Source organism: Ovis canadensis, chromosome 7 (genome assembly GCF_042477335.2).
Source record: "Ovis canadensis isolate MfBH-ARS-UI-01 breed Bighorn chromosome 7, ARS-UI_OviCan_v2, whole genome shotgun sequence".
Taxonomy (NCBI): Eukaryota; Metazoa; Chordata; class Mammalia; order Artiodactyla; family Bovidae; genus Ovis; species Ovis canadensis.
Genome location: NC_091251.1, coordinates 99,574,988 through 99,647,076, shown reverse-complemented (window position 1 = coordinate 99,647,076; position 72,089 = coordinate 99,574,988). Strand labels below are relative to the sequence as shown.

Below are 72,089 nucleotides of genomic sequence, written 5' to 3'. Positions count from 1 at the left end.
TCCCTGCCTTGCAGAGCTGGGTAGAGACACAGGAAAAGAATTACAGCAGGACACAGGCAGGGAGAGGGCATGAGCCGAGGGCTACGGACGACAGAAAAGGGAACGACTGCTTCTGCCCAGGTGAAGTGGAGTGAAAGTTGCTCAGTTGTGTCTGACTCTTTGTGACCCCATGGACTATACAGTCCATGGAATTCTCTAGGCAAGAACACTGGAGTGGGTAGCCTTTCCCTTCTCCAGGCGATCTTCCCAACACAGGGATCTAACCCAGGTCTCCCACAATGCAGGCGGATTCTTTACCAGCTGAGCCACAAGGGAAGCCCTCTGCCCAGGAGGGTCAGGCTATTGAATCTGGATCTTGCTGGTTAAATGGAGGGAAAAGAGTGAATATTTCCATCTAACATAAAACATTTTACTGCTGCCATCGTCAAGATCCGTGCCAGCATATAGATTCTACTTTCTCTTCCACTGCCATTATAGGAAAGTTAAGAATACCTGTCTCACTAACTATCTTTGAAGGACATCACAGGCCAAGAGCAAGAGAGCTGACACCATCCGGAGGGCCACCTGTGGGTTGCATTTTAAACTGTTATTGTTTTGTCATAACACAACAGGGAACCCAAGGAACTGTTTTATATTCCAAATACCTAAAGATTAAAATCCATTATAGGGGTGTATTTGTTTCTGGAACTGAGATAATGCTGGGCAAAGCTGCAGAATTAATTGCCCTGGAGCTATAAATCTCCTATTTATTTCTTGATGAGTTTACAATGACAACTTGTAAATTCTCCCACACCTATCTCCCTACACACACACACACACACACACACACACACACTCACACACTCACTCTCTCTCTCTCTCTCTCTCACACACACACACACACACACACACGGCCTAGTAGGGAAGGTAAGCCAGGAAGTTGATTTTATCAATGACAGCAACATAATAAAGGCAATAATGACAGAACAATTCTGTGAGTGCTTCCTGCATGTGAGGCTCTCTGCCAAGTACCTACATGATCTCCATTAGTCCTCATAGCAACCCCATAGCTTTTAGGGCCCTCGTTTTCTATATAGAGGTAGATTGAGGCTTAGAGTAGCTCAAAGAAGTAAGGTAACTTGCTCAAGATAAAGAGCTATGAATAGTAAGAGAACTCAGGACTCAAACACAAAGCCATGGAGAGAGGGTTCACAACTGTACCTACAGAGACCCTCGGGATGAGAGTCAGGGTCCCTGCTGAGTGCCAATAACATTCAGAGCTATTCTTGGCTTGGCTCACAAGGACCAACACCATCCCAAACAAAGATTTCTGGGGAACCAGTCAGTGGAACCCCTAGACTTAGAATGGAGCTCATGGTGCACCCTGCCATGTGCAGAAACTAGGAGCTTGCCAGGCCAGAACTTTGAAAACCAAGTGAAATAGGCACCCGTTCCAGTTCCCAGTCCAGGAGGCTGGGTAATGGAACGGGCAGAGACACAGAAAGAAGACGCTCAGTAAGTGATGTACGGAGACACGGAGGAAGAAAGGGAAGGGGGGGTGAAAGGAGGAGGCTGTCATAATGGAGAGTAAGAGGGAAATAAGGCAAATAGGCAAGTTTTCAGAAAACAGAAATTCAGGAAGCAGTTGCCAGGGCAGTGTAATAATTCTGCCCAGTGGCAGATTCCTCACTCAGGGGCCCTTGAGACAAGCTGAGCAAACACAATACAATCCCTACTTAGTGACATCTTAAAGGAGCTAACTCAGGATACAATCTGTAGTGTCCCCAAAATAAGCCTGAGTCCTTTGGGCTCCAAACTTCTGACCCAAGCCCTATAACAAGATTATATAAGATTACATGAAAGAAAGTGAAAGTGAAGTCGCTCAGTCGTGTCCGACTCTTTGCAACCCCATGGACTGTAGCCTACCAGGCTCCTCCCTCCATGGGATTCTCCAGGCAAGAGTACTGGAATGGGTTGCCATTTCCTTCTCCAGGGGATCGTCCTGACCCAGGGATTAAAGCTGGGTCTCCCAAATTTCAGGCAGACGCTTTAACTTCTGAGCCACCAGGGAAGCCCAAGATTACATGAAATTCATTCATTCAACAAGGATCTACACCACAGTACCAGGCAGTGTGCTGGGAGCTGATGATATACCAAAGAGTAAAATTATCCCAGGCCTTTTAATTCCTAGTAGAGGATTCAGACCAATAGGTAAAAGATAAAGTGTGCTCTGTGGCCACCAGGGCTGTGGAGAGAAATAAAGTGTGAACGTATGAACAGGGACTTAGGGAGTAGCAGGCGGGAGAAGGGAACAGTGTGTGGCTTCCATTAGAGCCGGAGAAGCCTCACACAAAGGTGACCACGAGCAAAGACTCGGGGAAGGTAAGGGAGCGATGGGGGGAAGAGGTTTTCAAGCAGAGAGCAGCAGCTGCAAAAGCCCTGAGGCATAAACACGCCTGGCATAGACAAAGAGCGCCAAGGCCAGCAGGTCTGGGTCCTAGTGAGCAAGGAGAAAACAGGTAAGGAGGTCAAGGGGTGGGGAGGTCACAACCCATTAGGGAACTTTGGCTTCTAGATGAGGGAGCTAGGGAGCCACGGAAGTTTTCTGGGCAGAGTGACATGAAGAGCTTTAAGCCTGGCCAGCATCATTCTGGATTTTAAGCTGAGAAAAGATGTGAGTGGTATAAGGGAGGAAGCAGGAAGACGGGCCAGAAAGTCAGCTGAAATCCAGGTGAAATACAACAGGGTCCTGGATTACGGTGGTGGCAGTGGGGATAATGAGTGGCTAAATCACAAGTGGCCAAAGGACTGGATATAGAGGGTAAGACAAGGAGGAGTTAAGGTCAACTCCAAGGCTATCCACACCCAACCTTGAACTTTCAGATCAATTCCTATGAAGCCCTCAAATTTAAGCGCCCTTGAATACGTTGTAGAGACATTTTATTCTTCACTTTTGTTTCATTCCCTGTATGGTGAAGTATGAATTGGGGTAGTTGTAGGGATAATGACACATAGAGGGAAAGGAACCCCTCTCATATTGGTTCCATGCTGTTTACAGGAGATCTCATTGAGTCCTCCCCACACCTCAGGGAGGTAAGACCATGTTCACCACTTCACAAACTAAGGTTCAGAGAGATGCAGAGTGTGTCCAGGGTCACACAGCATTTAGTCCTAGAGCCTGTATCTCCTGACTGCCTATGTCATGAGCTTTCTACTACCTCAATGGTTTGACTTTGTTAAAGTTCATTCAACAAACATTTACTGAGCATCTCCAGGGTACATGCCAGGTGCTGTGTTTATCTCTGGAATGTAGCAAGGAAGTCAGGACCCGGCACTGAAGGGGCTCTGAGCTCTGGCTCAGGAGAGGCCCAGCCCCAGCCCCTCTCCACTGTCCACGCTGGGAGATGCGCTCCTCTGTGCCTGGAGAGGGAAGGCGTGAAGCAGCCTCCGTTCTCCTCCCTTCTCCCTCTTCCCTTCCACTCATCCAGAAACAGGCATGCCCTTCTCCCTGAAAAACTGCTAGAATTCAGCTCCAGACGCACTGGCTTGGAACTGGCATGCTGACCCGGTGCAAATGAAGTCACTGTAGCCCAGACCCCCGCTGGGCGTGGCAGAACTGGCCGCGAGCAAAGAGACGATAAAGAAATCTCTAACATGTGCCAAGGGAGGGATTATCACATGGGCTCTTGCCTTTTATGAAATAGGAAAAGTGGATTTTTCTAGTTGACTGCATTTGATCGTTTTTCCTCCATTTGTTTTAAAGTTGAACATCTGATCTGGCAGAGACTTCTCACATTCAGCTACAAAAAAAAGATGTCTTTTGAGCTCCTCTCCCAGCCTCCCATCACAGAGGATGGGGGTGGTGGGGCTTAAAGCATCATTCCACTGCCACCCCTAACACATCACAGCCCTTGGCATAAATCTGCCCAGAATTCCTTCTAATTTTGTCCATGCTTACCCACCCAAGACCTTTACCTTCTGAGTTTAATGAAAAAAATAATAAATAAAAAACTCTTTATATTTTCCTCATGGTCTCACTATATTCTCTGTTAACTCTGAATCCTTTCATAGACCTGGGCTCTCTCCCTGTTGTAAGTTACTACTGCCCCCTGGAAGCCAAAAACCTGGACATCCCAATAGGATCAAGGGGCCCAGAAATCTTCCCTATCCAAACGCAAACCTAACACAATTATTGTCACTGCCTAGGAAGCAGCATGGAGCAAGACAGGGTAGCTCAGGTTTTAGTGTGTTTTTAGTGTGCTACCAGTCACCTGGGATCTTGTTAATATGCAGATTCGGATTTGGTAGCTCTAGAGTGGGCCTGAGAGTCTGCATCTCTACTGAGCTCCCAGGTGATGCTGGTTTATGGACCATACTTTGAGTAGCAAGGATAAAGTAGAAAGCCCGTGGGTTAGGAAACCACGGCTCTACTATTAATTCATAAATCTTGCCAGTGGGCAAGATTAGTGTCTCCAGAATATGGTTTTCAGACTATAAACCCCTCATGATGGTCCTTAAGGGGGAAAAAAACTTTATAGTCAAGCTAGAGTAGGTTTGGGAAATACTACTTTATATGTACACCACCCCTGCTAGCAAAGGCTCTGTAAAGTCCTATTTCAATGTTGTTCAATCTGCTTGCCACAGTGAGGTGTACCTTCTGGGTCAGGAGAATAAATCCCAGGCTGCACATGTCCCTAAACACAGATCCATTTAAGGGAGAGCTATAAGGTTTCTGAGGTTCCCTATTGTCAGGAGTCAGGGAATTCATCGACCTCTAAACACTCAAAGGTTAAAGGTCCCCAGCATGCAGAGCCTTGGATAATTTAGCCACTTGTCTCCCAGGGGAGGAAACCCAACACCTTTGCCCTGCCATAGCCTCTACTCCTTTGCACCCAGAATATCCCCAGAAGCACCTCAACAACAGGTTGACAGCCCTACCAATACCAGTCTTCACCCAATATGCGAAGAGGATCCAGGGAGCAGTTATAAACACAGCACCAAGAAGCCCCTGTCTGCCTTGCAAATCTATGTGGATGGGTGTCAGAGACTATACAGCAGGCTGTTGGGTGTTAATATTCTCTGCTATTCCCAACGTGATTTGTAAGTTTTTGGCCACTAAAAGGCCAGCCATGGGCCATCCTTGTGGCAATAATTCTGCTTCTGTCCAGGAAGGGACTTCTTCCTGGGGACCTGTTATCACTTAAGCATAAATCTGCCTTCTTTGGTACCTCTCTACTTCCCTCCTCTCTGAGTAGGCAAGGGACAGGCCACCAGAGTACTCTCCCCTCAGATCCAAGATGTGGAAGAGTGCCCAAGAGCAGGGTCTCAGTTCTAGGGTGGGGCCTCATGGGGACATAGTTTCAGGACAAGAATCCTGGCTCCACAGAAACTCGGAAGGGGCTGTCTGCCGTGGGACCTAATCCTTGCTTTGCAAAAAGAAGGAGATGTGTCAGGTTGACTGATAGTCTGCGGGCTTAGGCAACGAGACCAGGAATTCTGATTGGCTAAGTTGAGAAATCCTTTCTCTTTCAGAAATCTTTTCCTAATCCAACATGGCTTGAGAGAGAGCAGCCACAGTCCAACTTGAGGTCTCCACTTCTCCTGTACAAGTCACATGGCAAAAAAGCCTACAGCTACTCCTGAAAACTGGCACTCACAGCCTCTTAAGGGTGAATCCTGCAGTCACAGAGTGCTGTAGAAACTCCTGGCTTCCCAGGAACTCAAGAGCAAATGTACCAATAAAATAGACTTATAATGTGCTTTGCATATGTAGTCCTCTGTTCTGAAAAACGTCTTGTAACATGAAGCTACAGCATCAGCAGTACTAATCTCTGGTCACAAGAGAAGGGGGCAGTGGAAAGAAAGACCAACAGCCAAGACCCAGGAAAATCATTTTTTTTTTTAATGTTCAAGCACAAAATATACTAATGGAATTGATTGTCCTATTAAAACTTTCGGTCACTACTTGTAGCTCAGTGGAAAAATTAGTAAATGCAATGAACTACATAAACTATTCATTTAGTAAATGACTGTCTGGCTCCACTGGGGCTGGGCAGAACTGGGGCAGCAGGGGTGCAGGAGGACAGGCAGTGGGAACAGATGCTGAAACAGAGGTCATCACTGAGGAAGGTTTGAGGAACAAAAGCATGAGGCATCTCGGAGGACTTTCAACTACTTTCCCACCCACCGTCAACAAACGACACCACATACCTGAACCACCTGATCTGGAAGCCAAAAAAAAGGCAGGGTCTTTAACAGTGAATTTCCTCTCATTCACTTGAGGAAACTGAGAGCGAGGAGATCAAGGAACTTACATACAATCACACGGATGTTGATGACAAACTCTGGGCCCAGGGTAACATGGGATTCCCTCCTCTCAGTTCAGTCGCTCAGTCGTGTCTGACTCTTTGCAATCCCATGGACTGCAGCACACCAGGCCTCCCTGTCCATCACCAACTCCTGGAGCTTGCTCAAACTCATGTCCATTGAGTTGGTGTTGCCATCCAGCCATCTCATCCTCTGTCGTCCCCTTCTCCTCCTGCCTTCAATCTTTCCCAGCATCAGGGAAATTTTCCAGTGAGTCAGTTCTTCGCATCAGGTGGCCAAAGTATTGGAGCTTCAGCTTCAGCATCAGTCCTTCCAATGAATATTCAGGACTGATTTCCTTTAGGATGGACTGGTTGGATCTCCTTGCAGTCCAAGGGACTCTCAAGAGTCTTCTCCAACATCACAGTTCAAAAGCATCAATTCTTCAGTGCTCAGCTTTCTTTATAGTCCAACTCTCACATCCATACATGGCTACTGGAAAAACCATAGGCTTGACTAGATGGACCTTTGTTGGCAAAGTAATGTCTCTGCTTTTGAATATGCTGTCTAGGTTGGTCATAACTTTCCTTCCAAGGAGTAAGCATCTTTTTATTTCATGGCTGCAGTTACCATCTGCAGTGATTTTGGAACTCTACAAAACCATCTTATTGCCAGCCCCTTCTTATCTGTAATCACTGGGCCCCTGGCCTAGGGGACAGGATTAGGATGGAGGGAGGGGGGAAGGAGACAGGAAGGTAGCAATCGGTATAGCAGACAAATTCAGTTCAATCAACGTTTTGCCCAGTGCTGCCCAGTCTTCCTACTTTACAATCAGATACCAGCTCTCATAAGCATTCTTGCTACTGTCATCCGAATGGAGCCCCAAGGCAGAAGACTCATTTTCCCTCCAAGGTTGAGTTATTCTTGCGATTCTAGACTAGTGAAATGAGGGAACAGAAGCCATCATTCCGGCTTATTTGCAATATACTTGACCTCTTTCCCATTTTGCCCAACTTTCTAGCAAATTGAAAGTTATTTTAGTTGATTCAGTTCCTTATTTAAATAGAGTTATCTTTGGGAAAGTTAAGTCTACCAGTTAGTCATACCAAAGTATGAATTACTGTTACTCATCTGATCAAACTGACTAATTTGGAGACGGAGGAAAAGTGGAGATTTTAGAACAAAGGCACTTAGAGGAGGGATTTGGTAACCTATTAATTATAGCATCTTCTTAGATAGCATAGTGCCAGAAGCAGCTTAGCTAAGTATACCAAGTAGAGTGGAAGATATCTTTTCTAACTATGCTTGAAAATCCAGAAGGCATCTTTTTTTTCAATAAATATGACTACATAAATTTTTAATAAAAATAACTTCATCATGGCAAAAAACCATCATGAAGAGTTAAAAGACACACAGCAAATACAAACATACATACATATATATACACATATGTACATATATATACATATATATGTATGTATGTATATATATATATATATATAGTTTTCACTAATATCATAGGTAAAGACCCTATCTTCCTAACAGTGAACTGTCAGAATCTGTAAGAAAAAGAGTGAATAAGAATAAAGGTCCATATAGTCAAAGCTATGGTTTTTCCAGTGGACATGTATGGATGTGAGAGTTGGACCATGAAGAAAGCTGAACACCAAAGAATTGATGCTTTTGAACTGTGTTGTTGGAGAAGACTCTTGAGAGTCCCTTGGACTACAACAAGATGAAACCAGTCCATTCTAAAGGAAATCAGTCCCGAACATTCATTGGAAGGACTGATGCTGAAGCTGAAGCTCCAAAACTTTGGCCACCTGATCCGAAGAACTGACTCCTTAGAAAAGACCCTGATGCTGGGAATGATTGAAGGAGGGAGGAGAAGGAGACAACAGAGGATGAGATGGTTGGATGGCATCTCCGACTCAATGGACATGAGTTTGAGCAAGCTGTGGGAGCTGGTGATGGACAGGGAGGCCTGGCGTGCTGTAGTCCATGGGGTCTCAAAGAGTTAGACACGACTGAGTGACTGAACAACTGAACTAAAGAATCAAGTCCACTGAAAAATGAGGAAAAAGTATTAGAGTTCAAAGAAAATATAATGACTATTAAATATATGAAAAGATGCTCAATCTCCATTGTAATAAGAGAAATGCAAATTAAAATATACTACAATGCCATTTTTCACTCATCAGATTGGCAGAACTCCAACAGTTTGATTATATACTTTGGTGATGAAGCCATAGAGAAACAGACACTCTCTTACTTTCTAGTAGTTATAGGAACTCATACAACCCTAGTGGAGGACAACTGAGTGAAAAATCCATCAAAATTATAAATGAATGAGCCTTATAGTTCTGCAATTCCATTTCTGGGAACTTACTCTATAAATATGCTGATATGTGCTAAACGACACATGTACAAGGTTATTCATCAACACAAGACTGAAGTAATAGCAGAGATCGGATGAACCTGTTTGCAGGGCAGTATCAGAAATGCAGAGAACAGACATGGGGACACAGAGAGGGGCAGAGGGAGGAGGAGGCTGGGGTGACTGAGAGGGCAGCTCTGACATATGCAGCTACCATGTGTGAAATAGCCAGCCAGTGGGAAGCTGCTGTGGAGCGCAGGGCCCAGCCTGCTGCTCTGCGATGACCTGGAGGGCTGGGATGGGGGAGGCTCAAGGGGGAGGGGTTATAGGTATACTTACAGCTGATTCATGTAGCTGTACAGCAGAGACTAAGACAACATTGTAGAGCAATTAGACTCCAATTAAAGAAGAAATCAAAGAAGAAATGGGTAATCTGAATAGCTCTGTATGTTAAATAAATTGAATGTGTAGTGAAAAATCTTCCCCCAAAGAAACCTTCAGGCCCAGATGGCTTCATTGGTAAATTGAACCAAGCATTTAGAAAACAAATACTATAATTATATACAAACCTTCCAGGAAATTGAAGAGGAAAAGATAACTTCCTGTTTCTTCCTATCTTTCTCTTTTATTAGGCTAGCAGTATCTAGATATCAAAATCAGATAAACACATTGTAAGAAAACTAGAAACTAACGTTCTCTCATAAATGTAAGTGGAAAAATTCTAAACAAAATTTTAACAATTGAATCCAACAATATAATAAAAAGATAATATATCATAACTAAGGAAGATTTATCCCAGGAATGCAGGGTTGGTTTAATATTCCAAAAAATAAATGAAATTCATTATATTAATAAACTAAAAAAGAAAACTATGTGATCATCTCATTAGACACAGAAGCATTTGGTAAATTCCAACACCTATTCCTGATTTAAAAGAATAAAGCTCTCAGCAAAGTAGGAATAGAGGAGAATCTCCTCAACCTGATAGAGGAGATCTATATAAAACTCACAAGCTACTATCATACTTCCCTGGTGGTTCAGTGGTGCCTGCCAATGCAGGAGATGAGTTAGATCCCTGGGTCAGGAAGTTACCTGGAGAAAGAAATGGCAACCCACTCCAGTATTCTTGCCTGGGAAATCCCATGGAAAGAGGAGCCTAGTAGGCTACAGTCCATGGGGTCACAAGAGTCAAACACAACTTTGCAACTAAACAACAGCATCATACTTAATAGTAGAAGACTGCAAGCTTTTCTTCGAAGGTCAGGAAAAAGAAAAAGATGTCCCCTTTTAGCATGTTTTTTAACATTTTACTGGAGGTCCTAGCCAATGCAACCAGGCAAAAATGATAATAAAAATAATAAAGGGCTTTTCTAAACTACTAAGAAAGAAGTAAAACTTATGCACAGAGAACATAGTTGGTGATACAGAAAATTCAAAGGAATCTACCTGAACTAATAATCAATGTTATACAATACACCCATGAAATATAAACACAATAAATATATAAAAGTCAATTGTATTTCTATAAACTAGCAATGAATAATCAAATGTTGACTTTTATTTTTTTAAGAAAATGTTTAGGGAAGAAAAAAACTGTGACCCTTCCAGATAATTTTGGCTTCCCAGGTGACACGGTGGTAAAGAATTTGCCTGCCAATGCAGGAAATACAAGAGACACATGTTTGATCCCCAGGTCAGGAAGTTCCCCAATGGCAACCCACTCCAGTATTCTCGCCTGAAAACATCCATGGACAGAGGAGCCTGGTGGGCTACAGTTCTTGGGGTCGCAAAGAGTCGGACACAACTGTATGAGCGTGCACACAAAGCTCTCAAAGCCTTTAACAAAAAAACAAAACAAAACAAAAAACCTGAATAAACATGGAATTTCAGACAGGCTTCACAAGGGAAATGTTCTGGGGCACCTTTTTGCAGCCTTCCTATCAAACAGCCTGGCTGGGCAGAGCCTGAGATGCAAGTTCTGATGCTGGAGTAACCTTCTAAGATCACCAAGATGAGTCAAGGGGCCCAGATTCTGGTCTCAGTGAGTCCCCAGCTCACATATAAGTGAGGTTCTTTCATGGTTCTGTCACGCGAGCACATGTTCTTCAGTTCTTTGTCTCATCACAAGAAAGGTTTGGAGTGACGGACGTTAAAGTCCCCTCGGCATGTCACAGCTCTCAGGTCTTGGATAGACCATGTTATAGCTCTCAGGTCTGGAATGGACCATGTTATAGCTCTTAGACAAATCAGTGTTACAGCTCAGTGTTACAGCTCTATTTTGTTTAGAAGATAGCAGGAAAATCCATCTTCGAGGCGTGAGGGCATGTCATCCAAAGACACGAGGAGAAAAGCACCCCAGCATGTGGGAGAGTCAGAGAGCTAGCTTTGGCTCCTCTTTTTATATGTTTATCTCTCCCTGGGCCTGTCCTATGTAAATTGGGCAAGCCAGGACTATTGTTTGTTTTACCTGATGTCCTCACTCCAGGACTCAGACCTCCTTTTGTTTTATTTTTGCAGGCTTTTCCCTTCTTTATCTTTTGGCCACTGCCATTTTGGACTCCTTTTCCCTAGTCTACCCTACAAAAGGGCCTAGATCTGATAGAGTGCCTGATGAACTATGGAATGAGGTTCGTGACGTTGTACAGGAGACAGGGATCAAGACCATCCCCATGGAAAAGAAATACAAAAAAGCAAAATGGCTGGCTGGGGAGGCCTTACTAATAGCTGAGAAAAGAAGAGAAGTGAAAAGCAAAGGAGAAAAGGGAAGATATAAGCATCTGAATGCAGAGTTCCAAAGAATAGCAAGAAGAGATAAGAAAGCCTTCTTCAGTGATCACTGCAAAGAAATAGAGGAAAACAACAGAATGGGAAAGACTAGAGATCTCTTCAAGAAAATCAGAGATATCAAGGGAACATTTCATGCAAAGATGGGCTCGATAAAGGACATAAATGGTAGGAACATAACAGAAGCAGAAGATCTTAAGAAGAGGTGGCAAGAATACACAGAAGAACTGTACAAACAAGATCTTCATGACTCGGATAATCACGATGGTGTGATCACCCATCTACAGCCAGACATCATGGAATGCGAAGTCAAGTGGGCCTTAGAAAGCATCACTACGAACAAAGCTGCTGGAGGTGATGGAATTACAGTTGAGCTCTTTCAAATCCTGAAAGATGATGCTGTCAAAGTGCTGCACTCAATATGCTAGCTAATTTGGAAAAATCAGCAGTGGCCACAGGACTGGAAAAGGTCAGTTCTCATTCCAATCCCAAAGAAAGGCAATGCCAAGGAACGCTCAAACTACTACACAATTGCACTCATCTCACATGCTAGTAAAGTAATGCTCAAAATTCTCCAAGCCGGGCTTCAGTAATACATGAACCGTGAACTTTCTGATGTTCAAGCTGGTTTTAAAAAAGGCAGAGGAACCAGAGATCAAATTGCCAACATCCGCTGGATCATCAAAAATGCAAGAGAGTTCCAGAAAAACATGTATTTCTGCTTGATTGACTATGCCAAAGCCTTTGACTGTGTGGATCACAAGAAACTGGGGAAGATTCTTTTTTTTTTTTTTTTAGTTTTTTATTTTTTAAATTTTAAAATCTTTAATTCTTACATGCGTTCCCAAACATGAACACCCCTCCCACCTCCCTCCCCATAACATCTCTCTGGGTCATCCCCATGCACCAGCCCCAAGCATGCTGTATCCTGTGTCAGACATAGACTGGCGATTCAATTCTTACATGATAGTATACATGTTAGAATGTCATTCTCCCAAATCATCCCACCCTCTCCCTCTCCCTCTGAGTCCAAAAGTCCGTTATACACATCTGTGTCTCTTTCCCTGTCTTGCATACAGGGTCGTCATTGCCATCTTCCTAAATTCCATATATATGTGTTAGTATACTGTATTGGTGTTTTTCTTTCTGGCTTACTTCACTCTGTATAATCGGCTCCAGTTTCATCCATCTCATCAGAACTGATTCAAATGAATTCTTTTTAACGGCTGAGTAATACTCCATTGTGTATATGTACCACAGCTTTCTTATCCATTCATCTACTGATGGACATCTAGGTTGTTTCCATGTCCTGGCTATTATAAACAGTGCTGTGATGAACATTGGGGTACATGTGTCTCTTTCAATTCTGGTTTCCTCGGTGTGTATGCCCAGCAGTGGGATTGCTGGGTCATAAGGTAGTTCTATTTGCAATTTTTTAAGGAATCTCCACACTGTTCTCCATAGTGGCTGTACTAGTTTGCATTCCCACCAACAGTGTAGGAGGGTTCCCTTTTCTCCACACCCTCTCCAGCATTTATTGCTTGCAGATTTTTGGATCACAGCCATTCTGACTGGTGTGAAGTGGTACCTCATTGTGGTTTTGATTTGCATTTCTCTAATAATGAGTGATGTTGAGCATCTTTTCATGTGTTTGTTAGCCATCCGTATGTCTTCTTTGGAGAAATGTCTATTTAGTTCTTTGGCCCATTTTTTGATTGGGTCGTTTATTTTTCTGGAATTGAGCTGCATAAGTTGCTTGTATATTTTTGAGATTAGTTGTTTGTCAGTTGCTTCATTTGCTATTATTTTCTCCCATTCAGAAGGCTGTCTTTTCACCTGCTTATATTTTCCTTTGTTGTGCAGAAGCTTTTAATTTTAATTAGATCCCATTTGTTTATTTTTGCTTTTATTTCCAGAATTCTGGGAGGTGGATCATGGAAAACCCTAAAGACTCCACCAGAAAATTACTGAGCTAATCAATGAATATAGTAAAGTTGCAGGATATAAAATCAACACACAGAAATCCCTTGCATTCCTATACACGAATAATGAGAAAGTAGAAAAAGAAATTAAGGAAACAATTCCATTCACCATTGCAACGAAAAGAATAAAATACTTAGGAATATATCTACCTAAAGAAACTAAAGACCTATATATAGAAAACTATAAAACACTGATGAAAGAAATCAAAGAGGACACTAATAGATGGAGAAATATACCATGTTCATGGATCGGAAGAATCAATATAGTGAAAATGAGTATACTACCCAAAGCAATTTACAAATTCAATGTGGAAGATTCTGACAGAGATGGGAATACCAGACCACCTGACCTGCCTCTTGAGAAATCTGTATGCAGGTCAGGAAGCAACAGTTAGAACTGGACATGGAACAACAGACTGGTTCCAAATAGGAAAAGGAGTATGTCAAGGCTGTATATTATCACCCTGCTTATTTAACTTCTATGCAGAGTACATCATGAGAAATGCTGGACTGGAAGTAACACAAGCTGGAATCAAGATTGCCAGGAGAAATATCAATAACCTCAGATACACAGATGACACCACCCTTATGGCAGAAAGTGAAGAGGAACTAAAAAGCCTCTTGATGAAAGTGAAAGTGGAGAGTGAAAAAGTTGACCTAAAGCTCAAGATTCAGAAAACAAAAATCATGGCATCTGGTCCCATCACTTCATGGGAAATAGATGGGGAAACAGTGGAAAGTGTCAGACTTTATTTTTTGGGGCTCCAAAATCACTGCAGATGGTGATTACAGCCATGATATTAAAAGACACTTACTCCTTGGAAGAAAAGTTATGACCAACCTAGATAGCATATTGAAAAGCAGAGACATTACTTTGCCAACTAAGGTCTATCTGGTCAAGGCTATGGTTTTTCCAGTAGTCATGTATGGATGTAAGAGTTGGACTGTGAAGAAGGCTGAACGCCAAAGAACTGATGCTTTTGAACTGTGGTGTTGGAGAAGACTGTTGAGAGTCCCTTGGACTGTATGGAGATCCAACCAATCCATTCTGGACGAGATCAGCCCTGGGATTTCTTTGGAAGGAATGATGCTAAAGCTGAAACTCCAATACTTTGGCCACCTCATGCGAAGAGTTGACTCATTGGAAAAAACTTTTATGTTGGGAGGGATTGGGGGCAGGAGGAGAAGGGGACGACAGAGGATGAGATGGCTGGATGGCATCACTGACTCGATGGACGCAACTCTGAGTGAACTCCGGGAGCTGGTGATAGACAGGGAGGCCTGGCGTGCTGCGATTCATGTGGTCGCAAACAGTCAGACACGACTGAGAGACTGAACTGAACTGAACTGAACTGAACTGAACGGTTCTGACCACAAAAATGACATGACATCTGCCCTCCCTCTTCCAGTTGCACAGAAAATGGCCATTCAGTGTGAAAGCATGCTGGGAATGTAAACAAAGAAAATAAAGACAAAGTCCCAGGGTCAGGGTCAGGGTCAGGGTCAAGGTCAACTTTGCACAGACTCAGCTGTCTCACTGTCAAATAGGAAAGTTCCTTAAGCCATGGAGAAAAGAGACTGAGGATGAAGACAGAATCTGTCCAAGAGGTCTTGGGCCAATAAGTTCCAAGAGCAAACACCACACGGAAAAGCCTGGAGAATCCAAAAAGCCACATCTGTTCATGGGAGAGGAAGGAGAGAGGAATGAAACCCTGTCACCTTCCTGAAGGCCCCTATGTTAGTCTGCCAAAACAAAGCACCACAGACTGGGTAGCTTAAACATTTATTTTCTCACAGTTCTGGAGGCTGGGTGTCCAAGATCGAGGTGTTAGTAGAGTTGGTTTTTCTTCTAGCCATTTTCCTTGACTTGCAGAGGGCCATCTACTCTGTGTGACTTCATGGGGTCTTTTGTCTGTATCTTAATAAGGGCACCAGTTATATGGGATTGGGGCTCACCCACATGACCTAGTTTTAATTAAATTCCCTCTCTAAAGATCTTACCTCCAAATACAGTCACATCCTAAGATACTGAGAGTTAGGATTTCAACATGAACTTAGAGGTGACACAGGTTAGCACAGAACAACTCACATTCTTCCTCTTCCTGCCTCCACCCTCTCCCATAAATTTCCAACAGCTGAAAGATCCAGAACCCCTGCCAGTTCTTATCATCCCCACAGATCAGGTCAGAGGGAACCAGAGTTGCTCTCACACACATCATCATTCACTCTGTCCGAAGCCCCAAAAGCCACTTCTCCTTCCATTCACGTAGGGATTCCTAGCCCCCTACTACCAGAGGTTTCCATACACGTGGGACCCTAAGAGTGGTAACCTGAGCCCCAAGCTGACCTTCCCCCTCCCTTCACATTCCAGTAAAGCACTCCTCCCACCCTCCCCCCTGCCCTGTTCATTTCAGGATTATCATATTCACAGAACCAACATGACCTATTTAGGCTCTGACCCACTTACAACAGAAATACCAATCACAAACACTATCCAGGAGGGGGAAAAAAAAATAGATGACCACAGATTTAACTGATTGCAAATAAGAGGGAATGACGGAGAAGCTGCCTTCACTGATTTAACCACTGCTGATGCTACTGTAAATGTCCTGAAGGCGAGTTATTAAGGAAATTTGGACCACGCCCAGTAGCCCCTTTGGCATCAGAGCACTCTGTAGGTTTTCCAGCCTTACGAGTGTCCTAGAAATCAATGAAATAGGTCTGTTTACTTTGTTTGGCTCAAAGATGGGACGAGCATCTCCAAGTGTCTGGAAGAAATGATTTCCTGCCAAGGGATGGGACAACCCACTGCACAAGTGTGAAAACCAGGGATCAAGATGGATACTGGATCAAACTTTCCCATTCACTCCAAACCAAAATGAGGGGGGATTAGTCTAGTGGCCTTTGAAACAGGGGCTTTTGTAGTAAAGACGTGTGAGGCAGCTGCCTGACTCACAACAATAGCTTATTTCCTTTTCTCTGGTCCATTTCCCAAGGGTAGCTGTGTCTCTGCTCTGTGACTCTGAACCTCCTGTCACAGCTTATCAGTTCCAAGAAAGACACCTGATCCAAGCCTGAGCCAATCAGATTCTCTCACATAGGAATCTGAGACTTAAGGAGCTTTGCTATCTCAGACTCCTGGTAAGGGGGCAACTGGGAATTCTAGGCAGGCTTGTTTCCTGCTCTTCCTGAGGCCTGGCTAGTCTCTTCTGCAGATTCTGACACCACCCCTATCCTTAGAATTAATTACCCATGTGGCTTGCATTAGCCAGGGTCAGTTTCTATTAATTGCAATCAAAAGAATCATAAAATGATAACATTTCTTTTTATTCATCTTTTAGTCCCAGGACCTACCACAAAATTTCACCGTATAGTAGATAACTCAATAACTTCATTTTAAATTGATGAAAGTCCAATTTCCTTCTGCCACTCTACATGAGATAAGATTAAGAACAAGGACAGAATGTCCTGTGGTGTATGGGAAAGGATTCTTGGGTGCCAACCTTTCCTGAAACAACAAGTTATATAAAGACTCTGCTTCTGGTTTCCCTGAAAGGGGGAGACATGCTAAAATTTTCTAGTGGATTTTCTGTAGCAAAAGAAACCATCAACAAAATGAAAAAAACCCACAGAATGAGAGAAAATATTTGCAAAAAAACCCAGAAGGGATTGATCTCCAAAATATACAAAAAGCTCATGTAACTCAATATCAAAAAAACAAAGAACTGAATCAAAAAGTGGGTAGATCAAAATAGACATTTTTCCAAAGAAGATACACAGATGGCCAGGAGGCACATGCAAGATGCTCAACATCACTGACTATCAGAGAAATGCAAATTAAAACTATGAGGTATCACCTAATGCCGGTTAGAATGGCCATCATCAAAAATCCACAAACAATAAGCGCTGGAGAGTTTATGGAGAAAAGGGAACCCTCCTATACTGTTGATGGAAATGTAAATTGGTAGTCACTATGGAGCATGGTATAGAGATTCCTTTTAAAACTAAAAACAGACCTAGTATATGATCCACCAATCCCACTCCTGGGCATATATCTGGAGAATATTTTCACTATTTGAAAAGATACATGCACCCCAACGTTCATTGCAGCACTATTTACGAAAGCTAGGACGTGGAAAGTGAAAGAAAGTGAAAGTGAAGTCGCTCAGTCATATCTGACTCTGGACTGTAGCCTACCAGGTTTCTCCATCCATGGGATTTTCCAGGCAAGAGTACCGGAATGGGTTGCTATTTCCTTCTCTGAGGATCTTTCTGACCCCGGGATCAAACCTGGGTCTCCTGCATTGCAGGCAGACGCTTTACCCTCTAAGCCACCAGGGAAGCACCAGGACATGGAAGCAACCTACATGTCCGCTGACAGAAGAATAGATGAAGATGCGGTCCACATATACAACAGAATATTACTGAGCCATAGAAAAGAATGAGACAGCGCCATTTGCAGTGACATGGATGAAGCTAGAGAGTGTCGTACTAGGTGAAGGAAGTTGCACAGACAAAGTCAAGTATCACATGATATTGCTTATTTGCAGAATCTAAAGAAATGGCACAAATGAACCTATTTGCAAAACAGAAGTTGAGTCACAGATGCAGAAAACAAATCTGTGGTTAAGGGGTGGGTAGGGGGGCTAACGGAGAAGGCGATGGCACCCCACTCCAGTACTCTTGCCTGGAAAATCTCATGGACAGAGGAGCCTGGTGGGCTGCAGTCCATGGGGTTGCAAAGAGTTGGACATGACTGAGCAACTTCACTTTCACTTTCATGCATTGGAGAAGGAAATGGCAACCCACTCCAGTGTTCTTGCCTGGAGAATCCCAGGGACGGGGGAGCTTGGTGGGCTGCTGTCTATGGGGTCGCACAGAGACGGACACGACTGAAGTGACTTAGCAGCAGCAGCAGCAGGGGAGATGAGCTGGGAGACTGGGATTGACATATACACACTACTATTTATAAAATAGATAATAAGAATCTACTGAATAGCAGAGGGAATTCTATTCAATACTGTATGATGACTTACACGGGAATAAAACCTAAAAAAGAGTGGATATATGTGTATGTATAACTGACTCACTTTGCTGTACAGCAGAAACTAATTCAATATTGTAAATCAGCTCTACTCCAATTTAAAAAAAAAAAAAAAAGAGCAGCATGACCCTTTTCCCTTTGCAGAGAAGTTTGCAAAGATTGCATTGCCTGGAATTAGCAATATCATCCTGAAGAATTCTTCATAAGTGTCAAAGTCTTGAAAAGAAAATAAAATTTTCTCATGGAAACAATTATCTGATGCCAGATGCTCAGGAAGTCAGAGAAGGGGAAGTATTGGCTTTTAATCTCTCCTGATTGGGCGGAACTCTCAGTGCTGGCAAGAGCAGGCTGGAGGCAACGGACACGTCTCTGTCTTGCTGGGATCTGCTTATCCCAGGTGAAAATTCATGCATGGGCATCCTTATTGGAGGTCCTCACATTTATACCTCTCTCCACACATCTTCCATCCATTTGCAAGGCCTGGTCTAGGACTTGGGATATTCACCCAGCCATCCCTCCACCCAACCACTCACACTTTAATATATTCCCTGAACCCCTGGCTGGGCCTTAGACCCTACATCTAGGTGACTGTGCCAGGATCAGCAATGTTGTGAACAGGACAACCCTCTAGGGTCACTCCGGGCCATCCACTCGCCCCTAGATTTCTAGGACACCCTTCTAAATAATCTCTCTTACCCCAGCCTCTTGCTTCTATAGTCCAGCTTCCCTGCAGCAATACTAGCTTCTCAAGATGCCAACTTAACCATGTTACTTTTCTATTCAAAACCTTCAATAAAGCCCAGACTCTTTGCTTAAGATTCAAAAACACCCACAACCTGAACCCAGTCTATTTTTTAAACCTTTATCTTGAATCTTCCAAATTTATCTCCTGCACGAAACCTCTACTCTCACAGAAGCAGCCTGCCCACCCGCCTCACTGCTGAGCAGATGGGCACAAGCCTGGAGTTTCTAGAAGCCATGTTGCCAACATGTGGGGGAAAAGAAGGCAACACAGAGAAAGCAGGACTGAGAGATGCAGAGAACGATTCCTGATGACATTGCTCGAGAACCAAGATTGGCCTCAAGCTACTTCTACCTCTGGCGGTTTTGGCTATAACTTTTTTTTTTTGGCTTTTGCTTAAACCTTTTCTTTCCATTCACAAACAAAAGGGAATCCCTCCCCATACCCCTCATGGCCCATTTTTAATCCCTGACTCCTCTTCAAGGTCCTCCAGGATGTGGCCATGGCTCTTATTCCTAACTCTTATAAAGCTATGTCTATTATTCATGGGAGCCTTTCTGTATACAGCCTAGTGACAGGTATTTCTTGATCCTTGAAACAGGTGAGGTGCTCTATCACCAATCCCTTTCCATGGACCCCTCCCACCCCAACTTGCTGAAACCAACCCATTGCTCAGCAGTCAGAGGCACAGGCTAGGGCAGTCCTGGGAAACCCAGGAGGACCAATGCTGTCCAATCCTCCTGAGCTGATGACCCAGCCTCCCATTCAGAACCCATGCTGGCTGAGTCTTGGATTCCAGCAGCCAGTACGGCCAAGTTGTCAGCCCACAGGGACCAGCTGGCAGGAAGAAGGTGGAAGAAGGTGAAGGAAGAGAGAAAGGAGAGGTCAAAGTCAGAGGAAGAGAAAGCCACGTTCTCACCTAGGCTGAGACTATCTGCTCGTGGGCAGAGCCATGGGCTGAAATCAAGGAAGATGCCGCCCTGGAGTGTAACCTGCAGACCAGCTGGTACCTCGACCACCTGAGGATGCTCTGCGTCTTCTGCTTGTGGTGCCGTTTCTCCACTTAACCCTGAAGTGCTTCTGAGACCAACCTGCAAGGGGGCCCTCAGAGGGCTTCCCTTCCCACAGGGGCAGGTCCACCCAGGGAAGCGGCCGGCCGTCAGCACAAGTCTGCTCACACCCTCTCACCTTCCCCTTCTTCAGCAAAGCCCAGAGTCTCACTGCCCTGAGAGGTGGGGGTGACTCAACGCAGCCATGGCCGATCACTTCAGGAGCCCAAAGACGGACTCCTGGGGGCACAGCACCGCCCACATTTCTCCCAGGCCTGTGTCTCTCCACCTCGGCTGCCACTCAGAACCCATTCAAGGACAGAACGCTTTTTCCTCCAGTGAGAAAATTTGTAGGGCGAACAAAGTACCTTGGGTAGGAGCCACAGGTGACCAGGCTCCCTTCCTCCGTGAGCTTGGCAAGGATTGAAACGGTGTTTCCTGACAGCCATCCAAAGAGCTCCAGAGTTGCAGGGAGGTATCTCAGGGCCTCTACAGAGGGTAGAAAGGAGACAGAAAGTCAGAACGCAGGTGTCTCATCCCACGGACCCTCAGCAGCCCTACCGACAGCTGTCTATCATCGTTTCTAGGTTTGGAGTAAGTATTTTTGTTGGGTTGTTTTTGTCTTGCTTTTTTGACTATTTTAACATTTTTTAAAGTGTACAGTTCAGTGGCATTAATGTGAGTACACTCACATTCGTGCAAACATCACTCCCTTCCTTCTTTCCCCAGAACTTTTCATCTTACAAAATTAAAACTCCATCGCATTAAACAATAATGACCCATTCCCTTCTCCCTCCAGCTCCTGGCAACCAACATTCTTCTTTCCGTCTCTAATAATTTGATGACTCAAGGTACTTCACACAAATGGAATCATACAGTATTTGTCTTTTTGTGACTGGCGTATTTTACTTAGCATAATGTTTTCAAAGTTCATCCATGTTGTACCATGTGTCAGGATTGCCTCTCTTTATAAAAGTGAATAATATTCCACTGTATGAATATGCCATATTTTGTTTATCTAGTCATCCATCGATGGTCACTGAGGCTGTGTCCATGTCTTAGCCGTTGTGAAGAATGTTGCTGTGGGCATGGATGTGCAAGTATTCATGTCCCCACTTGCCATTCCTTGGGACATATATTCAGCGTGGGACTGCTGGATCTTATGGTTGTTCTATGTTTAATTTTTTGAGAAAATGCCATACAATGTCTCAGCAGATAAAGAATCCACCTGCAGTGCAGGAGACACAGGGGACACAGGTTCGATCCCTGGATTGGGAAGATCCCTTGGAGAAGGAAATGGCAACCCACTCCAATATTCTTGCCCGGAAAATCCCGTAGACAGAGGAACCTGGCGGGCTATGGTCCATGGGGTTGCAAAGAGTTGGACATGACTGAGTACGTAAGTGCATACCGTTTTTCACAGCAGCTACACCATTTTACATTCCCACCATCAGGGTGCAAGGTTCCAATTTCTCCACATCCTCGCCAACACAATTCTCTGACACCAGCTGGGTGTCCTCTTGGACGCCAGTTGGTTGACTCAATTCTGACACATCTACCAAGAGAGAGCATCAGATACCCCAGGTTAAGTGCTCTGTCCTACAAAACTGTTCCCCACCCCTCCCAATTTCAGACACGAGTTGCAAGCCCAGTTGTCACCTGTAATTCTGACCAATCTGCTCTGGATTGAAAGTGTCCAGGACCTCCTCCCTCAGCTTGATTAATTTGCTAGAGTGGCTCACATTACTTGCTAGGTTATCAGTTTATCATGAAAGGATGTAACTCAAACAGTCAGAGGGAAGAGGTGCTTTGGACAAGGTTCAGGGAAAGGGCACAGAGCTTCCACGCCTCTCCAGGCATACCGTGCTCCCAGCAACTCCACAGGTTCACCAACCCAGAAACTCTCCAAAGCCCATACTTTTGTTTTTCACAGGGCCTTCCCAGGTGACACTAGTAAAGAACCCACTTGCCCAGTGCAGGAGATATAAGAGACATGGGTTTGATCTTTGGGTCGGGAAGATCCCCTGGAGAAGGGCATGGCAATTCACTCCAGTATTCTTGCTTGGAGAATCCCATGGATAGAGCAGCTACAGTCCATAGTGTTGCAAAGATTCAGACACAACTGAACTGACTCTGCACACACACATTACTTAGATATGGTTGATTAAGTCATTGGCCATTGATGATTAACTTGACCGCCAGCCCCTCTCCCCTCCCGGAGGTCAGGAAGTAAGATTGAAAGTTCCACACCTCCAATCACATGTCTGGGACCCCTGGCAACAGCCCCCATTAGGTTACCTAGGAGCTTTCCAAAAGTCGCTCCATTAACATAACAAAAGACACCTTTCCAGCTCTCATCACATAGGAATTTCCAAGGGTTTTAGGAACTCTCTGCTGGAAATGGGACAAAGATCAAATACATATTTCTTGTTATAAACAACAATATCACAGGTCTGTAGTATTAGCATCCCCCACAGATGAAGGAGCAAACCAGAGCCTAGAGAGGTAACTTGCCCAGCCCACACAGCTGTACGTGGGGGCACCAGAGCCAGGATCTAAGTCCAACAGTCTGGCTGTAGAGAATCAGTGCTCTTAACCACCAAGCAAAGCCAAAATTGATGTCCCATTTGCAGATGAGGAAGCCCAAGACCCATGTCACAGTGGCATGGCTGCAGAGTAGCAAATCTAGGCCTTCTAAGGTCAGGTTACTCTCACCGCTCCATCTGACTGCCAAATTCCCAAAGTAGAATTGAACAAAAATGAGGACAATGAGCATCCAACTGCCTTCCTATTCCTACGACCCAACTCTCACTCAGATAACTCACCTCTGTCCTCCACTCTCCACTCTCCAGTCCTCTGCTCTTTAAACGGAGTGAAATAAATTAACTACATTGAAAGGTTTTCTCCCTCTCCTTCTCCCAGCCTCACTGACTCAGTCTTCAGTCTGCCACCATAAATCACTGGCAATTCAAAAAATGGTTTCTGAGAAAATGGGTCTTCGTGGCTTGATGGATGTGTAAATTTCCATCTCCTCCATACACGTCTCACTTTTCAAAGGGAAAAAAAAATCTTTATTGGCGTTAGCACATTTATGAGTTTAAATAAAAACAAATACATCTCTATTGACTGTAGTTATTATGCTTGGTTTCATGCAAGGTAAGTGCTTCAAATAAAAATAGATTGGTCAGAGTGAGTATGCATCAGGTCCAATAATGGTGCAGCCTGTTTCCGCAGCATATGTGTTTCACTTAATGTTCCCCCAGCTTGCAGGAGAGGAAGCACGCTGCTGCATGGAGCTTTTAGGCTCCATTTTCTGTCTAAATGCTCCACGTAGGTGTGAATGTTTATTAGTGTCATGAAATACAACTGGCAGGCAAAGCCTGGCCTTTGCAGAAGAGACCAAAGTGCAATTGCTGAGGATGGGCCAGACCAAGCAGAAAGTGCAAACCCTGTGACATGTGAGTCCAGCACCAACCCATCAAGTGTGTGCACAGTACCCACTGCTTGCCTGTCACTCGAGAAAGGGCCAACCTTGGACTGAATATTTAGAATTACGTTTTTAAGCATGTCTCCTAGTATGGGGTTGTAGCTGATGAAAGGGAGGACATCTCTCTGTTTTGATCATCACACATTCCCTTAGTCAGGTTAAAGGCAGAGACCTGGGCATCAGACAACCTGGATTCAAATTGCAGCTCCATCATTTAAGCAGTAAGCAAGCATTGATGGAGCACCAGCTGTATACCAGAACTTTTTCTAGCTGCTGAGGCTACAACAGTCTGTTTCTATGAAGCTTACAGGGGAGGTTTAATCTTAAGTAAGACACACCTGTTGAACTTCAGATTCTCCATCAGTAAGATAATGATAATAGCACCTCCTTTGTGGGGTTGTTGTAAAATTTAAATCTGATTTATTTAGCACAGGATCTGGCACATAAAGGGCTGAACGCTGGCTTCCAGCCTTATCATTGGCGGGCAGGACACCTTCTTTGCAGCATTTGAAATCCTTTTGGCCTTTCTTCTTGTTCTAGCCCCGATTGCAGCCAACAAGTCACTGTGACTTCTGACAGGCTCCTACGGATACAGCCTGACAGTCCATCCACCTTAGGCCCATATCTTACTCCTCACTTACCACCCTAAGGCCCCTCTGTTCTTGCCAAGCCTTGGCCCCTTGTAAATGCAACCTGGAACTACAGTGGAGCTAGCAGGTTGGGGAGAACCTTTAGCTGTGGTGTTGTGGGTTGAACTGCATCCCACAAAAAGCTATACTGAAGTCTTAACTACTGTGACCTAAGAGATACATATGCCCTGGCACATAGCTCCTAAACCCCTTGGGATCTTCCAAAGTCCTAAGTGTCTTTTTGTGTGCTAATGAGATAACTGGTGGGCTGGGGTCTCCTGGACAGCCTCAGGATAGGGGCTGGTTGTCAGGGGAACCAACTCTGTGATTACAGGGTTGGAACTTCCAGCTGCCCCCACTCACCCCCCAAGACCTCCAGGGAGCAGAGTGGGGCTAATGTTTGAGTTAAATCACTGATAGCCAGTGATTTAATCAATCGTGCCTAAGTAAGGCAGAGAAGGCAATGACACCCCACTCCAGCACTCTTGCTTGGAAAATCCCATGGATGGAGGAGCCTGGAAGGCTGTAGTCCATGGGGTGGCTGAGGGTCGGACACGACTGATTGATTTCACTTTCACTCTTCATTTTCATGCATTGGAGAAGGAAATGGCAACCCACTCCAGTGTTCTTGCCTGGAGAATCCCAGGGACGGGGGAGCCTGGTGGGCTGCCGTCTATGTGGTCGCACAGAGTCGGACACGACTGAAGTGACTTAGCAGCAGCAGCCTAAGTAAAGAAGCCTCCATAAAGATCCCCAAAGTACTGTCTTCCAGGGTGGTGAACTCTTGAAGGTTTCAGGAGGGTGGCATGCCTAGAGAGGGCATGAAAACATTGCACCCTCCCCCCAATACCTTACCCTGTGCATCTGTTCCATCTGGCTATTCCTGAGTACTGTTCTTTCATAGTCAACTGGTAATCTAGTAAGTACTCTGCTTTCCTGAGTTCTTTGAGCCACTCTAGTTCATTACTGAGGTTGAGGAAGGAGCTGTAGGCACCTCCAATTCATAGCTGGCCAATCACAAGTCCAGGTGACAACCTGGATTCATGATTGACATCTGAAGTGGGAGCAGTCTTGCAGGACTGAACCCTTATGTGGGATCCAAGGCTATCTGCAGATTGTGTCAGACTTGAGTAAAACTGAGGACACCCAGGTAGTTTTGCAGAATTGCTTGGTGTGAGAACAAAACACCAAATATTTGGTGTCAGAAGCGAAGTACTGAGAGTAGCCCATGTGAAAGTTAAAGTGAAGTCACTCAGTCGTGTCCTACTCTTTGTGACCCCATGGACTGTAGCCTTTCAGGTTCCTCCATCCATGGGATTTTCCAGGCAAGCGTGCTGGAATGGATTGCCATTTCCTTCTCCAGGGGATCTTCCTGACCCAGGAATCAAACCTGGGTCTCCCGCATTGCAGGCAGACGCTTTACCGTCTGAGTAGCCCATGAGTCCTGGGAAAAACAGAGTTTTTCCCCTTTCACCCCAATGCCTATAAATACTGTCTTATTTGAAATAGGGTTTTTGCAGACATAACCAAGTTAGGATAAGGACGTACTTAATTAGGGTGGTTCCCATGTTCCATGACAAGAGTCCTTATAAGGAAAGAAAGACTTGGAGACAGAGAGGGAAGAAGGCCACATGAAACAGCAGAAATTAGAATGAAGCAGCTACAAGCCAAGGAAAGCTAAGGATGCCAGCAACCACAGAAGCTAAGAAGCAGCAAGGAAAGATGCTTCCCGGGAGCCTTCAGATGGAGAATTGCTTGTCAACTAGTTGATTTCAGACTTTTGGCTTCAAAACTGTAAGAGGATAAATTTCTGGTTTTTGTGGTAATTTGTCATGGCAGCCCAAGAAAACTAATACACATGGAATAGAGAAGTGGATGGATGCATCCTTCTTCCTTGCCCACCCTGGGCAGATGGTCCTGGCGTGTTTCACATGGCTTCTCAGATGTGCTGCATTGTCTGTCACCCAGATACTCATAGCTGTAACCAACTCAGTGATGACTCTTGTTGGGACACTCCCACCTCCCTTGTTTTGCTTTTCCTGTTCCTCACTTCTGCCCCCCGGGATCACTCCTCAATAAAGGACTCCCACATAAGCTATTTGTCTCAGGTTCTGCTTTCTAGGAAACCCAGGCTAAGACAGCTGGTACCTGGAAGGCACATGGTTGGCATTCAGTGAATGTGTATTGATTGAATACCTGAATGAAGATATATAAGAACACTCAAGCCTGCCCTCAGCACTTCCTAAGTGGCTCAGTGGTAAAGAATCCACCTGCCAAGCAGGCGACTCAGGTGCAACCCCTGTGTTGGGACGATCTCCTGGAGAAGGAAATGGCAACACCCTCCAGTATTCTTGCCTGGGAAATCCCACAGACAGAAGAGACTGGTGGGCTATAGTCCATGGAGTCACAAAAGAGTTGAACAGGACTTAGTGACTAAACAACAACAAATCCTACCCTCAAGAGGCTTTCAATTAAATTTTCAAGAGGAAACAAACACATGCGCAATAAAGAGAAATAAACGGTAGAGGCATTCGGAGGACAAAGGAGAACTTGACATTCCTAGCTGCCTGATGGAACACAGGCTGTGGGTAGGGCAGCCGTCTCTAACGTTTTCTGCAGCTTGGAGCCTTGATGCCTTCACACACATAGTAGTCAGGGTTCTTGACTGCAAACAACAGAATCCACTCTGATTAATTTAAGAAGAATAGCAATTTGGTAAAGGATACTAGAGAGCTCATAGAATTTCCAAGAGGACCAATCTCTGAAGAACAGTATCTAATCACATCCTAAGTGTTTCTCTGGGAAATAAAAAAGCCAGGAGAAAAAGAACAGCCACAGATCAGATTCTATTGACTGTAATTTGGAAAATCCAGGCAGTCCACAGGGTGGCCTTGGCCTTGGGGAGATCACTGTAATCCAGGGGTGAGCCAAGAAGAGGGAAATGAACCTCCAAACCCCACCACCCAAGAGACCTGTCTTAAAACTCCAGGCCCTCGGGGTAAGCTGATTGCAATCTCTTTTCCAGGGCTTTCCAACGTTACTAAAACATTTGAAGCTTTCATATGTGGTAAGTAGCTAAACCAAGATTGCAGTCGGGGTCCTTGATGCTCAAACCCTTGATGTGGCTTATGAACAAGCAGAGGCAGCATTGCTAAGCTTGTTACAAATGCAAAACATGGGGCTCCAACCCAGGGCGGCTGAGTCAAAACCCAAGGCTTCATGGGATCCCCGGCTGATCTCTGCATACATCGATGTTTGAGACGCACTCGTCTGGTTCCTTCCCTTAATTCTGATGGCTCTCAAATCTAGCTATATAATCATTAGGTACCCCACCACCATCAGAACTTTTAAAAATGTAGATTCCCAGGCTCCATCCCAGATGAGCCTATCAAACAGGCCTGGAGGGGGCCCAGGTCACTGTGTTTTTATTTTTAATTTCTGTGGAGGTTCTTTTGATCACCTAGGTTTGGGAACTGCCACCCTCCAGCAGACAGCTCTCGTCCCTCAATACTCACCCTCTCAATCAGCGCAGGGGCAATCTCAGGAAGGCTAGGAAGCCTCCACTCTTGGGAGTCACCTGGCGACCCTGACAAACATGCAGAATGCTGGCCCCACCCCACAGATTCAGATTCCAAAGAGCTGAACGGAGTCATCATACGCCTGTTACTTCACAAGGAGCATATTAAAAGCCTCTCGCTATAAATATAAATGATTATTTACCATTTATATGTGAGTGTCAATTGACTTGTGGTTCATGTGTTGACATAGCTGTATTTTCTAGACATTTAATTAAACATTTATTAATTTTGATTTTGCAATTTCCTTTTTATGTATTGTGGCCAATATTTTTTTCCCCACCTTGGGGTTCAAATGTTTACAAAAGGCCCTGAAGAGCTTATACATTTTCCCACCATGCGCCATGCCTAAAGTGCTGAAAGGATACAAAGATGATGAGTCTAGGAAGGACTCAGGACTCCGCTTTTTTAACAAGAATGCCAGGATGACCCTAGAGGTGGTCCTCAGACCACACCTTGACCACTGGCCTTTAGAGGAGGGAGGGTGATCCCCAGGGCGAGCCTGCATTACCACTAGTTGGGAAGGGAAGGCCATCTGGGCTGGTGGGGAGGAGGGATGAAAAGAGCTTTGCTGCCCCTGAGGAATACCCCCATGACTCCAGAGAAGCCTCCAGGCTGGGGCATATCCCCATAAAGTCGCCTAATACAAAGCACAAGGCATGCAGGAGATGCCGCAACCTCCGATGCTATTCAGCATGGCTCAGACTGTCTCCAGGACCAAAACTGAGCCCCTACTCCAGGAAAAACCCAGCTGAATGGAAAGGATCGCAAGAGCATGACAAAGTACACGAGAGGACAGTTGTAGGAAACAGGATTATTGAGTTGGAAAAGAGAAAGCCAGATGACCCATGACAGTCTCCAAGCAAATGGTAAATAATCATGTGGGCATGAAGCCTTCCCGCCAGAGCCGGGGCATCTGGGCCTGGCACAGAGCCCAGTGGGGCAGGCCTGCCAGAGCCTCTCTGTGAGGTCTGAGGAGCTTGAAATCCATAGAAGCCCAGGGTCAGGAAGAAGGGATGAAATCCAGTCCAGCTCTCAGACCTAGTCCCAGCCAGTCCTCCAAGGGACCAGGTCTCAAGTCCAGGGATGGCAGTGGGGATGTTGGAAATAAAAAAGTGAAGAGAGACATCTCAAGAAAAGAGCTGAGATGCAGAATGGCTTTAGGACACTACCTCCCAGCTGAGGGTGACCCCAAAATTACATCCAAAGAAATTCTCAGCTCTTACCCTACTCCTTGTAGGCTTTCCTCATAGTTCAGTCGGTAAAGAATCTGCCGGCAGTGCAGGAGACCTGGGTTCAATCCCTGGGTCAGAAAGACCCCCTGGAGAAAGAAATGGCAACCCACTCCAGTATCCTTGCCTGGAAAATCTCATGGACAGAAGAGTCTGGTGGGCTGCAGTCCATGGGGTCACAAAGAGTCAGGCACAATTGAGCGACTAACACTTACTTACTTACCCTACTCCCACCAAGGCATGCTTCAGCAGAGAGGGGACAGCCTTGATGGCCCAAGAACTTTCAGAGAAAGGATGGACAGCCCTGGAGAGAGACCTTGGGAAGGTGGTGGCATCCACCAGCAAACAGTGGGGGAGCCTGGTGAGGGAGCCTGTGGACTCAGGGGAACCAGAAACAGCCACAGAGCTCTGAGACTGCAGACCAGCTCTGACACCACAGATCAAGACCCCTGCCCCCAGCCACTCCCGTCAAGCATGGCGAGACTCTACAGGGCTGAGGTCCCGGGTAACAGGTAAAGTCAAGCAGCAGGAAGGGAAACAGGTCATGGCCATCCACGTGACCTTCCAGCACTCTCATACCCTTAAGGCCTGGGAAATAGGCCACCAGGGTTAACAGTGAGTGGTAGTGACCAGATGGCCATCACCAGATCAACCAGGGAGCTTAAAGCCACTGACCTTGATCATTTCCTGAATGGCAGATGCCCTGGGTACCTCAAAGAGTCAGTAGATGTGAACAAAATCAAGAGAGAAAGGAAGCAATCAACGCATACCCTACTGGCAGCTGCAGATGCGGCTGGGTGATTAATTCCACTTACCCTTCCTGCACATCCCAAACCAGGCATTGTTATCCTCGTCCTCAAAGCTGGAAACAGGCACAGAGAGATTTCATCTCTTGTGCAAGGTCACACGGCCAGCACACACAGGAGCTTGTGTTTGAACCCACTTTAGTTCAACTCCAGAGCACAGGTTCTCATCCCCTGTGCTATCCGTGCGGCACTGGAGGCAGAACTAATGAAAGAGACGGAAACAGGCCGTGCTGTGAACACCTGGTCTCTGAAGCTAACTGTGTCCATAAAGCCCTCATCATGCGGCACCAGGAGAAACTCATCCTCTGTTCCACCGCCGACGCCGAGTGGCACAGAGATCAGGAGACAAACACCTTCTACGCTCCACTTTCTACGCACCGCCTGCTCAGCTCCCAAGGAGAGCCAGTGCCGACATCCCTCTGCCAGACCCTGCCCCAGGGGACCCATGAGCCCCAGCATCCAGTGGGTCGGTTATGCCAGCTGCCGAGAGGGGAAGAGGCAGGGCCCTCAATGGCACCAGCCAGCGTGCCCTCCACGTGGCACCCTCAGCACCTGCTCTCCACGCCCACAGCACACACACTACTACTGATCCCATGCTCGGCTCCTGCGGTCACTCTGGCTTCAGGACTGCAGGGCCCTGCAGCCTCGGGAACAGATGTTCCCCTCGCACATGGCTGGACTTGGATCTCAGCAGTGATGGACAAGCATCATTGACCAGGGTGGACGGGCAGCTGCAGAGAATGAGAAGGCGGCCCCGGTGCCCATCCTGAGCCCATCTCCATTGGCAGCACAGTTGCTGCCTCCATTCCAAGGGAAGAGAAGGCGAGGGCCCCTCAGACAGCTGTGCACGCCCAGCCCACCCCCTCCTCACCGGTTCCCCTGCAAAGCGTCCACAAAGCAGCAGAGGCACAGCCCCCTGCAAGCACCGCCCTGTACGGCCCTGCTGTCTCTCTCCCCTCCAGTCCCCACTCACCGAACACCTCCTAGTGCTGATTCTGCTTGGACGGAATGACCCTTCTATTACTGCACGTCATCACTGTTGTGTGGATTTATACTTGGGGTTTCAAGAAAGACAAGGAGCACGTTGCTGAAAGGGCACAGCGAACAACGCTCCAGCACGTGCGGTGTCCTCCCTGGATGGAAGGACTACACCTGATTTTTATTTTCTTTCTTTCTACATGTACTGTATTTTCCTTGTGCTACTTACAATGCTTTTTTAAAATTCATGTCAAGCTAATTGGCATCTCATGTCTGTGGGCCCTCCTTTGGATGTTGAGAATGAGGTCCCCTCGGTAGGTCATTTGTAATGACAAACCCTATGTACCAGGGATGACCTAGGGAGGGCGGTACCCTTGGGCCTGAAGCAAGACTTAATTAGAAGGTATCAGAAGAGAGTATAAAACAGGAGAGACTCGGAGACCCATGAGGACAAGCTGGCTGGGCTAGGGTTAGAATCTGCATGTGCTATTTGGGGCCTTAACTGCATTGTTTTCCTTTGGCTTCCTCTGAATGCACTCAAAATCTTGAATCTCTGCATCTTTGGGCTGCGTCGAGAAGGACTAAGGAAGATGTTTGCCTGCACTAGGACCTAAGCTTTAAAGGGAGGAATAGCGCATCCCTGGGATCAGTGTTTCAGTGACCACAGGGAACCCCTCTCCCACCAAAGACAACTGAAACTCGGGGAGCCCTTGAGTTACACCATCCTTCCCCACCTGCAAGGCCCTCCTGACAATGCTGACATTTTTGCTTTTGTTTTCATAAGGATTATGAAACCAGGATGGTTTTAATATGCAATGTGATTCATTTATGCGAGTAAATATACATACTCCCCACCGCCTCCATCTCCAAGCCCTAAAACACACACACACACTCGCAAGCTTCATTCAATCCAGCTGACCATTCTCTCCCCCTCAGAAGTATTCTTCAGTCATCAAAAAGCAGGGCTCACTCAGTGAACCCCTCCAGAGGGGCATCCTCCACCCGGTTGTCTGTGACTGTCACCCCTTTGACTGCCACAGACCCGAGGTCAGCACTCTACAACATGTCACCTGGTTTTGTCAATGGCACACAGCCCTGTCCATTCATCTACGAGTGGCAGCTTTCATACCACAACAGGAGAGGTGAGTATTTGCAACAGAGATTGTAATGCCTGCAAAGCCAAAAATAGCATCTGGCCTTTTACAAGTGTGCCGTCTTTTGCCATAGACCAAGATGTGCCTGGTGCTTCCTGGAGTCACGCGCTGAGCACCCCTTAGAGAAAACTAGGTAGGGACTACCCAGGGCAGAGCCAGGCTCAGACAGAACACTCACAGCTCAGGACCCCCCCAGACCCCTCCCAGCACATCTACCCACATGCTCAGCACCCTTATCCGGGCTACCAGAGGCAGTAATCTTGACAGAGAAAACTCGGGCAAGTGGCGTCAGGTTGACTTGGGAATCAAAAACCAAGGCTTCTGGTATTATATTTCCTCATCTGCAAAATGCTGTTTATGATATAGAATTTCTCTAATGGGAATACCGTGAGAATCAAATTAGGAATTGCAAGTTACATGTTGAGCAAAATACCTGCTACACAGCAAGCCTTCAACAAGTGTCAGCTCCTAGCTAAGGTGGTGGTGGAAGAATCAGTAAGAGTTGCATCATCAGCCTACAGGGCTTCACTCTGGTGAAAGCACCGTCCGCTTCCCACCCTGCTGAAAATGAGGACATCAAAGGCAAGACCCCAGAAGGATGCCACTTACAGCCTAGCACCTGGAACCCACAGCAGGCTTGCAAGCTTCCTTTGGCTGCTGGATGCCGGCAGCAAGGTGCTAATTCTCTGGAGTGATTCCAATAGGAGATTCTCTTAGGAACATCCAGTCTCCTAATTGCACAGCCCACATGCACGCACACTCGCATACGAAACAGGGAAGATTTAAGACATCTTCAAATTCCTATGTGGTCGTTACGAATGGACGGGCCAGAACTACACCTCATTTTGCTATTTCCTAATGTCTTAGGAATTAAGCTTTATTTTTTTTAAATTTTAATTGAATGTGTTTATACACTGGCCTGTGTGTGGGGAGCCAAGATACTGGCCACAAATTTGCAGACACCTCATCCTTCAGACTCTACTAGGACCTGTAGGACAGATAACCCCACAGGAGACGGGCTGCTCTAAAGAGGCAGGGGGTGAGTAAGATGCAGCAAGAAACACAGGTCCTGGAGATGCCCAGATCAGAGAAGTTCCTAAATCCTTTGCTCCTTGAGAAGATTTACAGAGTTGCCTAATTTTCTGCAAAACTTCCCCTTTCTTTAACACCACCTTCATTAGCTATGAACACATTTTTTACATCTTGCTGGCTGCCGTCTATGGGTCGGTCGCACAGAGTTGGACACGACTGAAGCGACTTAGCAGCAGCAGCAGCAATCTCCCCTTTTAAAAAAAAGAGTTATTGGCCAAACAAACCTGTGTATTACTTTAATCCAACTGAGGGCTGGGAAACAGAACTCTGCCGCTACATTTTCTCAGATCTGAGAAACTTAGTCATAAAAGTCATCACTGATTTAATAACAGTTCTTGGTGGAGGAGGGGAGCAAAATAGCACACGTAAAGTGTGCATACAGACTGCAAGACACGACATGATTGCAGATACTTTAAAATGAGGGGAGAGTCAGAACAGAGGAGGAACTGAGAAAAAATTAACACCCACAATAGTTACCATTTATTCGATCCCCAGGTTGGGAAGATGCCCTGGAGAAGGGAACGGCTATCCACTCCAGTGTTCTAGCCTGGAGAATTCCATGAACTGTATAGCCCATGGGGTCGCAAAGAGTTGGACACAACTGAGCGGCTTTGACTTTCACTTTCACTGAGCAGCTTCTATATTTCAAGGACTGTATGAGCTTCTTTTCCTATTAGCTCACTGAATCCTTACCCCTCTGTAAAATAGATATCGTTATCCCATTTTACTAGTGGTAAAGAACCCTCTGGACATGACTCAGTGACTTCACTTTCACTTTTATGCATTGGAGAAGGAAATGACAACCCACTCCAGTGTTCTTGCCTGGAGAATCCCAGGGACGGGGGAGCCTGGTGGGCCGCCGTCTCTGAGGTCGCACAGAGTCAGACACGACTGAAGCGACTTAGCAGCAGCAGCCAGTACAGGAGACATAAGAGACACAGGTTCGAATTGTGAGTTGGGAAGATCCCCTGGAGGAAGCCATGGCAACCCACTCCAGTATTCTTGCCTGGAGAATCCCATGGGCAGAGGAGCCTGGTGGGCTACAGTCCTTAGGGCTGCAAGCAACTCGGCACATCCCATTTTACAGATAAAGAAACAAACTTAGAGAGCCTCAATTCCTAGACCAACTAAGCCCCAAAATAGGCAGCCCAGAGCAGCGCACTCTTTTCCACCTCTCCCCACTCCAAGAATTGGCTCTGGAGTTCTCCCAGAGATCTCAGCTAGAAACCAAATCCCTGAAGCAACACAAGCCTACCCCCTTCTCGCGAAAGAAGGAGGCCACACAGTGCAGACACAAAGGCTGGCTGATGCTTGTGCTGCCCCTCCCCTAAGCTCGCCAAAGTCCCCCTGTTCAAGAAGACGTCCATCGACACCAGACGGAAAAGGACTGGGAAGGGCAGGCGTCAACCCGGCACAGTAAGAGGGAGGGAAGGAGGTCCCAGCTCCCTCCCTTGTGTGTGAAGGTGGCAGGAGACACACACACACTCCCACCCCCACGGAACGCCCTCCCCTTTCTCTGCAAGTGCCCTCTAGTCTCTCGCCTTCCTTGAAGGCGACCTCCCGCACCATCCTCGGGAGCGGGGTGGCAGGTCAAGCTGGAAATTAGCTTCAGTCGGTCTCCTAATTGCAGATATCAAGCAGGTATCGGATCAATCCAGCCACAGGCAGGCAGTGATGGGATCGATCCCAGCAGGGCCGGTGTCTGTAGCTTTTTCTGTGCACACAGCCTGCAGGCAGTACCGGAAGACCTGTGGCTGCAGGGTAAGGCCAGTGCTTGAAGGAGGCGTCCGGCTGCCCCTAAGTAACTGAAACAGGAGCACCAGGGACTCACCCTGTCTTCCGACTGCCTGCCCTTGGCCCTGTTCTTGTGCACATTATCATCCTGATTTCCCAGATGAAAAGGAAGTCACCCGCCTGGGGTAAACAGGAAGCGGCAGAGCTTAGACTCAAACCCAGGTCTGTCCAACTCCTAGCCTCTTGCAGTTTAAAGATCACTGATTAAGCACTGACTGTGTGCGGCTATGCACCAAGCCCTGGATGAAAATGGATCAAATAGGGTACTTATCACTATGATAAGTACCTCAATCCGCTTCTTCACTTCTTCCCACACCTGTCTGTACAACAGGAGTCACTGGACGAGAGTATTTTTAAGGATTCTTGACTCCTTCTCCAGAATATTCCATCTCTGTAGGTTTAAGGAAGTGAAGTGAAGTGAATTCTCTCAGTTGTGTCTGACTCTTTGCGACCCCATGGACTGTAGCCTACCAGGATCCTCTGTCCATGGGATTTCCCTGGCAAGAGTACTGGAGTGGGGTGCCACTGCCTTCTCCAGGGGATCTTCCCAACCCAGGGATCGAACCTGGGTCTCCCTCATTGTAGGCAGACACTTTACTGTCTGAGCCACCAGGGAAGTCCAGGTTTAAGGTTTAAGGAAGGACCCAGGAAATCATTGCTTTTTAAAGACTCTCCAGGATGGAAGTGGATAAGTTGAGGGAGAAGGGCTTCCCTGGTGGCTCAGTGGTTAAAGAATCCTCCTGCCAATGCTGGAGACATGGGTTCAATCCCTGGTTCGGGAAGATCCCACATGCCGAGCAGCAACTAAGTCCATGCACCACAACAACTGGCCCTGAGCTCTGGATCCTGGGAGCTGCAACAACGGAGCCCACGTGCTGCAGCTCCTGAAGCCCTCACAGCCTAGAGCCCGAGCTCCACAAGAAAAGCCACAGCAACGAGAAACCCACACCCTGCAACGAAAGAGCAGCCCCTGCTTGCCGCAGCCAGAGACAGACCCTCACAGCAGCAAAGACCCAGCACAGCCAAACAGAAACCTAAGTTTAAAAAACAGCTGAGTTGGAAATTTCTGTTTCTTACTAATATACAGAAACATATATTTAAATAATGAGATTGTATGGGTGACATTTACTTTGGGGGGGGTGGTCAACAGTTATCAAATTAAAATTTTTCTAATTAAGCAAAAGCATCTCCTGGTGACTCTAAAAGTGCAGCCAGGTTTGGGAATCAACACTCCGGAGTGCTGCCTCCAACATGTTTGGGGTTGCTGCCCTCTTTGATAAGAGATGGCAGTGGAGCAGGAACAAGGTGGCTGATAAGCACATTCACACTAAGATTCTAGAGGGTGAGTAAGACACCACTCTCCCAAGGCACCACCATTTTAAAACAAAACCTTACAAAGAAAGCACTGTTCACCCTCAAAAAATAAATCCCTAATGGTAAAATACAGGCACCATGTGAGGCAGGAGAGTCTCCCGACTTCAAATAGCACAGCAGCTGTGTGCAAGAAAGAATCAGGGCCTAAACAAGCTCCATGAGGCCTCGTCCAGAGCGGAGGGAGGTGCCAGATGCTTCATCACTGACACAAGATGCTGTTTATACCTCAGCTTTATCGAGTTGCAGGGAGGGTAAGGCCTAGTGATTTATAGGCCAACCACCTGGATGGCAGCTGGGCTGTCTGAGACTGCTAGCCAGCTCAGGGCTGCCTCCACCAAAACACTTATTCTCCTCATATCAACCAGCCAAGCCCAGAAACCTCCACTGGGAGCAGGGCACCATGCTGGGAGCAGCCAGAGCCCCCTGAGGCCTTCCATTCGTCAAAGAGATTGAGCTTCCACCCTGCACCCAACCCAAGGCTTGGACCTAGAGATTGCAAAGAAAAAGGCAACCACCTCTATGTCAGGGGCCCTGTGATCTGGCTGGAGAGAAGATAAATCCATATGTCAAAGGTGAAAGCAAGACGGGAGGGTGACCAGACTGAGGGATTTCTGGAAACCATAGCTTTCCAGGGAGGATGGAATAATTTAGCAGCAAATAGCCTAGATGACGGCTAGGCTAACACCTACAGAGGCATTGTTCTAAGCACTTCATATGCATGAATTCATTTAATCCTCAAAGCAACCCTAGAAATATGGGCATCGTGCAAAGAAACTGCACCACAGAGATGTTAACTGACTCGTTCAAGTCACACAGCTACCAAGTGCTGTAGCTGAAATGGAACTCAAATGGTACTGCAGAGCAGTGGTGTGCTGGGAAGTCCCAAACAGCTGGCTTTCCTGGGGGGTGGAGGACTGTTATATATGCCAATTTTCATGGTGTAAATGCCCCCACCATGGCCGATTTCAAGCTACCTATGTGATGTCATTGAGCACAGAGCTGGGAAGAGATGGGCAATAGCATTCCATTGTATGGTCTTTCCGGAGAAGGCAATGGCACCCCACTCCAGTACTCTTGCCTGGAAAATCCCATGGACGGAGGAGCCTGGGAGGCTGCAGTCCATGGGGTCACTAAGAGTTGGACACGGCTGAGCGACTTCACTCGCACTTTTCACTTGCATGCATTGGAGAAGGAAATGGCGACCCACTCCAGTGTTCTTGCCTGGAGAATCCCAGGGACGGCGGAGCCTGGTGGGCTGCCGTCTATGGGGTCGCACAGAGTCGGACACGACTGAAGCAACTTAGCAGCAGCAGCAGCAGCAGTATGGTCTTTCTACCATACAAGTTCAATAGACACAACTTCAAGAGCATAGTAAGAGTCAGATGTAGTAAAATAAAGTGATGAGTTCTTTCCTTTAGGTTTAATAAATCTGTAAGTCATTGAATTTAATTTTTAATCAAGACGTTAATAATTGATTCACAAATCTCCTAGAATTTGGAAATTGGCTATCATAAGCTGGTGCACACTGACTCAAGCACACTACTGATCCAGAGTTACAACATTATAAAAGACCAAGAAATGCAAGAGAGCACAGTCACTGGTCTAGGGGGATTTTACATGGAATATAAATGAGCCATTATACAGCAACTTCCCGCTAGCTATCTATTTTACATACTGAAATGTATACGTTGTAATGCTGCTCTGTGACAACCTAGAGGGGTGGGATGGGGTGGGAAGGAGGTTTAAGAGGAAGGGGGACATATGTATACTCATGGCTGATTCACATTGTTGTATGGCAGAACCCAACACAACACTGTAAAGCACTTATCCACCAAATAAAAATTTTAAAAATTAAAAAAAGAATGAGTGGTATGTGGAAGACTAAAGTCAGAAGAAAACTTTTAAACAGACAAAAGTATTCAAAGATAGAATTGACCTCCTAGGTTAGTACTGAATTCCTGCTCACCAGAGAAATCCCACAAATGCTAGACAAGTGCTTGACAACTGGATAAAGCATAAGCTCCAGGTTACTGCTAGATTAGTACTTTTCAAACTGAAGTGTGAAACTTTATATTGTGATATTGAGTCATAAAAATGAGTTTCGTGAGTTGTAGGGTCAGTATTTTTAAATGAAATAAAATAGAAAATATAGGCATATTAAGTGTAATTTGACCTTGTACAACATTTGTTATACATTTATTTAATCTGGAGAAGGAAATGGCAACCCACTCCAGTATTCTTGCCTGGAGAATCCCATGGACGGAGAAGCCTGGTAGGCTACATTCCAAGGCATCCTAACAAGTATATGCATGTATACTGGGACATGTAAAAAACATAAAATTTTAAATTGTTAGTCATGATCAGAGAAGTTTGAAAAGTATTAGAATAAATGATAAGGTCCCTCCTAATCTTAAGATTCTACGATTCCATATCCTATCAACTATTATTTGATAGCACTTCCTATCTCCCCAAAAGTTCAAGAACGGGGGGGAACTGATCACATACATCTCCAGCCCCTGGCCCTGTATCTGACCCACCAAATGTCCTTAAAGACACATTCAGTGAAGGGTCAGTGATGAAAATAAACATTAAAAATGTTTCCCTCCAGGGCCAGGAGCTCAGTTCAGTTCAGTCAGTTGAGTCACTCAGTCGTGTCCGACTCTGCAAACCCGTGGACTGCAGTACGCCAGGCTTCCCTGACCAGGGACAGGAACTCAGTCACATGCAATTTACTCAGGAAGAATTAAGCCTAAAATGGTACTTTTCAGGACTTCCCCGGTGGTCCAGTGATTAAGAATCTGTCTGCCAATTCAGGGAACATAGGTTCGATCCCTGGTCCAGGAGGATCCCACATGCCACAGGGCAACTAAAGCCAGCCACAGGGCAACTACTCAGCCAGCACTCTAGAGCCGGAGTGTTGCAATTACTGAAGCATGCGCACCGGAGAGCTCAGGCTCCACAACAAGGGAAGCCTCTGCAAGGAGAAGCCCAGCCCATGTGCACAGCTGGAGAGGAGCCCCACCCCGACTAACCACAACTAGAGAATAGCCCTTGCGCAGCAATGAGGACCCAGCGCAGCCAATAAGTAAATAAATACATTTGACAAAATTATACTTGTATATGGCAATCTCTCCCCAGAACTACCCTTCCGGTGGTAAAAGTGCCCTGTAGAGCCCATTCTGACCAAGGGAAGCTCCACCAGAATTTATGGGTGGAGACAGGCAGGGGAGTGACTTGCGGACAGAGATGAACAAGAGCCTTGTGAGGAATGTTTGCCTGGAGCCCCTGCTGCAGGAAGAAGGGTAAACTTATGCCCAGGGTTGAGGAGAGAAGGGTGGCCAGGAGTGAGGAGGTAACAGAGAGAGCTGAGGAGAGGAGAAAGCAGGCAAGACTTTGGTTTAGTCAAGAAAAGCCGCATGGTGACAGAAGATGACAGTGCCCAGGACTGGCTACCTGCGACAAACTGCTTACTTTCTGTCCGTTTTCCCCCTCTAAGAGCCTCCCTGGTGGCTCAGATGGTACCCCGTCTGCCTGCAATGCAGGAGACCCAGGTTCAATCCCTGGGTCAAGAAGACCCCCTGGAGAAGGAAATGGCAATCCACTCCAGTGCTCTTGCCTGGAAAATTCCATGGACGGAGGAGCCTGATGGGCTACAGTATATGGGGTCGCAAAGAGTCAGACACAACTGAGCGACTTCACTTTCCCCCTCTAAATTCTGAATTCTCTGAATACCAGACTCACTGGCTGGTCTGTCCCTGTCACCACTTCAGAAAGCAATAAATCATTTGTTCACTCAACAGACAGATGAGTTTATGAAGGTGGGACCTACTATAACAGAGTCCTACCACATATTCAAATAGGACTGCCTCTCATTTTGAAAATCATTAACAGGTTTCATCTCCTTGTAATCCTAGTGCTGGGCAAGGACCAGAATTCATTCAACAGATGTGTCTGAGACCTAACTATGTCCCAGCTGCATTTCTAGGTGGCCACGTATTACCAGCCACGCCCAGGTCTTGGCAGGATGGCCATGGGTTTCTCCTGTTTACAAAACTGAATCCAACAGGCCAGTTTGCTCAAACACAAAGGAGAATGCTCATCTGCCAACCTATGTAGAGAATTGATGGTAGAACTTTCAGAGCAGGAGGGAGTGTGTTTCACGTTTCCCATCCCTGCTCTCCCAGCTCCCAGGAAAGTGCTGAATAAGACAGAAAGCACTGGCTATCAGGGCAAGAGCTGAGTTAAAGATGCTTTGCAAAAAGGTGCTAGAAGGCAGATCAAGGAGCACCATGCACACATGCATCCTGCCTGCAGAGAATTTTCAGAGGACAATTGGGAGGCACCGGCTGCAGGAGGTAGAACTGAGCAAACCTCCCCAACCCAGGGCTCGAGAGGCTGAGCGGCTCCGCAGGAAGAGGGCAGGTTTGGAAGTCAAAGAAACCAGTTCTCAGCTTTTGATTTTGTCCATCATCAACTCGATGGACATGAGTTTGAGCAAGCTCCGCTAGTTGGTGATGGACAGGGAGGCCTGGTGTGCTGCAGTCCACGGGGTCACAAAGAGTCGGACACAACTGAGAGACTGAACTGAACTGAACCAGGAAAGTTCTTGACCTTCCCTGAGACTTGATTTTGTTGCCTGTAAAACAGAGCTATCATCATCTACCATCCAGAACATTTTAAGGAGTCATGAATATAAGTGCCAAACTTATAGCAGACATGCAACACTAGTTGATACAAACATTGAGAACTGGGTGGCAGCTGTGTTCCTCACTCCCAGCCACACCGACACAGGAGAGAGCCTCTCCGGGAAAGCTGCTGGCACCCCTTCACCTGGGCAAACAGTCTCAGTGACAGATACACTGACGTGGCTTTTTCTGAACCCCAAATACCTAAGGTTATTCCCCATCTTGCTCCATATCTCAGAATCATAGCAAAAGTGAAACTAATAAAAAAAAAAGGGACAAATGTCTAGTCTCACCAGGTTTACATGTTTTTCAAATATTCTGTCTACTTATATTAAAATTAGAAAAAAAAAAACAGCCCTTACAGAGATAAGGCTGGAGATCAACAGCAAGTAGAAGAGAAAAAAATATTTGTCCCATAAAGAATTACTTAGAAAAACTGATTTCAGCAAGACTGTAAGATCAATATACAAATATCAATTGCATTTCTATATACTTGCAATGAACAATCTAAACTGAAACTAAGAACAACACGATTTACTAACAAAAGCAAAGAGAATTAAATACTTTGGAATAAACTTAACAAAAGAAGTGCAAGCTTATATTCTGAAAACTACAAAACATTGTTGAAATCAAAGACGTAAAAAATAGAAAACCATCCCATGTTTAGGGATCAGAAGATTAATATTGGTAAGATGGCAGTACACCTTAAAGTATGTATTGATTTTATATATCAAAATCTCTACTGCCTTTTTGCAGAAATTGACAATCTCATCCCAAAATTCATATGGAAATTCAAGGGATCCAGAATAGCCAAAATGATCCTGCAAAAGAACTAAGTGGAAGGACTTATACTTCCCAATTTCAAAAGTTATTTCAAAACTGTAGTAATTAAGACAGTATGGAACTGCCATAACCATAAATATATAAATCAATGAAATAAAAATGAGTTCCAGAATTCAGTTTTTTATGTCAAGCATATAGACTTGCAATTAACATTAATTATTTGTAAGTCCTCTTTCTGCCATCAACCTGGGGTACTTTGGTCCTTATGTGAAGTTCTTTCAATACACTCAGCCAGGGCAACTTTATTTAAAATGAAACTGAAATTCCCTCAAAGTGAGGGAATTCAAAATGATTTGATATTCTTCTTATGAAATGGAAAAGCAGCAAGGAAATCAAATAGAGCAAAACACACCACAGAATAGGCACCCCGAGCCAATGCTATGAGGGGTCACACTAACTTCCGTTACACAAAAGAAGCAAGACGCAAGCCAACCCATTGTTCAGAATCACCAACATTGTTTCTAGGACACGGGTCAAAAGTCTGGACCTCCTAAAACCCAGAAATACAGCCCCCCAGTTTATGCTTCTAAATCAGTTCGGATTACTTCAGCTGCAAGAGAAGCAATATGACCAACAGTGGCTTAAACTATAGAGACAAATATTACTTCCTATATAAGGAGTAGCTGAGAAGGCAATGGCACCCCACTCCAGTACTCTTGCCTGGAAAATCCCATGGACAGAGGAGCCTGGTAGGCTGCAGTCCATGGGGTCACTAAGAGTCAGACATGACTGAGCGACTTCACTTTCACTTTTCACTTTCATGCATTGGAGAAGGAAATGGCAACCCACTCCAGTGTTCTTGCCTGGAGAATCCCAGGGACGGGGGAGCCTGGTGGGCTGCCGTCTATGGGGTCGCACAGAGTCGGACATGACTGAAGCGACTTAGCAGCAGCAGCAGCAGATAAGAAGTAGAGGTAGGTGGTTCCAGGGTAAGTACCCCAGCTTGTCCATATCTTTGGGACCTAGTTCCATCAATCCTCTGCCATTCTCCTTATATTAATATTGCATTCCCCTCATTAATTGTACCATGGCTGCCATATTCCAACCGTCTTATCATCACACAATGGTGTCCAAAACACTATTCAAAAAAGAGAGCAGCAGCATAAACAGCTCATACAACTCAGCATAAAAAAAAAAAGCCTGATCAAAAAATGGACAGAAGAATTGAATTTTTTCAAAGAGGAAATGCAGATGGAAAACAGCCTATGAAAAGATGCCCAATGTCGCTAATGATCAGGGAAATGCAAATCAAAACCACAATGAGGTATCATCTCACACTTTTCAGAATAGATATCATCAAAAAGAACACAAATAACATATGTTGACAAGGATGTGGATAAACGGGAACCCTCATATATTGTTAATGGGAAGATAAATTAGGACCGCCATTATGGAAAACAATACAGATGTTTCTCAAAAGACTAAAATTAGAAATATCATATGACCCAGCAATTCCACTCCTGGTTACATATCCCCCCAAAACCAAAACCACTAATTTGAAATGTTACATGTGCCCCAATGTTCACAGTAGCGTTATTTACAATTGTCAGGATACGGAAGCAACTTACACGTCCCTCAACAGATGATTGGATAAAAAAAGATGTGATACAAACACACAGACAATGGAATACTACTACTCAGCATGAAAACAAGAATGAAATTTTGCCATTTGCAGCAACACAGATAGACTTTGAGGGCATTATGCTAAGTGAAATAAGTCACTTATGTGTGGAATTTTTTAAATGCAACAAACTAGTGGATTTAACAATAAAAGAAGCAGACTCACGGGTATAGAAAACAGACCAGTGGTTACCAGGGGTGCGGGGTGGAGGGGAGGGGGGAGGGGCAACATAGGGGAAGGGGATTAAGAGGTATCAGCAATAGGTACCTCAATAACCTGCAATCCAAGGATACTTTGTACAACATGGGGAATTATAGCCAATATTTTGAAATAACTATAAATGCACAATAATCTTTAAAATATATAAATGATAATTTCTTTTAAAAAGAGAGCAGCACAAATGGCTTTTTCCTTCCATACTTCTCACTTATCAGGAAGGAAACACCTTTCCCAGAAGCCCTCAAAAGTCTTACTGTTGCAGCTCATTGGCCAAAACAGTCACAGTCACCTTAGACCATCAGATGAGGAGAACTGAAGTTAACCTACCCTGATCCCACGTTAAGCGCCTTCCCAGATTTAGTTGGCCTGGCTTGCTGCAGGAGAAGGCTCAAAGCACCACTCTCTCCAACTCATCTCCTGATACGACTGCATCAGTTCAGCCTCCTTGAAGGTGAGGGCCGGGCTTTGCTGTGGCCCCAACCAGACCCCCCAGCAGCCCTGGATCCCGGGACTGGCCCCTCGGGGGCTGCGGAGACGGCGCCACCGTTTGTGTTTGTGCACTACGTGATGACATCAGAGGTTTCTCTTGCTGCGGGCCGTGAGCAAAAAGAACTGGAAAGCACCTGCCTTTTCTCACCTTCCTCACCTAAATGAGCCGTAGGGACATATACTGAAAAAGGTTCCAGACCACCCATGGGGAGGACACAGTGAGAGAGACACACAGACAGGCAGCTATGGGTCCCTCCCCACACCCGTATGTTCATGTAATTACAGGCTTCCTTCACAGAGCGTTAAGTTCACTGAGAAAAATTGATCTGTTCTCTTGTTTCTTGCTTGTTTTTAAACCCTCTTGACCTGTCTCAGCAGGCGGCCCCTGGCCCTTGCAGCCTCCGTGGAGAAGTATGGAGGGGGGTACGAAGCCTGGCTGGCAGCCAAGGTCAAGGCCCGCTTACAAATCACGCTCTGGCTGGGCTGGAGGCAAATTTCCACCTGGTACTCAGAGAACTGAAGCCTTTAGATTAATCCTGGATCTGTCAGCTTCCATCACGTTCATGCAGGAAAGGTGGCAGCCTGGAGGGGGGCCGTGAACCAGGTTCTGATTCGACTCACACTTGCCCTTTTTTCTGCCCCACTCGCTGCCTTTTCCCACATGCCTGGTTCACACACACACACACACACACACACACACACACACATTTCTTGACTCTTGGGATACCCTTCCCCACTTCTCTGATCTCCTCCGGTCTCTCTAGCAATCGCCCTGCTCTGCAATTCCCAGGTGGATGGGAGTCTGAGCTTGGGGGTCTACCAGCTGGGGGCTCAAGTCTTGGGTGCACCGCTGCTGGTTGGGTTTCCTAGACAAAGTCGCTTGGCCTTTCTGTGACTTGGCCTCCCTCATGTAGAAACCAGGATGATAATGTCTCCCTGCTGCTGTGAAGATGACAAGAAACATTGATGGGTAACATGTTCCCAGCACTTACCGAGGGCAGTCACCCTTCTAGATTTACAGATTATCCCCACAGACATGGAAAAGGCTTACAGCAGTATCTGGGATATGTAGGTGCACAATGAGAGCTAGCTATGGTTAAACAGCATACTTAGAGGTCCCATTCCCCTCCCCACCCCCAGCCCACCACATGGGCACTTGGGGATTCATTCATTCATTCTTTCAACAGTCAGTTGGTGCTCTTCCACTCTTGGGGCGGCCCAGAGCTGAATACCGGAAACACAGCACCATACCTGAGTTTGCAGACCAGCCAAGGGTCCCCCTTCTCTTGCTGGGTTCACTGACGACTGTTAAGGCCTCATAAGAATTAGAGTATGTTGATGGAGCTGTATCATTGCTCAGACTGACAATATTTTGAAAACTGCCTCTCCAAACAAGCAGCAGCACAGGCCACTCTCCACGGCTGCTGCTGCTGCTGCTGCTAAGTTGCGTCAGTCGTGTTTGATTCTGTGTGACCCCATAGACAGCAGCCCACTGGGCACCGCCATCTCTGGGATTCTCCAGGCAAGAACACTGGAGTGGGTTGCCATTTCCTTCTCCAATGCATGCAAGTGAAAAGTGAAAGTGAAGTCCCTCAGTCGTGTCTGACTCCTAGCGACCCCATGGACTGCAGCCTACCAGGCTCCTCTGTCCACGGGATTTTCCAGGCAAGAGCACTGGAGTGGTGTGCCATTGCCTTCTCCGACTCTCCAAGGAGCTGGCAGTAAATCCTGTTGGGGGCACCCCGGACCTGTGGGAGGCACAGCGTGGGATTTCTTCACCCCCATTCACCACACAAAGCCTCTCTCCTATATCTCAAGTCGAGAAGGAGATATGAAAGCCACGGGGAGAGGATGTCCTCAGCAGGACAGACAACACTGGGCTAGATGGGAAGGAGCCCAAGAGTGAGAACTCACTGCCACTTCCCTGTGGCTTCATAAGAGTCCCCCCAGGTCCCTGTGTGCTAATCCCTAAAACGGGTAGACCAGTCTCCCCGACCTCTCTCCTGGAACACTGTGACTGCTCAATGAAACATCAGGTAAAGAAAGGCTACGAAATGCCCAATGTACAGTGTCCATAAAAGGGATGAGCATTATTCATGTTGCTTTTCAACACAAGGCAGGTGAGTTGAGAACAGAGATTGCAGACCACGGCCCCATCCAGCTCTCAGCTGTGTTAGGCTTGGCCATCCTCTGGGTGGTGTGTTTTTTAAATGTGGGTTTGTGGCCAGCATTTAAAATCCAGCACATTTCACATAAAAATCCAGATTTCTGGCTCGTTCTAAAAATCGGAAGATCCAGCAACAATTAGCCACAACTAAACAGCATTGGCCCCTTTAGCCAGGGTGTACACACACACACACACACACACACACACACACACACACACACCCCTGCACCCTTGTCACTCACTCACCTTAGTAGCCTGGGCCCTGTGTTTGAGATTCCACTGGCAGGACCTTAAGCTCTGAAGACGAGCAAGTGGTGGTGGTGGTTTAGTCACTCAGTCAATCCCATGGACTGTAGCCCGCCATGGGGTCCTCTGTCCATGGGCTTCTCCAGGCAAGAATACTGGAGTGGGTTGCCATTTCCTACTCTAGGGGATCTTCCTAACCCAGGATTTGAACCCAAGTCTCTTGCATTGCAGACAGATTCTTTACTGCTGAGTCATCAGGGAATCCCTAAGATAAGCAGAATGAAAGCTAATTTCAGCTAAGTTACTTTACATCTCACGTGACCCAGAGAATTCCTTCACCACTCTAAGCCTTAGTTTCCTATTCTGTTAAATAAGGATTCATTTATTCAACAAATATTTCTTGAGCACCTATCCTAGGCCAGGCAATTCAGCAAACAAGATAGATGAAGCAGACACTTCAGTTACATCCGACTCTTTGCGACCCCATGGACTACCGCACACCAGGCCTCCCTGTCCATCACCAACTTCCGGAGTTTACTCAGACTCACGTCCATTGAGTCAGTGATGCCACCCAACCATCTCATTCTCTGTCATCCCCTTTTCCTCCTGTCTTCAATCCTTCCCAGCATCAGGGTCTTTTCTAATGAGTCAGTTTTTCAAATCAGGTGGACAAAGCAGACACTAAAAACAAGTGAAAATAATAATAATAATAAGATAACTGTGTGATTATGATCAGTGCTAGGTAAGAAGTAAAAACACGGTGAGGTTCTAGAGGATGGCTGGTGGGGGTTCAGGTGTAGGGCCCCTTAGCTAAGGTGCTCAGAAAAGGTCTTACCTGAGCTGGAGGAAAATGACTGCTCTCAGCCCCAGTTTGGGGGGATTAAATGTGAGGCATTTAAACATCTTGTGAAAACACTGCTAGTGGGGTGGGATGGAGTATAGGGAGTTGGTGGGCAACCCTGTTTGCCCAAGCTGGGTCCCTTAAGAAGGAAGAAAGGGAGGATGTGGGAGGGACAGCTCCCAGAAGCAGGTGGGACCTCCCCACCCCCACCCACCAGCCCCTCTCTTCCAGTGTGCTCCTTTCAAAGCCTCTGCAATTATCCTGTCTATAAATACAGCCTGCCAGCAGAGAGGGGCAGAGACACAGGCAGGAGAGATTAACCCTTGAGTGGGCCTCCCCCAACTCCCATCCCCTGCCAGGTTTACTCCTCCCCACGTCTCCCCCTCCACCCCAGAACCCCTTCCCACCAGCAGCTGAATCAATGTTTGCCTTGAACATGCAGTCGTCTCACTGTGAGCCTGAGGGATTTAGAGGCGGCAGTGGGCAACAACCTATTCCGGGTGGTGTTTATCCTCCAAGCCTGCAGCACTCAGGGTCAGCTCGCCCACCAGCCCTCCGCTCCTCCTTTCAGACACCCAGGGCAGGGCCTCCTAGCGGCCTCTTTCAAAGGGCATGTCTGTCTCCAGCCTCACTCTCCCCTAGGAAGGGGAACTGGTTGCTGCAGGCCTAGGATTGAGTTACACTGAAAGCAAGTCTGTGTTTCAATAAAGAGCCATGGTTAGAGCTTGTATTTGTCCACAGGGACCCACGAGGTGCCCCTTCGCCCTGGCTCCCAGATCACTGGCCTTCTCTGGGTTTCCAGAGCATCACAGCTTCCTTTTACCTCAGGGCACTTCTGTTCCCAACGTCGACAAAAGCAGCCCACTATGTCCAGTGGACATCTCTTCATCTGTCAGATCATAGAAGCCTGCCCGGGTACCCCAACTCTAGCAAACTCCCTTATACAGCTTGATGTGCCTTATGGCTCTCTGTCCATTCCCCTCTACCCTGTCTGGAGAGTTATGTGTCTGCTGACACTCACTGTTGTATGCCTACACCAAGCAGAATCCCTAGAACCTGGCTGGCACTTAAACATCCATGAATAAGTCAGTGATTGATTGAATGAATGAATGAATGAATGCTCAGTCGTGGGTTAACACCACAGGATGTGCAGAACCACCAAAAAACTCCTCTAGGATGTATGCATGGGGTCTCCAGGGTGATACGTGTCTGTTCAATGCTGCCCTCAGCACCCTGCCTAGTGCCTGGCCCATGTTACATGCTCAGTGAACCCCTGGTGATGGAGGTGAGTCAATGAGAATTCCTGCCACCAAGGAGGCCCTGTTTAGGTGTGACCAGCCCAGTGAAGGGCTTCTCAGCAACACTGCAGCACAATTCAGAAACTTCCTTTTGGCAGCAAACCTACAATAATCATTAGAAAGTAAGTTGTAAAGCTGGTATTTTAGAAAACCACCAAATTAATTTTAACTGTCGATAAGAAAGGAATCCACAGGTAAGTCGTGATCTGCATGGGGAATGACGTTCCCAAGCAGTAAGTGGTGTGATGGAGGAAGATGGCTAGTGCTGGCCAGAACAGTCAAGGCAGGACCAGCCGTGGACCAGAGTCATATTGGGCAGCTGGGGGTGGGGGGGGGGGGGCGGTGGCGAGGGGGGGTGTTCATTAATCTAGTCAACAAGTCTTAAAAATGAGAAAACACAGGGAAAGCTCCAAGAGCAGTGCCGGTTCCAAGGGAGGGACCTGAGTCACTTCCATAGACCCAATGTCCATTAGCTATTGTACGAAGAAGCTGATGACTGTGGGCATAACCAGAGTAGAGGAGATAAGATCCCAGCTCTCCCGGAAATCTCATTCTAGCAGAAGGACAAGTAAATAAATTAACTTCAGGAGAGGAGAATCCTTTTAAAGAAAACAATTGCAGAGGCCAGCTTTATGCAGGGTGGTCAGGAAATCCTCTGCGAGCAGGTGAGGTGAGAGTGGAGGCAAGGATGAGGCAGCCACTGAAGAGCCAGGTGGGGTTTGGGGGGGGCAGTGAGCGGATGGGGGCGCCGTTAGGACAAGGAACCAGCCGGGCTGCTCATGCAAAGGCACCGGCCAGCTGGAAGAGTGAGATGGACTCTAGAAACACAAAGACCAGAATGATGGACCTGGTCGAGAGCATGATGTAAAGAAGGACCCACGGTCTCTCATGATTCCTGTTACAGACTGAAGGTTGGTGCCGCCCACTGCCCCACAGCTGGTTACCATAGTGGGGCTTCCCGTGGCAGAGCAAACCGAGGGAAGTTCAGTTCAGTTCAGTCGCTCAGTCGTGTCCAACTCTTTGCGACCCCATGAATCGCAGCACACCAGGCCTCCCTGTCCATCACCAACTCCCGGAGTTCACACAGACTCAAGTCCATCGAGTCAGTGATGCCATCCAGCCGTCTCATCCTTGGTCGTCCCCTTCTCCTCCTGCCCCTAATCCCTCCCAACATCAGAGTCTTTTCCAATGAGTCAACTCTTCGCATGAGGTGGCCAAAGTACTGAAGTTTCAGCTTTAGCATCATTCCTTCCAAAGAAATCCCAGGGCTGATCTCCTTCAGAATGGACTGGTTGGATCTCCTTGCAGTCCAAGGACCACAGTTCAAAAGCATCAATTCTTTGACGCTCAGCCTTCTTCACAGTCCAACTCTCACATCCATACATGACCACTGGAAAAACCATAGCCTTGACTAGACGGACCTTAGTCAGCAAAGTAATGTCTCTGCTTTTGAGTATACCCTCTAGCTTGGTCATAACTTTTCTTCCAAGGAGTAAGCGTCTTTTAATTTCATGGCTGCAGTCACCATCTGCAGTGATTTTGGAGTCCAAAAAAATAAAGTCTGAAACTGTTTTCACTGTTTCCCCATCTATTTCCCATGAAGTGATGGGACCAGATGCCATGATCTTCGTTTTCTGAACTGAGGGAAAGGTAGGCACAATTCACCACTTTCTTCATTGCTTCAAGTTTTTTAAGAACTTTCAACACGCTAATGGCTCTTCAAGATAGGGATGTGGATGCAGTGTTTTCCAAGCTTATTTGACAAGGGAGGAAATGCCCCTCAAAAAACTGTGCTCTGAGGAAGCCTTTTCTGGAAAGTCTGCACTAGACACTGGAAGGACATCTTTCCTGGCCCTCCTTTGGAGGCAAGATGCTCGTGAACTTCTGAACCAAAATCTGACAAAATCCCCCCTTTGGGAGGGGTCAGACACAGGAGGGAAGGAATAAAGGTTGTCCTCAATAAACCTAGCTCCTCAGCTCTCCTTCCAGCAACCCCCAACTCTGCATCTTCAGCTGGCTCACTCACCCTCCCATTCAGAAAGAACTTCTGTTGTTCCAGGCCTGGGCAAGACGACGTCACAGAGCCTCAGTCCCAGCAGCCCCATCTCCTTTGGCATCTTCCTTCCCTGTGTGGTTACTTGGCTCCCCAGCCACTGAATTCTGCTTCCCCTGATGCTTCTGTGGTGACTTAGATGGTAAAGATTCTGTCTACAATGCAGGAGACCAGGGTTTGATCCCTGGGTCCAGAAGATCCCTAGAGAAGAGAATGGCTATCCACTCCAGTATTCTTGCCTGGAGAATTCCGTGGACAGAGGAGCCTGGTGGGCTACAGTCCATGGGGTCACAAAGAGTCAGACACAACTGAGCGACTAACACTTTCACTACTATCATACACCCTACACTCACCTCTGTGGTTTCCCCAATGTCACACACTCCCTTGCCTCCTGCATCCATCAGACACTCTCCATAGCCGCCAGCCAGACCAAACAGCCCTAATCCGGAAACACTCTGACGTCAGCCCACACAGCTGCTCCCTATTGGAGCATGGTGGTGGATCTTCAAGCCTCAACCAATGGGTTACTCACATCAATTACAAAGACACCAACCAGCCTCCAATAAGATCCGTTAGTAAAAGGGAGACTCACTGTAAAAGATTCTGATGCTGGGAGGGATTAGGAGCAGGAGGAAAAGGGGATGGCAGAGGATGAGATGGCTGGATGGCATCACTGACTCGATGGACATGAGTCTGAGTGAACTCCAGGAGTTGGTGATGGACAGGGAGGCTTGGTGTGCTGCGACTCATGGGGTCACAAAGAGTCGGACACGACTGAGCGACTGAACTGAACTTCCACTGGGCAGAAAAGTTATCAGTTTCAGCCGAAAAATTTGCAAGTCTTGGATAAGTCTTGGCTAAGCTATAGACCTCTGCTTTATTGTCCAAGGAGTTACTCACCACAACCATCAACCGTATACTTTACCTGTCATTTACAACCTTTAGGTTGTGCCATGAGGGTGGAGCAGTCAGCTTAAACAAAATCAGAGAGGGCTTTTACTTCTGGGCAAGAAAGAACAAGACAATGGGCAAGAAGCTTCCATTGTGGCTCAGACAGCAGTCTGCCTGCAATGCAGGAGGCCCTGGTTTGATCCCAGGGGTCAGGAAGATCCCCTGGAGAAGGGAATGGCAACTCACTCCAGGATTCTTGTCTGGAAAGTCCCATGGATGGAGGAACCTGGTGGGCTACAGCCCATCGGGTCGCAAAGAGTCAGGCATGACTGAGTGACTTAACTTTCACTTTTCACTTCCAAGAAGGAATAACAGAGCCTAGAGTTACTCTCACACCTTAAGCAACCTGAAAAACCAGACAAGTAGAAACAGAGGTTTTCAGAGATTAGATAACAGGCAACACAGGACTGTGATCACTAAGCAAAGAAAACCAAGCCAGAGGAGCCCTCCTATCACACCAGCCTACTTTACTACGGAGAGGGAGTTTCTGACCACAACAAAAGGGGGGGGGGTGCATGAACAGAGCCTGGTGGGCTCTCTCGCTGAGTTGGGGAGCCAGAAATCGAAGCTCAAGGACCCCATGATGGCTATAATTTGTGGGGCAGAGAACAAGAGAGGAGACACTGTCAAAAGCTCTTCTCGAGTAATCTGCAGAGGACCAGGGCATGCCTTTATGAGAAGGAACTATCTGAGACTTGGGGAAAGACGCTCTGAAAAGCAGTAGGCAAAATAATTCACCCAAAAACTGAAAGAGTTCAGGTTCCAACCAGCCACAGTTCAAAATGACACTCCAGGTCTCCAAGTATCAGTGTCAATTCTGAACCTGTGTCAACAGTCCTTCACGAGCTTAGGTCATTCTCCTTTCCCATGTAGTTACCTGAGCAAACAGCCGTGATGATCATCCTGCCGACTCCTTACTCAGTTTGAGTAGTATCCTTGTCAGTGGCCCCTCAGAGAAGGAAATGGCAACCCACTCCAGTATTCTTGCCTGGAGAATCCCGTGAACAGAGGAGCCGGGTGGGCTGCCATCTATGGGGTCGCACAGAGTCGGACATGGCTAAAGTGACTTAGCAGTAGCAGCGGCCCCTAAAGATGCCACATTCCATTAACCATCCCTCAACACAGCTGAGGACCCCTCTGACTGCCCACGACCTTTCTGCACACTACAATTGTGTCCACCTGGCTTCTGAAGGGGAGCCCCGTCACCTGGGTTCTATTGCATCAGGTTCCTATCTGCCCCATCACTCTCATTGATCCCTATTCTGTGAAACATCTCCTGCCACCTGTCCGTGGTCTCTGGAGAAGAGCCACCTCACTGATCAGGGTGTGTCTCTTAACAAATTTCTATACAGCTTCCGTAAATCCTCAGGGTCTTCCATGGATCATCATCCTTTGTGGGTTTCCTGGCTTTAATAGTATACCCACTCTGCTGCTGCTAAGTTGCTTCAGTCGCGTCCGACTCTGTGCAACCCCATACACGGCAGCCCACCAGGCTCCCCCGTCCCTGGGATTCTCCAGGCAAGAACACTGGAGTGGGTTGCCATTTCCTTCTCCAGTGCATGAAAGTGAAAAGTGAAAGTGAAGTTGTTCAGTCATGTCCGACTCTTAGCAACCCCATGGACTGCAGCCTACCAGGCTCCTCCCTCCATGGGATTTTCCAGGCAAGAGTACTGGAGTGGGGTGCCATTGCCTTCTCCGATATCCACTCTATCATGCTTATTTCTCTCAACCTTTGGACCCCTCTTCCCTCCCACCAAGCACCAGAGAAATCCAGGCATCTCTTAATGTGGGCCAACACTTTTCCCAACCTTCTGGACCTATCTTAGCAGTGTACCCCAGGCAGAGGATATCCTCCCAAAGTGATAAAATCTCTATCAACCAACTCAACCTTCTGCCCCACCTGATCAAGCATCTCAAAGCTCAGCCCCAAGCATGCTCTCTTGGCTCTCATTGGAATATATTATTTGGGTCCTGTGGCTCCTTGAAAGGGCCTATCAAGCTCAATTTGTCCCTAACCAGGTATTGTGATCATACCCTAATCACATACCATATCCAGTGACCAGGATAAGAGTTGGGGCATTCTTGGGCAGACACACACCCTCTTGCAGAGATCTTTGCATTGTCTTCGAGGTAAGGGGAGTGCTAGCCCTTAATAGGGAGGAAAAGATCATTCCTGCGGACTCAGGGGTTATGAGGAAATAAAATCTGTGATTTAAGATTTTCACATATTATACATCAAGCAGAAGTCCCCATTCCATGTGTTATGGTCCCATTCTTTCCTAACCAAGGCCCTGACCTTGATTAGACTCGACCTAAGCACTTGTGTGGGCTTCCCTTGGGCTCAGCTGGTAAAGAATCCTCCTGTAGTGCAGGAGACCTAAATTTGATCTCTGCATTGGGAAGATCCCCTGGAGAAGGGAAAGGCTACCCACTCCAGTATTCTGGCCTAGAGAATTCCATGGACTGCATAGTGTATGGGGTTGCAAAGAGTTGGACACGACTGAGCAACTTTCACTTTCATTTTCAATCACTTGTGTATGTTGGTTATTTAACTTTCTTTGAAGTCACTGCTCCTTTCTAATGATGAAGTCCTGAGCCTGGGCCTCACATTTCCCTGTTCTCCTTCTGCTGGTGATGAGAACCTCTTTACAAATCCACAAGGAAGACCTCTGGTCTTCACACTTAGCTTTACAGTTGTAATCAATCACTCTCAACTCTTCAATATCTTCTTCCAAAGCATTATTTGAGCTTAGCAACATCTATCCAATTTCACTGGCCTCATGACTACTATTTATCCCTTATTTCTCAAATGCTGATACACTACACCAGCTAACCCATCGTTTCCACTGGGTATACCTCCAAAATCTCCACAAGTTAAAGCTTGTACTGCCCCACCTACAATGAGCAACACAGCCCTTGCAGCCAGCCAGGCAGCGGTGATTCAGCTTCTAAATCCCATCCAAGAATCCCCTACCCCAGACTATGCCAGGTGGCTAGAGACATGGTCAGGTTCATTACGGAGGGCTCTAGGAATCAACAACACCCATGGAGGGGAAAAAGCAGGGAGGAAACACCAGGTGACCCTCCACTGGCCCTCAGAGAAGTTTTGAAGCTGAGATGATGCCTCCAGCTTCAAACATCCTAAAAGGGGGTGGGGGGGAGGGCTTTTTACCCTGGCTTCCATCTGTCATTGGATGTAAGCACCCCCAGAAATGAGTGTAACCTTGAACTAGGTGGGCTTTGGTAACTGAGGTAAGCCTGTGTCGGGGCAGGAGGGGCATCCCTGACAGCCAAGGGCTCTCAGCCACCGTGCTCCCAGCAGATAGGGAATCAGCCCTTTGTTCCTAAGGGGAGATCTGATGGTGTGTCCAGCATCCACCACCCCTCCCAGATACACTGCCTGTCTTCAAGTCCTGGCTTCAAACTCTGCTCTCAGGGAAACTGACATGAAAACAATGCGGACCAACTTGGATGTTTAGTTCACTCTTAAGAGAGGAGAGATTCCCACAGCCCACTAAACTGTATTTAGGAAGAGAAAAGGCATGCTTCTCTATGAGACATGGGGTCTTTCCAGTCTCTGGAAATAACTAAGTGAAGCCTCAGCGATTTTCTTCCCTAATTCTTTTCCAGGAAAGTCCTTTATTTCACCCACATTGGACCTACTATTCAAGGAGGACTTTCTGGGACTCCAAACAACATCAATCTCTGTGAATGAACCTCCAAGCATTCAGGAGCTACATTGCCAAGGCCTGGTGCAAAGCTTTGGGCTAAATGTGAGAACAGAGCAAGGCCTGGCTGGGTGTTCAGGCCCAGATAGAGGTCTAGGCTTGGAGTGGAGCCACCGGCAGGAGGGCAAGTTCAGCCCAGTTGTGCCCAATATTTGCCCTTTCCTCCTCTTCCCACAGCACATCTTTTCAGAGCACAATTTATCTCCAGGCATCCCAAGAGCATGGGGAGAAATCTTCATGCTTTCAGCAGCTAGTAGAAACTGGGAGAGGACTGGTTACATTGCAAGTCCAAGGTAGGCCTAGGAGGAAATCAGGCTGGTGTGATGTGATGAGGCATATTCTCAGGGCTGACATCATTTACAGCATCATTCTAGCCAGAGCCCCGTTCCACTGGCTGCCTCAGCCCCACCCAGCAACCTCAGCCAGAGCCTCCAGCAACCATAGGTCAGCATCTACACAGACCCAGCCTCCCTTCTCCCTAGCATGGACTCTAATCTACCCTCCTTTTCTGAAAACATCCCCTCTTCATTAAAGAACGGAAAGCTTGGATGAGTGAGGCAGGGTGTAAGAACCAATACTGCTGGCATCAGACTGACAAAGATTCGATCTCTGCCCTTGGTTCTGGGGCAACTTCTGCATGCCTTGCTTTTCTCATCTGTAGATTGTGACTACTGCTTCCTAACTTATAAGGTGGCTGTGAGGATTAAATGAGAGCATATATCTGAACTTTGCCCAAGATGTTTAATGAAATCTACTTACTACCCCTTCCTGCCACAGCTGATTTTGATTGCCCTAAACTATATAAAGAGCTTCCTTGGTGGCTTAATTGGTAAAGAATCCACCTGCAATGTAAGAGACCTGGGTTCGATCCCTGGATTGGGAAGAGTCCCTGGAGAAGGGAATGGCAACCCACTCCAGTATTCTTGCCTGGAGAATTCCATGGACAGAAGAGCCTGGTGGGCTACAGTCCAGGGGATCACAAAGAGTCGGACATGACTGAGCGACTAACACTTCACTTCATACAAAGAGCTACTGAGATACTACACATGACATTTGTCTACAAATTTATAATCTGTACACTCCACAAAGGCAAGGACCTTGTCTATTTTATTCACCAATATATACCCAGCCTCTGGCTCAATGCCTAGCACATGTAGGTACTCAGAAATATTTGTTGACTAAATACTGAATGAATTGTGTAACCCGAATCTTAATATCTTAAAAAAGTATCTGTCTAGACCAGGAATGGCAAATCATTTACTCGTTGCCCATGCCAACTGATACGTAATTAATACCCACAGTGGTGTGTTGAGAAAGAGTCTGAGGACATGTCTGTCTTGGCAGCAGAGAGAGATGTGATCAGTTAGCAGTATCTCCCAAAAGTATGAATGGTGATCAAGCACCATTTGTGCCTACACTTACTCTTTTGGGTTCAAACTGATGCATCAAGTGGCAATGGCCTGATGTAGAGGATGTGGACTTCGCAAGTTAGGGGGGAAAGCCAGAGAGACTCCAAGCAGTCTTTTCTTCCAGCCACTGTCCCAAAATAAACATTTCTGCTCACCTCCTGTCAGCAGAGGTACAAACAGAAATCCAGAAGCAATGCTGAGGGACAGCACAGGCTGAGAAAGTTCGGTTAGGCTCAGTGACCAGACTCCCCGTTAATTCCCTCCTAGCCACATCATTTCCCTTTAGGCCACTCAATTCTTCATCCACTTCCTCCTGCTTCACTTTTGGTAAGTGGCCACCCCTCCCTCATCCTCACCCTCCCAGTTTCCTGAGTTGCAGCTCTCACTAAAGATAGATTTGTACCATCTCTCTCAAGATCACTGCTTGGGAGAAGCGGAGAGAAGAGTAATTAGCAAATTCAGCATTCAGGTAATGCTTCTACAGCAAAGGATAATCATTTGTCAGCTTAAGTAAATCCCCACACCTCAATTAACTGTCCGACATGGAGGAAGAAATGAGAATGGGCTCACTCACTGCACCTGGGAGGCAAACAAGGGTCAAAGTAATTTTTTTTATTTTAAAACTTTTAAGACTCCTCCCAAGGAAGGGGAGCCTAACTTCCTACTCCATAAGTGTGGGCTGTACACAATGCGACTACTTTCTAAAGAGTACAGCGGGACAGAAACTAATAATAACTTTACATTGAAGGAACCTCACAAAACACTGTCTTAGCCAGGTGGTCAAAGTCAGCATCATCAGTGGAAAGTCATATTGAGACTATGTGATAAGAAGGCACTTCATCTCTGTGGTCTTCTTCCCCAACACCCACGTCCCTCAGTCTGATTGTAAGAAACACATCAAGCAAAGCCCAACTGAGGGACAGTCTACAAAACACCTGACCAGTGCACCTCTGAACTGTCAAGGTCATCAAAAGCAAGGAAAGTCTGAGAAATCATCACAACCAAGGGGAACCTAAAGGTAGTGTGATATTCTAGGTGAGATCCTGGAACAGAAAAAGAACATTAGGTAAAAACTAAGGAAATCTGAATAAAGCACAGGCTCTAGTGAATAAGAACATATCAGCGTTGATTCATCAGCTGTAATAAATGTGTCATACAAACATAAAATGTTAATACCAAAGCAAACCAGATAGAGGGCATATGAGGATACTCTGTATTATCTTCACAATTTTCTGTACACCTAGCATTACTCTATAATAAAGCTTGTTTTCTTCATTGACAGCAAGGGTCTTAATGGTCGTCTCTAGAAGAGCCCACGGAGAAGGCAATGGCACCCCACTCCAGTACTCTTGCCTGGAAAATCCCATGGATGGAGGAGCCTGGTGGGCTGCAGTCTATGGGGTCGCAAAGAGTCAGACACGACTGTGTGACTTCCCTTTCACTTTTCACTTTCATGCATTGGAGAAGGAAATGGCAACCCACTCCAGTGTTCTTGCCTGGAGAATCCCAGGGACGGGGGAGCCTGGTGGGCTGCCGTCTCTGGGGTCGCACAGAGTCGGACACGACTGAAGCGACTTAGCAGCAGCAGTAGCAGCAGAAGAGCCTAGGCAGGTATTTCTGGTAGCACTTCTGGCAACAGGGATGGTCCACATTCTCCCTTCTCCTGGAATGACTTTTTCTCACTGAGCACCCAACTGGCCTCTTCTTTCCCCATAGTATTGGTCTGAGGTCTGTGAAACCTATAGAAAAGTCTGGAGTCTAGACTGTCTTCTCCAACACAGCTCTCAAACATCTCAGAGTTTTGCTTTATCAAAGCCAAAGAGACCGGTAAACATGTTCCAGTCCCAAACCTTCCCTTTTAAGACAAAGAAACTCAGACCCAGTGGACAGCCCAAATAGCCTCCCAGAGTTCCCCAGGTAGCTCTGAGGTCTTCATTTGCAGGAGGCCAGCAGAAGTTCTGAAGGTCTGAAACCAAAGGAGAGGTAATGAGATAACAGAGGGACGCCTACAACACACGTCAGGAGAGAGACAGGTGAAGGGAGGGAAAAGGAGGCTCCTAAGAGAGACGGAGAGGACAAACTGTTACCCTGTAAGAGCAGCTTTGCATTCCAGGCATTGCTCATGATCATGAAATGCCTTTGATAACACCATATTTATTTCCTTTTTCTTCTTAATCCCACTAAATCAGAGAGTTTTGTTGTGTTGTTGTTGTTGGCCACACTGTGTGGCTTGGGGGATCTTTGTTCCCCAACCAAGGATTAAACTTGAGCCCTCGACAATGAAAGCATGGAGTCCTAACCACTGGACCACCAGGGAATTCCCTAGAGTTTCTAAACTATAATACTGTTGACATTTGTGACCAGTCAAGTCTTCAGTGGGGGAAGACGACCACCATGTGTATTTAGCAGCATCCCTGGCCTCTACTATATGCCAGAACTACTTGCCAATAACACCCTTCCTCAGTTTTAAGAAACAAAAATGTCTCCAGATCTTGCCAAATGTCCCATAGTGGGCAAAATCACCCCCAATTGTGAACTATTGCCCTAAATGTTCTTTGGCGTCCATCATCATCCCATGCTACTGTAATCCCCAAGTAAGCCATTACCCTGCAAAATGAAGACATAACCTCTTCTGGGTATGAATGCTTGGGTTTCAAGCTGCTTTTCCAACAGAGCTTCACTGCTTAGTGTCAGGTCGTTTGGCTTCTAATCACTCCTGAGAGCCCATCTCAAACTTCACCATCTCCCGCCATGAAGTCTTCCTGCCAACTTGAGTCAGCTGTGGCCCACCCCCTTCCTGCTCTATCCTACCACTCATGATACAGTACCATGCAGAAGTGGTACATGACTGACTTCAGTTGAAGATCTACACGTATTTCACCTTGCACTGTCCCATAATTCTTTGAGTGTCCAAACATTGATAGAAGGTGTATGATATGTCAGACACATGCTGGTGCAGTAGGGTGTAAGAGACATAGGGCATGATCTTTACCTTTAAAAAGAACAGTCTCATGGAAAAGGCAGACCCAGATTTACAGTCCTACCGTGCTGTTTGTCTCATCTCTCCTATGGGATCCCTGAGCGTGAAGGCAAAAGTCCAGTCTTTCTTTTATGTCCAGCACAAAGCTGAGCACACAGTGGATGCCCAAGAGATTGCACTGAACTTGAATCAGCACAGAAGAATAGTTCCTGGGAGACTTGTCTCCACAAAGGCAACTGCCATGCTTCTAGGACTCCACTGGGCAGCTTCTTTTATGAAGTGATGGTAAAAGTAAAGGGTATTCATCTTTATTTGGAAAAATTAAAAGATAACAGCCCTACATAAGTTACCCTGCCTCTCTTTTTTTAACTTTCACTCCATGAAATCCAAAAATCCATAACCCACTGTTTGAATAGTGAAAATACAGGAAATGAAAGGAGTGGGGGCAAGAAACACATTTAAACAGGAAGTGATGAAGACTTTGTAAAAATAACTATCAACGACAAATAGGCTAGGGGATACTTGGAAAATACGAACACGTACAAAGTCAGTAGATCTTGCGTCTGCATTACTGAGCCTTTGGGTGGGAATATACTAAGGCTCTCACATTTTTGAAAAGTAATGATAAACAGAGCAACAGAAAGAGTGTCAGAAGACAGGTGGAGGTTTTCACCCTCCTAAGCCAGAAATAAATAAGAGCCCCAGATGTCCGTGATTTAAGAGAGCTAGCTTTCAGTTCACTCAGTCATGTCCAACTCTTTTCAACCCCATGGACTATAGCACGCCAGGCTTCCCTGTCTATCACCAACTCCCGGAGTTTACTCAAACTCATGTCCATCGAGTCAGTGATGCCATCCAACCATCTCATCCTCTGTCATCCCCTTCTCCTCCTGCCTTCAGTCTTTCCCAGCATTAGGGTCTTTTCCAGTGAGTCAGTTTTTCACATCAGGTGGCCAAAGTATTGGAGCTTTAGCTTCAGCATCAGTCCTTCCAATGAATATTCAGGACTGATTTCCTTTCAGATTAATCAGTTTGATCTCCTTGCAGTTTAGCATTTCAGAGAAACAATGGAAGAGAGTTTAACATGCTAAAACAATAAAGATGAATCAAGGTCACCTGAACCGCAAGATGAGCAGAGATGCAGCTACCAGTTTGAATCAAGAGATAGAACTCATTGTATCAACGCTCAGAAACGCTCAGCAGTTGTTAGTACTATCACTGACACATTGAGGTCCCCCTAACCATGCAGCCTATCTCTTTCCTCTCCTTTGATTTGAACTAGTAGCACATGTGGCATTTATACAGAAGCCTTGAAAAGAACTGAGATGATGCCTAGAAAAGTTTCCCAAGGATCCTGTCTTACTGCTAACCTGAGCAAACAGAAAGTGACCAGAGACGGTGGAGCATGGACCAGGGTGGCAAGCGATGCTCAGGCCCATGCATTCCAGAAGGGCTGTCCAGATCCTACATAGTGCTGAACCCACATCAGGACACATTGCACCTGTCTCTCCTTCCAGCACGCTGTAGCTCATACCACCCCATCCTGAGCCATTAATAATTTGGGGTTTGGCTTTTTTTTAATCCAGAAAATATATAGGAACCTTTCCACACTTTTCATCTGATTTGTTCATGCAGATTGTAGTTCTATTTAAAATCCCTTATTTTACCTTACAGATATTTGTTGCACAGGTAGACTGCTGCATTTAGAAATTTGTATTTCAGTTCCTTAAAAAACTGCAAAACTAATCTGTTTCATGTACCAAACTGATTTAAACAAAACTATCTGATTATGGGGCAGGGGGCAGGGCAGGAATGGATCTTTTTACTATTAGTCACTGTAGGGAAAAAAACTTGCTTTCAAGTAAACATTGGGGTGTGTGTGCATGCTAAGCCACTTCAGTTGTGTCCAACTTTTTCAGACCTTATGGACTGTAGCCCACCAGGCTCCTCTGTCTGTGAGATTCTCCAGGCACAAATACTCCCTCCTCGGGCATACTCCGCCATGCCCTCCTCCAGCGAATCTTCCCAACCCAGTGATTGAACCCGTGTCTGTTATATCTCCTGTCTTGGCAGGTAGGTTCTTTGGAAAACACAGCAGTGGCCACAGGACTGGAAAAGGTCAGTTTTCATTCCAATCCCAAAGAAAGGCAATGCCAAAGAATGCTCAAACTACCGCACAATTGCACTCATCTCACATGCTAGTAAAGTAATGTTAAAAATTCTCCAAGCCAGTCTTCAGCAATACGTGAACCATGAACTTCCAGATGTTCAAGCTGGTTTTAGAAAAGGCAGAGGAACCAGAAATCAAATTGCCAACATCCACTTGATCATCAAAAAATCAAGAAATTTCCAGAAAAACATCCATTTCTGCTTTATCGACTATGCCAAAGCCTTTGACTGTGTGGGTCACAATAAACTGTGGAAAATTCTGAAAGAGATGGGAATACCAGACCATTTGACCTCTTGAGAAACCTATATGCAGGTCAGGAAGCAACAATTAGAACTGGACATGGAACAACAGACTGTTCCAAATAGGAAAATGAGTACGTCAAGGCTGTATATTGTCACCCTGCTTATTTAACTTATATGCAGAGTATATCATGAGAAATGCTGGGCTGTAAGAAGCACAAGCTGGAATCAAGATTGCTGGGAGAAATATCAATCACCTCAGATACACAGATGACATCACTCTTATGGCAGAAAGTGAAGAACTAAAGAGCCTCTTGATGAAAGTGAAAGAGGAGAGAGAAGAAGCTGGCTTAAAGCCCAACATTCAGAAAGTGAAGATCATGGCATCTGGTCCCATCACTTCACGGGAAATAGATGGGGAAACAGTGGAAACAGTGGCTGACTTTATTTTGGAGGGCTCCAAAATCACTACAGATGGTGACTGCAGCCATGAAATTAAAAGACGCTTACTCCTTGGAAGAAAAGTTATGACCAACCTAGACAGCATGTTCAAAAGCAGAGACATTACTTTGCTGACTAAGGTCCATCTAGTCAAGGCTATGGTTTCTCCAGTAGTCATGTATGGATATAAGAGTTGGATCATGAAGAAAGCTGAGCGCCAAAGAACTGATGCTTTTGAACTGTGGTATAGGAGAAAACTCTTGAGAGTCCCTTGGACTACAAGGAGATCCGACTAGTCCATCCTAAAGGAAATCAGTCCTGAATACTCATTGGAAGGACTGATGCTGAACCTGAAACTCCAATACTTTGGCCACCTGATGCAAAGAGCTGACTCATTGGAAAAGACCCTGATGCTGGGAAAGATTGAGGGCAGGAGAAGGGGACGACAGAGGATGAGATGGCTGGATGGCATCACTGACTCAATGGATGTGAGTTTGAGAGAACTCTGGCAATTGGTGATAGACAGGGAGGCCTGGCGTGCTGCAATTCATGGGGTCGCAAAGAGTCGGACATGACTGAGCGACTGAACTGAACTGAAGTGCTAATTAAATGTTTGCTAACTGTTATTTATGTAGCACTTACCAAATTTTTCAACCAATGTGAGAGAAAACATGTAAGCAAGATCATGCCTGTACAATGTTATGCCAGGCTAGAGGAGTTCGGGGAAGAGGCACTTAAGTTAACCAGCAAATTTCAGAGAGAAAGCATTATTTTGAGATGAATCTTGAGGATTGAACCAATAGGTGAAGAATGCAGGAAAGAATATCCCATCCAGACAGACAGAGTCAATAACTTAGCAGAAACACAGAGGACCTTTGTGTGCAAAGTATATACACATAAATAAAAACATGTAAATACAATTTCCCCTGATGCAGGTATGCTGCTGCTGCTGCTGCTGCTGCTAAGTCACTTCAGTCGTGTTCAACTCTGTGCAACCCCATAGACAGCAGCCCAGCAGGCTCCCCCGTCCCTGGGATTCTCCAGGCAAGAACACTGGAGTGGGTTGCCATTTCCTTCTCCAATGCATGAAAGTGAAAAGTGAAAGGGATGCAGGTATACCCACGTACAAATATCACCAAAGAAAGTTCCAACAAAAATTCCTGCAGCACAGGTTTTTCCAAAGTTGTTTCAGGTGCTGAAATATATATGCAATGTGGATTTCATATATACTCACTTCTAGGCAAGTGAATGGCAACCCACTCCAGTATTCTTGCCTGGAGAATCCCATGGACAGAGAAGCCTGGTGGGCTACAATCCATGGGGTCGCAAAAAGTCAGACACGACTGAAGTGACTTGGCAGGCAAGTGACAACCTCAGTCCTAAAAGAAACTTAAGGGGGAAAGCATCTGTCCCTACATACATCAGAAATGGGACTCTCTCCCAGAGACTGGACAGGCTTTGAAGAAGTGGGCCCTCTCCCCCCGATACCTGGGAACTTGTTAGGAATGCAGATTCTCAGCCTCACCCACACCTACAGAATCAGAAATTCAAGAGGTGGGGCCCAGCCACCTGGGTTTGAGAACCACTGCTTTAGAGAAATTTGCCAAGAAGGAAACACAAATAAAAGCAACAGCAATCCAAGCAACAGCTCCTGTGAAGAGCTGGGATCCCTGTTCCCAGAACCAGGCTCAACTGAACACAGTGGCTAAACAGCTCAAGCTCTGTACACCCATCGCCCAGGTCTGAATCCCAGTTTTGGTGCCCAGTGGCTGCTACTTCCCTTCACCACTGCATCCTTCCTCATTTGCAAAATAGAGATAATGATTCCTGCCTCAGAAGACTGTTCTCAGGCTCGGTAAGACTTATAAGGCACGGCATAGGGCAGCTCATTGAGTGAGAAGCAGTATGCCTAAAGGGAACGCAAGCAAACTCAGCCTCAGCAGTCTTCAAGTTGGGGTACACAGGCTCTTGGTTTGGGGACATGGATAGACTGATGAGGATCCATTTTCAAATCCTCAGTTTTCCGACAGACTCTGCTAAACTTGATCTGCCTGCAACTGGGGCATCAGGAAAGTTCTCCTCCCTATCTTCCCTAGTTCTCTTTCACAGCAGCCCTTCTCCCAGCAAGACAAAGGGCTCCCTCATCCCAAATCTTACTATGATGTATCCTGGAGCACAAACTTCCAACCAGAGGGTAGGAAATAGAAATACTGAGGTTGTGAATGTCTCTAATAAGCAGAGAAAATCCATTTGCAAGAAAACAGCTCAAATGACTGGTTGCAAGTTATTTTCCAAGTCAGGTGTTTTCCACATAATCGAAGGAGGACCTAATTGAGCTGTCAGCTGATATAGATCATTAAAAATAATTTCTGATGACAGGCCACTATGTGATTTTTGATATACAACTTGGAAGTAGTTCAAATAATTCAAAGGTAATAATATTCCTTACATTCCCATTTACTTACGTGAATGTGTTCAGCACTTTCAGCTTTTTTTAAAATTGAAATATAACATTACACTAGTTTCAGGTGTATAATGTAATGATTCAATACTTGTAAATATTTCAAGATGATGACCACAATAAGTCTACTTAACAGTTGTCCACACTTATGTCTTAATAAACAAAAATAGGCTTGCAATTGATGCCAAGCTGTTTCATTCAAGCAATAAGTAATATTCATACATAGATACATGATACAAGTTTTTAAAATCCCATCCATCTCATAGCAGATACATTTGCAATGAATTTCACTTCTGTGTTTAATAATTCTATATCAAAAGGTGTAATATATTTATGTTGCTTTTCTCAATTATGTAGTATAATAATTTCAATGATAATTCAATCCAGAAGAAATGTTTTAGTACTTAAAGCCTTTTAGTCACATGCAATGTTTTAAATTGCTGTTTCAACTTATATGTATGTTTTTGTTGCAAAGAAGCATAATACAAGAAGCAAGAAATCAACAAGGCAAACTTTCAAGCCTAAAAATATATTACATTAGAATAAAATTCTGTGAGGAAACTGGAATGAAAATGTGAGTACAAAGAGAAAAAGAAAAGATGTAAAAATTTCTAACTACTAAAGGAAAACTCATTTGCAAATTTTAAAACAGAAGACAGTAGTAGCAAATCAGTATGGTATTTAGACTGGAAATTTTAAAAAGCAATATAAACATTTATATTAAAATTTCAGTATTAACTATTTGCCAAAAATAATATTCTTTGTAATTTTTTATATAAATTTATAATAAAAACTGCAAATACCAGGTTAAAAAATGTACAAGGAGGTACACTGCCTCTCAAAATATTTTCAGGGGCTATGCAGAGAAAAAAATGTGAAGACTTCTGCTCTGGAAAATCACCTCCTTATTATGTTCCTCTTTCTTCAACAGGTGAATGCATTAAATAGAAATGACATTCTCAGTGTTATGTTGGATGCTAAGAAGCAGTCCAGAGAAGTAATCATCATTATCTCTGTTTTCAGTAACTCACTACCTAGTTGAACCAACCAGAAAAAATAATGCAAAGCAATTGAGGTATGTGGCAGACACTGGCCTTGCCCACGTGCTGCTCGTGGTTTCTGGTGTCCTTGCTAAGCAAATCCAGACTGTGTTTAGGACAGCAATCTGCCAGATAAATGCTCATTTTTTTTCAGCCTCTCTTCCCATCAGAGTGGCCATGTGACAAAATTATAACTGGTGAGACATAAGTAAGGACATGAGGGCTTCTGGGAAAGCTTTTGCTTTCCTAATAAAACCATAGAGATGAGGCAAGCTCTGCTGTCCTTTCTTCTTCCTAACTTGAATGCTGATGCAATGCCTGGAGCTACAGCATTTATGCCAAAATTGTGAGGCAACAAGCATGAGGACAAAAGGTAACATTAAGGATGGCAATATGAACACACGGAAAGATCCTGGGTCCCTAATGGCACAGCTGAGCAATGATCTCTCACTTCATTAAATACAGGTATACACATATTTTAATTGATGTAAACCAGTGCTAGCTGGATATCCCAGTTACTTATACCATATAACAAGCTACTCTAAAACTTAGTGACATTAAAATACGTCATTTTATTAAGCTCACAGGTGGCAGGTCAAGAATTCAGGCAGAGTCCATCGCAAGGGTTTGTCTCTACTCCACGGTATCTAGGGCCTCTCTTGAGAAGGTTCAACCAGGTGAGTGACTCAAATACCCAGAAACTAGAATAACTGGACCTGCAGGACCCAATTCCAAGAGTGCTTCTTCACTCACATGTCTGGTACTCAAGCTGGAAGGACCAAAGACCAGACTCACGTGGGACTGTTGACCAAGTGCCAGTGCATGTGGCCTCCCCCTAAGGTTTAGGCTTTTCACAGTACTCTGGCTATTCTAAGAGCAAGCATTCCAAGGGGCCTATGTAGACGTTTCATGGATTTTTATGATTTAGCCTCATGCAGGAATCAGTGTCATTTCTCCGTTGTTCAATTGGTCAAAGCAGTTGTCAGATTCAAGAAGAGGGACAGAGATCTCAATTGGAGGTGTATCAGAGAACTTGAAACTTTTCTTTTTAACACCACATTGGTTGAGGTTTTTTCCTTGTGCCTTAAAGCATTTCTAAACTGATACAGTGGAAAAGAAAACAACGTGGATGCAAAGTTGAACAGTTCAGTTCAGTTCAGTTCAGTCGCTCAGTCGTGTCTGACTCTTTGCGACCCCATGGACTGCAGCATGCCAGGCCTCCCTGTCCATCACCAACTCCCAGAGTTTACTCAGACTCATGTCTATCGAGTCAGTCATGCCATCCAACCATCTCGGTACAAGTAGGCTATTGAACTCCAAGGAGGAAAAGATAATGAGAGATGTAGTGAAGAAAGCCTTCATTATAAATGCTGATGGAGGGCCTCTAAGTGCACAGCCCAGAATAAAATGCTAAGAGGATTGTATAAATCAAGACTCCATATCTATCCTGCATGCTAGATAAATCTCAATCTGCTCTTCTCAACCAACATGGCTTTGAAAAATCCTAGCTGAGACTCAGTTTGTGTATCAGCAAAATGGAGACCATATGCCAAGGTTATGATGAGACCTAAATAAAATAGAATGAGAAGGGCCTAGCATGGTGCATGGCACTCAGCAAGTGCTCAATAGTGAAAGTGAAAGTGTTAGTCGCTCCGTCGTGTCCAACTCTTTGCAACCCTGTGGACTGCAGCCCCCAGGCTCCTCTGTCCATGATTCTCCAGGCAAGAATATTGGAATAGGTAGCCATGTCTTTCTCCAGGGGATCTTCCCGGCCTAGGAATCAAACCCAGGTCTTCTGCATTGCAGGCAGATTCTTTATCATCTGAGCCAGCAGGAAAGCCCGGTAAATGCTATGCATATGTTTCTTCATTCACCGAACTTACCCATGTGTGAAAATTGAATGAGTATCTACCACACGATTGGCATAGACTTAGAATTCCCCAAACATAAGTCAGAGCCCCAAAACCTCCCTTAAGGACTCAGCAACCTTTACTCACAGTTATGTAGTGCAGACCTTAGACGACTTGGAAGAATTTTTCTGGAGGTAAACTAAAACAGAATTGAAAATATCTTCTGATGTCCAGGCAATGTCAAGCCTTTTCCCTGCAAAAGTCCATCCCCACCATTGCTGCCAATTTGGAAAAATCTACAGCATTTCTCATGAGAGGCCAACCATTCCAATCTGGGATAAATTTCCTAAATATTAGATCTGAATTGATTTATTTTATCCCTACCTGCATTGGGCCACAATCTTTGTGAATGGATAAAGTCAGACCTTCTATTTTTTAGCAGCTGGCTCATTCAGTCCATTTCCTTACTATAAATACCTGATTGCACTTGTTTTAAAGTAGAACTCTTTTGTCATCTGATTGTCCCAGCCTAGATTAGAGGGGGATCAAGGAGAGAGAATGAAAAATGAGGCAGAGGACAGAGAGAGACTGCATTGCTATACTCTGCTCAACAATCATTTTCACAGTCTTCAAGACCCGTAGCTGCCTAGATGCAGGAGAAAGCAGAGAGGTTCTAGCCTTTCTCCATATGTTAACCTTGAAAAGTTGATAGCTGTTTGGGACTTGACAGAGCCACCTAGACTATTTTCTATCATTTTATCCACTGAAAGTATCCTTTTCAGAATCCCGTGTCTCAGTCTCCCTACTTATAACATACAGACACTAACCCCAGCCTCTGAAGTAGGCCAACAGAAGCTTTTTCAGGTCTTAATGCCCTTGAGTGAAAATAAATTATCATAATATCTCATACCCATCTCCCTGGAGTCTTGAAGAAAGGGACACTGAGCTCTCAACAAATACTGATCAAACTCTTACTGACCTCAAAGCACTGAAGGGACATAGGCCAGAGTCAGAATAAGGAGTGGCTCTGCCAGGCACCAGCATAGAAGGAAAGGTATGCTAAAACATCGCCGGATGCTGATATATCACTGGAAATTAAGGAGATGGAGGAAAACTGCAATTTCAAAACTCTTCTCAGGAAAATAAAAGGTGTGTTTAAAGAAATAATGTAAAATGATCCTGAAGTTGTGGCTAAGATCCCTAAAGGCCATGATTTCAATAGTAAATATTTGTCATTTAGAGTAGCTAATATCTTAATACTTTCCCTATTTTGAGGTTTCTACCAGCAGCCCTCCTTCTCCATTCTTTTTTTCACTATCCCAGTTTTCAACTCCTCTTTCAAATTAAAGATGAACAAACATTTTGATTGAGCAAATATACTGATACAAGGGGACAGGAAATTATCAACAGTTTACCAAAATTCCCACATGTCTCAGTCTGGACACTCCCTTCAAGGATCTCAAACAGTTATGAAAACCCATCTATCCAAGTTTCAAGCACCAAGGAAGCACTGTGATCTCAGATGAAATGCAAATGTGCCTCAAATAATAGAAAAACAGGCTTAAAACTGAATATTAAAAAAACTAAGATGATAGCATCCAGTCCCATTACTTCACGGCAAATAGAGGGGAGAAAGGTGGTAGTAGTGACAGATTTCCTCTTCTTCAGCTGTAAAATCACTGCGGATGGTGACTGCAGCCATGAAATCAGACGATGTTTGCTTCTTGGCAGGAAAGCTATGACAAACCTCGATAGTGTGCTGAAAAGCAGACATTACTCTGCCAACAAAGGCCCATATAATCAAGGCTATGGTCTTCCCAGTAGTCATGTATTCTGAGAGCTGGACTGTAAAGAAGCACTGAAGAATTGATGCCTTCCAATTGCTGGAGAAGACTCCTGAGAGCCCCTTGGACAGGAAGGAGAGCAAACCAGTCAATCTTCAGGGAAATCAACCCTGAATACTCATTGGAAGGACTGATGCTGGAGTCGAAACTCCAATATTCTGGTTGTCTGATGCAAACAACTGACTCATCAGAAAAGTCCTTGATGCTGGGAAAGATTGAGGGCAGAAGAAGAAGAGGGCATCTGAGGATGAGATGGCTGGATGGCATCACCAATGCAATGGAAATAAACTTGGGCAAACTTCAGGAGATGGCGAAGGACAGAGAGGCCTGGTGTGTTACAGTCCACGGGGTCACAAAGAGTCAGACACAATGGGGTGACTGAATAACAACAATTCATCAGATATTTTCAGAAACAATTCATACATGATGATCAAGTGGATTTTATCTCAGGAATGCATGGTTGGTTTAACATTCAAATATCAACCAATGCAATTCAACATGTCAACAAAACAAAAAAGGAAAGAACATAATTATCTCAATAGACCCAGAAAGATTATTAGAAAACTATTCATAATAAAAGATCTCCGGGCTCTTGGAGTTGAGGAAAGTTGACACAGATATGGTAACTGTGTCACTGACTGTACCGCTCCCCTGACACCCCATCCCCATTGTCCACCACCACAGAACAATAATCCAGAGCTACCATTCCCATTGAGCAATCATAGATAAGTTTTCCAAAATAGAGGAGGTTGGAGAAGGCATCTATGGAGTTATGCGTAAGGGTAAACTACAAATCAAGTGGTAACTATGAAGAAAATCAGACTAGAAAGTAAAGAGGAAGTGTTCCCGTGTTGCAATTCAGGAGATTTATCTTTTAGAACACTGTCACCCAAATATAGTCCACCTTCAAATGTGGTTATACAGGAATCCAGGTTACATCTCATCTCTGAGTTTTAAACTCTATCCCTCCAGGTCTCTTCATGGGTTCTCCACTTGTTAAGAGTTATCTGCACCACATCCTACAAAGGACTGTGTTTTGTCAGCCTAGGAGAATTCTTCACAGAGATTTAAAACTTCAAAACCTATTGACAACAAAGAAACATTTAAACTAGTTGATTCTGGCTTTTTCCAGAGCTTCTGGAATGCCTATTAGAATGTACATACGTGAGGTAGGAACACTCTAGTATAGATCTCCAGCACTACCGAAATCAGCTCACTACTCACCTCCAGTTGACATTTGGGGTACAGACACCACATAGAGTTAACAACAAAGAAGCCACTTTTCCATGTGAATTCAGAAGCTGATCAACTCTTCAAAACATTCAGAGCTTTGGGCACCCCAATATGAAGTGTGGCCAGAGCAACTTATAAGAATATACGACTATAAGACTGTAAGAATACATTTCCCAAGTGAAAACCAGGAAGCCTACCATCCCATGTCAAAAACTTGGTTGAAAATGGCTTGGATTTGCTTTCAAAACTGTTAGTTTATAATCCCATCAAACAAATTGCTGGCAAAATAAAACTGAACTGCCCATATTTTAATAGTTTAGACAATCAGATTAAGAAGATGTATTATAGCATTCTGACCAAAAGTTTCCACGTGATGTGTTAAGAACAGATGGTTTTATTTTTACTATTAACTCTCTTATTACTTCGGGTATTTTTCTTTTCTTTGTTGTAAAGCTTAAGCTGTACTTCATCTTCTAATTTCAAGTATAACTTAGAATGTAAAGATTGTTCTATATGAATTTAAATGTCATCCTGTATATGTGTGCAGGTCTCACTGAAACAACTACTTTTTACCATAATAAAACTATAAATCTAGTATTGATAACAAAAAAAATAAGAGAAAAAAATTTAAACTTCTTGGTAAATTAAGAATAGAAGAAAACTTCCTCAGCCTGATAAATGACATCTCAGAAAAACCTACAGCTAACGTTATACTTATGGTGAGTGACTGAATGACTTTCCTCTTAAGATCAAAACAAGGCAAGAATATCTGTTTTCACCATTTTATTCAATGTTATACCAGAAGTCTTACCAATAAGGTAGTAGAATAAACAAAAAGTATCCAGATTTGAAAAGGACAAAAACTGTCTTTGCCACAGATGACAGGATTGCTTATGT

The 72,089-nt window shown here is 45.5% G+C and overlaps 1 pseudogene; it reads left to right on the top strand.

Annotated features, from left to right (window-relative positions):
* Positions 1-29,660: 29,660 nt before the first annotated feature.
* LOC138444252 (cyclin-dependent kinase 1-like) lies at positions 29,661-71,574 on the top strand (annotated as a pseudogene).
* The last annotated feature ends 515 nt before the right edge of the window (positions 71,575-72,089 follow it).